General features: G+C 38.1%; 2 protein-coding genes, 1 long non-coding RNA gene and 2 other non-coding genes across 7 annotated transcripts; 3 read left to right on the top strand and 2 right to left on the bottom strand.

Annotated features, from left to right (window-relative positions):
* The first annotated feature begins 5235 nt into the window (after window positions 1-5235).
* LOC110883133 (ethylene-responsive transcription factor ERF008) lies at window positions 5236-6125 on the top strand. The gene has a single exon (XM_022130968.2). The coding sequence runs from the start codon at window positions 5430-5432 to the stop codon at window positions 5895-5897; it is 468 nt and encodes a 155-aa protein (XP_021986660.1). The 5' UTR covers window positions 5236-5429; the 3' UTR covers window positions 5898-6125.
* A 4928-nt stretch (window positions 6126-11053) lies between these two features.
* On the top strand, window positions 11054-13271 carry LOC110886320. 2 transcript variants are annotated; one of them, XR_002562735.2, is made up of 4 exons: window positions 11054-11477; window positions 11659-11728; window positions 11825-12075; window positions 12679-13271. It is a non-coding gene; the product is annotated as an uncharacterized LOC110886320 (long non-coding RNA). The 2 variants fall into 2 exon arrangements; XR_002562737.2 differs by having other exon boundaries at window positions 12674-13271.
* Window positions 13272-33876: 20605 nt separating this feature from the next.
* LOC118489946 lies at window positions 33877-33982 on the bottom strand. The gene has a single exon (XR_004887957.1). It is a non-coding gene; the product is annotated as a small nucleolar RNA R71 (small nucleolar RNA).
* Window positions 33983-43380: 9398 nt separating this feature from the next.
* On the top strand, window positions 43381-43487 carry LOC118489784. Its single transcript, XR_004887798.1, has one exon. It is a non-coding gene; the product is annotated as a small nucleolar RNA R71 (small nucleolar RNA).
* A 13772-nt stretch (window positions 43488-57259) lies between these two features.
* Window positions 57260-61618, bottom strand: LOC110886321 (polyadenylate-binding protein 8). Of its 2 annotated transcripts, none has more exons than XM_022134104.2 (9): window positions 61154-61618; window positions 60532-60650; window positions 59789-60445; window positions 59628-59705; window positions 59132-59221; window positions 58883-59023; window positions 58631-58807; window positions 57796-58014; window positions 57260-57722 (listed from the first exon to the last, which is right to left on the bottom strand). In XM_022134104.2, exons 1-9 carry the CDS (start codon window positions 61434-61436, stop codon window positions 57483-57485), a joined length of 2004 nt encoding a protein of 667 aa, XP_021989796.1. In that variant the 5' UTR covers window positions 61437-61618; the 3' UTR covers window positions 57260-57482. The 2 variants fall into 2 exon arrangements, with proteins under 2 accessions (XP_021989796.1, XP_035842181.1); XM_035986288.1 differs by lacking the exon at window positions 61154-61618 and adding an exon at window positions 61059-61074.
* Window positions 61619-72089: the final 10471 nt, after the last annotated feature.

The raw sequence follows: 72089 nt of genomic DNA, 5'->3' as shown, positions 1-72089 counted from the left end.
AACGGAAAACGACGGACGATACTTTTACGCGATTTAACGCGACCGACGAACGAACGCGTCAAACACTTATTTCCGACATCATTTATTATGTTTGGACCCTGAAATAATGTTATTCGACCTTTTACGACGATCGGGACTCAAAAACGGGTCACGTATGATACGATTGGGCCGCTCGAAACAAAAGATACTTATTAATGGGCTTTTGGGCCCAACCCAATACATAAAACCCTAACTATATAATTGTGGTGATGAACCTTATCCTTTAGTTGAATACCCAGACAAACCACACACGCACACACACCTGCTCATTCTTTCCATCTCATCTCCCTCACTCCTTCACAACCCTAGCTCCCCTCTTCTCTACAACTATCCCACAGACCCACAAAAACAAGATCATCCACTCACTACCTCCACCCTCTTGTTCTGGCTCCCACCTGAAGCAGAAACAGCCGGCCACCACCCTCCGGTGGTGGCACTCGGCGTCGATACACGGAGAGAACGAGAGAGAGAGGGAGTGGAACGAGAGAGAAGAGAGATAGTCGAAGGATGTACGATGAGAGAGAGAAAGAGACGACCAACAGGGTCTCCTACGACGGCAGTGATGGAGGTTTTGACGGTAGATTAGCAGCGGACTTGAACAGCAATAACCCCACCACCACAGACGGCGGAGCTGTGGTGGGTGGTGCTAGTCGACGCGGAGAAAGAGAGAGAGCAAGCGGAGAGGGAGCAGAGACGACGGTGACGACGGCGACTGCCGCTGTTGACGTGATAATGATGATGATGACTACGATGATGATGATATGATGTTAAGAGCAATGATGGTACTGACGAGTTCCGGTAAGCCTTAGTCTCTTTGTTACATTTCTTTCTCAGATCCATTCTAGATCCATCTATTTCGGGTAGCTCGTGATGTTCCAGGTGGTTCGTGAAGATGCCGATGGTGGTCATTAGTGGCTGCTGGTTGTTTTTGGTGTTACGAGTCAGATTATGGGTTTGAGTTTTGTTACGGTTCAGATTCGGGTGGAAGATGGTTCAAGTTGTTTCCAGATCTCGTTCAGACTAGCGTTCGGAATTTTTCGGGTCGAGTCTCGAGTTTCGGGTCAACGAGTCAAAACTGGTCAATTGCGGTCAACAGTTTTGACTCGGTCAAACCGAGTCAAATCGGTCAACCCGAGTCAACTCAGTCAACGACAGTCAATGATGGTCAAACTCAGTCAAACGAAGATCCGGTAAAGTTTAACGACGCGAAATCCCAAATTATATAGTTTTTAGATTTTTAGACTACGCGACCCGAGCTCGAACCGTTTCGTTTATAAATTAGTTTACCTTTATTATACTCGACAAAAATTTTATATAGATCGATCATATTATTGAATTGTCGTTGAAAATTGTTGAGTTTTGATTTAAAATATCGACACTTTGATTGTCGGGATCGTCCAAACACAGAGGAAACTCTGTCCGTTTCTCGTTAAAAACCCGAATTACAAAACGTGTTTAAAGCTTAAAAAAACGACACCAATCGGAATCCTAGTTTTCTTATAAAACTAAATATTAAAGTATATGTATTTTAGTGTCGTTTTATAACTTATAAACTGAAATTATAATATTTCGACAACAAGTGAGTTACAACTTAACGAAACCCGACAATTATTTTGATAAATATAATTATCTATATTTAATCAAACATTGATATTTCCGAAGCTCTTATAAGATGAATATAGAGTTTATATTTATTTCGAACGTCGTTACTACGTGTCATTTTATAAAATAGATATAATCACTTATATTTATTTTATTTTCAAACGATGACATTAAACCCTTTTACACACTAAATGTAGTTTTCATAGTTATTACAAACGTTTAGCATTCGGAAATCTTTTAAAGTGAATATAATTATTTATATTTCTTTCCATTATTTAGAATCCAAATATTCTTTCAACCGTCGCTAATTCGTGCGACCTTACGAAATAAATATAATCGTTTTATTTATTTCAAACGCCATTAGTCCGTATACTTTTATAAAATAAATATAATGTAATGTTTTATATTTATTCCAAACGCCAACGATTCGAACATGAATATATGTATTTATTTAGTTACGTCTTATGAAAGCTACGACGAGACGTACGTTGATCCATCCACGTACTTCTAAATCACGATGACCAACACGACTTCATAAGTATATTTATATATATAAATATACGTATCCTAATCATTCGGAAACTAAGTCATTTCGGGACTTAGTACTTGTCCCGAATATATACGAAACCGAATAACCATAGATTGGTTATTCTAAGTAAAAGTAACAACACCTTCGTAGAGTCGTTTTATTTACGACTCGGTAGAGCTCGGACACGTAGTTTAGCTACGTTTAAATTAGAAACTGATAAGTTATTCCATGTTAGGAATACTATAGATGCACGCTAGCGAGTTCACATTCTTGGAATGACATCACGGAATCACGTTAAGCTAGCTTTGCACAGGAATATCAAGGTGAGTTCATAACCCCCACTTTTTACTGTTTGACATTTTTATCAAATGTTTTCGGGGGTGGAAAGACATGCGAGTTTTGCAAAATCACACAAGGTTTCGATAAATGAATATTGCATATTTATAAACCATTTTGCGACATGATTTTAACAAACTCAAATGGTTTACGAAAAGATTATGCTAAACATACCGGTTTATTAAAAACATTAGTGTTTTTCGAAACATGCATGAGTTTTAATAACACGAATGACGTGGGCAAAGGACCAAGGACATGGGCAGAGGCCCAAGGACATGAATAACTCTCACATTATACGTTAACTAGGGTATGGTTAAGCTAGGGAATGAACTGTTAGATCAGGTGAGCGAATAGTAATCTCTCTTAAGTGCCATTAATCTTGTATAAGACCGAGGGCAAAAGTGGTAGATCTATCGGGTGTAGCGAGCCCCACTCTTGGGTCCTTGTGTGGCCCATGTAGTGCTTTTGTTGTTCTAACCGGGTGGACCGGGGGAAATCCGCTAGGGTTGAGTGCTTCCTATGTCGCCACACATATTAATGTCCTTGCAAAACATTAATGATCTGTTCATAGACGCTTACATACCAGTTTTAATACTCAGATTTTCAAATGTTTTTAAGATTCATTTGAAGTAAACTCACAAATACATGGATTTACAAACTTTGGTAACGTTTTTCAAACTATACCTAAGTAAGAGGACACGCTGATCCTGCTTACAAAGGTTCGTTTGGGTCGGCCCATTCTCTCTCGTGCAATGCACAAAGACTCTCGTGGGCTAGACTCACAGTTTTCATATATCATGCCAAGAAAATGATTTTACTATATTTTCTCAGCAACTTTAAAACCGGTTATCAAAAAGATTTATTTTAAATCTTTTCAAAACAAACTATGAACTCGCTCAACTTTATGTTGACTTTTTCGCATGTTCTTTCTCAGGTTGCATTATCAAAACTATGGAACGGTTGGAATAGGAGAACCCATGGGAATTCGGGTACTTAGCGGCGTTCACTGTTTAGAAGTCTTAGCTTATTTGCTTCCGCTGTGCAATGAAGATACCGGTCCAGTCACGCCAGCTCTGATATTTCGGGGTGTGACAGATTGGTATCAGAGCTATAGGTTTCAGCGAATTAGGTTTCTGTAGAGATACCTAGGCTTTAACCTCACTATCCTCTGGGGACTTAGATTATTAAGACTTGGACACATATAGAACGCCTAGGACTCGAATATGGGTTCCAACCGTTGCCAAGAACAACGAGTCAACCATTTTGATTTTAAACATGCACAAGAGTTGTGTTTGATACACGATACACGAAACGATTACATACGGTAAGCAAAACCTTGTGGGTTTTGATAACATGCATTTAGGACCTTCGGAAAACTTATGTCGAAACTCATTAAAGGTCCTCACTTAGAAACCGTGACTAACAACTCGAGCAAACGCCATTATCTATATTGTCTATGCTATTTTAATTACCAAGCAGGTAATCTAAGTGGAACGAAACGCTAGTGCTCAAATGCACATGAAACTTAAACTATACGTCAGCGGACGTCGGAGTACATCACACACGACTTTCGAGGCAAGACCTTTGCGTAGATTTCCACAAAATTGGGAGCTAATTAGTTGAGGGTTGGTACACCGAGGTCATCCTGAAATGGGTAAACAAAGGTGTGAGTATTCTGATGTAACAAGGACTCAGATCAGACTTTAAAATACGTAAAAAGTATGAAATAAATCAAGTACAGAACCCTTCGTGCGAATGGCCATGTCATTCGTGCGAATGGGTATGTCCTCTGTGCGACTGGTTCTATCGTGTGCGGTTTATGCGAAAAACTTAATTGTAAACTGATAAATCATGGTAATAGTTGTCATCAGAAGGTAAAACAGTTGATAAACCATTCAATCAGTCAAATGAGGTGGTGGAACTAGGTTGGTAAGCCAAAGCCTCCACAGTTCATACTTCGGTCTCGACTCAGATTCATCCATATTGAATTGGGGAATCTGATGTGACTTCAACATTTGAAACACTTGAAACACTGATGAACTTGGTCTGAACAGAAAGAAAACAAAAACGTAAAACATGTAAAAACAGTCCCTTCGTGAGGAGGGTACAAAACTCCGTCAAAACGACTGTTTTTTTCATCTAAATCAGATCATTTCTTGATGAAAATTAACCCTAATGCAAACCCACAACTATGAACTGAGTTGTGAGTCTGGTGAGCACCAGATTCCACCAAGTTTCTCAACAGAATACAAAACGAAAAGTTTTAAAATCAAAGTTTGTGTATCTTAGTTGGAATCTCCTATGTGGTGAGGTCTCATCATCAGTTTGCCAAGGCAAACTCGTGAGAACCATCAAGAAGATGCATTTCAACAAGATGTTTTGAAGAAAAGTTAAGAAATGAGATAATATGCAAAAAAATGTAAAGGAAATGAAAAGAAAAAAGATAGAAACATTACTGAAAGCTTCTGATCGTAAGAGAGAACTTCAGAGCGTTCACAAATTAACACGTTTACCTCCCTTATTTTATTTTATTAACAAAAAAAAAAATATTTGAAGAAATATCTTAAATTAATTGTAGATTAACAAGTAACGACCATCATCTTCTAAATTAAGGCTGTGTCATGTTCACATATTTTATGATCCAAGACAATTAACACCACACACCATTCTCCAAAAGTCCAACCTTGAGCCAATTAAAATATCAACCTCTTTACGCACAAATTCGGTATGTGTCGGCCAGGTTTTAATCTTATCTTAAACCTATAAAATTTAGTCCAACAACGTAGCGGCCGTGCCGACTCGACTCGACAGCATGTCCCATTAACAGCCGCCAACGCACACACCTTCCTCCTTAAATACCCACTCATCATCCTCAATTTCACCACCACCACCCAAAGAAAAAAACAAAAAAAAAACCAACACTATGGGTGCACAACACCACCACACCACCCAAAACTCATCAACCCGAAAACCCCAAAATACGAAACCTTACCGAGGAATTCGCATGCGAAAGTGGGGCAAATGGGTTGCGGAGATTCGTGAGCCGAACAAGCGCTCACGAATCTGGCTGGGTTCATACTCCTCGCCTGTGGCCGCGGCGCGGGCTTACGACACGGCCGTGTTTTATTTACGCGGCCCGTCGGCTCGGCTTAATTTTCCGGATAAGATTGGGGATGATGGGTGCGGGTTGTGTGATTTATCTGCGGCGGATATACGGAAGAAGGCGACCGAGGTTGGAGCGAAGGTGGACGCGCTGCAGAACGAGGGCACGGGCGCGGGCGCGTGTCAAAAGTTATGTGAGACTGAAAGCTATTCGGGTCGGGTTTGTTTGAACACGGATTTGAATGAGTACCCGAGTCCGGAATCTTCGGATGAGAATGATGAGAATTAACGGTGTGATGATGAAGAAGGCTGGTTGTTGTTTATATGTGGGTTGACGGCGTTAGTTTCAGAGGGATGGACAGTCGGACGGGTCCTGTTTTTTTATTATTATTTGGTGGGTCGGGTCGGATCGGGTTAGGGGTTAGTTTATGCAGATGGGTAGATTGGAGAATCCGAAAGGGATTATATGTTAACGTTTTATTTTCCGAAAACTAAAAAGGAAGGGAAAATTCTGGTACTTGTGTTCTTTTGTTGTTTTTTAGATTAAGAAACACAAAATTAATATAAACTAGTGAAATTCTCCCGCGCTACACGGCGGAAATTCGATCGGTATCGGTTCCGTGCATTATAGTGCTCGCACTCGCTATAGCAATCAAAGGAGAAAATATAAAATAAAAAATAACGTCCTGACATTTTCAAAAAGATTTCGACACGCTTTATATCGAAGGAGCAATGAAAACGGATGCCGATATTGATGTTGTTCAGTTGAAATCGGTTCAGTTAGTTACGACATCGGTACGTCACCGGTTAAACAATAAATTACTATTAATCGGTGATTTCAATTCAGTTTGGTATTAGAACTACGCAATATCCATTTTTAATATAATTTATATCACAGTGTTGAAAAAAAATAAACATAATTGTATAGTTAAATTCTTTAAAAAGTTAACGTTCCCAAGTTCAAACAAATACCTAAAAACTTATAATCACTAATCAAATTAGATAATGAATAATATATTATTAAACAATTCAAAAAATATCTAAAAATAATCATTAGTGTTCATCAAAACGTTAAAATCATATGTTATATTATTAAACAATTAAAACAAATACTTAAATAATATGTATCAATGAATAATATATTATTAAACAATTAAAGCAAATACTAATTAATAATCATTACTATTCATCATGACTTTAAAATCATATGTATAAAATCTGAATACATATGTATATGATTTAATGTTTTAGAGTAAACTTCCGTTCTGCTCCCTGTGGTTTGGTCACTTTAACGGTTTTGCCCCAAACCTTTAAAAATAGCCATTTTACTCCTTGATGTTTCGATTTTGTCGCCAGTTTGCTCCCCGGCTCTAACTCAGTTAAAACTTTAAGTTAAAAGTAGGGGTATTTCGGTAATTTTATATATAGGTATTCAATTTTATTAATTCTTTAAATTTGTTTGTATTTTACTGATATTATAAACATGAAATTTTAATTATATAATAATTTTATTAACATATACAATTATACCTATACCAATCTACCATCACCATTCACCAGAACATCTCCTTCTTCTTAGTTCTAACCGTCCACAAGCACCATTCTGCCACCACCATTCTGCCATCACCATCCTCACTGCTTAAACCATTTCCGGTGTAGGTTCTTCGAGTTCTAAACCATTCTCGGTTTTACCCATTTCAGATCTGCTTGCAGATATTGCTAAAAACAAGAAAAAGTAAAAGGAAATGAGGGGCTCATACGTTTTCGGATCTGGAAAAAATAGATCGCGATGTTTAGATCCGGTGAAGATGCAGCATCTGATAACCAGATCTGGAAAAAATAGATCGGGAGAAAAATGTCGGTGATGTGTGGTGGCTGCTGGAGAGGCGGTGACAGATGGAAGGTGTGGTGGCGGTTGATGGTGGTGATGTCGGGTGTTGGTGAGGTGGTGGCTTACGGTGATGATGTTGGGTGGTGGGTGAGGCGGTAACTGATTGTGGAGATGTCAAGTGGTGTTGAGGCGGTGGCTTATGGTGATGATATCGGGTGGTGGGGAAGCAGTAATATTGGGTGGTGGCTGATAGTGGTGAGGTGGTGGGTGGTGGAGGTTGGTGGAGGCAGCCGGTGTTGGTGGTGAGAGAGACAATAACTCAAGCTTGATGAATATCTCTATATACATGTACATATATGACATAATAAATAAATAGTTAAACTTTTATTTTTTTAATGTTAAAATAAATAATTAAATGCTTATGTGTAAAATTACTAAAATACCCTACTGATTGCAAGTAAAATTACTGAAATACCCTTACTTTTAACTGACCGTTTTAACTGAGTTACAGCCGGGGAGCAAACTGGAGACAAAATCAAAACATCAAGGAGTAAAATGGCTATTTTTAAAGGTTTGGGGCAAAACCGTTAAAGTGACCAAACCACAGGGAGCAAAACGGAAGTTTACTCAATGTTTTAATATGTAGTGATGTTCTGACAAGTTGGTCGAATAGTTCACTTGGTATCTTTTTTTGAGCTCCCAAGTCTAACTCTCATTAGCATCGCTTTGAAGTACATTGGTTGGTGGTGACAATAAGTTTAGAACTAGGTCTCTCTGGAGGTAGCCAGTTCGAAACCAAGCCGTACCCGGTTTTACCGCAGTTGGCCTTCGGACGAGCGGGTTTTCCCAGTAACTGGTGGCTTGGTGGCTCGGGTATACATCCAACTCTGACCGTTATGGAGGAGGGGATACATTTCTCGATTGAGGGCATCTCAGGATGCTTATCCGGTGATTTAGTTCGCCGTTCAAATAAATAAATATATGATAAGTGATGACTGAATGTCATGCCATTCATGGGCGAAGGATAAGGTAACTCCGGGGGGGCGCCCGATCCCCGAACTTTCCGATGCGTAGTGTTATGAATAGTACTTTCGTATAGGTATATACGTTGCCGCCCCCCGGTTTCGCGAAAATTCGGGAGGGCGTGGCTTCGCCAATGATGCTTAAATCTATATTACATCCAATTTTCTTAAATCTTATATTACGTCCAATATATTGTGTAAATATCTAGAACTATTAGTTGATTATTGAGATAGATGTAATTTTAGGGAGGAGAGGGTGTGTTCATGTAGGCATGTAGGCTATAGGATTCGGGTAGGGTCTGGTGGGTAGTGTGGTTGAGATATACACTACCCAATGGTTTAAGTGTGATAGATGAGAGAGAGAGTTATCCGTGTGAGGAGTGAAAGTGAGGTAAAATGGTAGAGTCCACGTATTAGGGTCCGTTAAATCGGATAGCTTAGAATAATGGATGAATTAAATGACATGTCGTAAGGAGATTAGAAGAAGTTAGGGTAAAGGGTCTAGAGTCTGAACACCCCTTCCTCCTTAGGCCACCCGTAGTAGGGCTTCATATCACGGCAAAAACACCCATAGCGCCCCATAGCGTCGCCGCATACCGCTATTGCCGGCGCTATGGGCTGGTCAATCTGGTTCCTCGTGAAGAGCATAACGGGGTGATGGGCTGCTGATTTCAAAAATTCGTCTGGTATATGGTTTGAAGGTGAGTGAGAGAGAGAAGCAAGAGGGAGTCGGTCGGAGGTGAAGCCCGGTGAAACTCCGACGCCGCGAAACAAACAACGACGAATCTCCTCTGCAATTGCAGATCGATGAAGGTTGGGTCTCTTTTCGGTGACGGTTTGGTCTCCGGCTGATAACGTGGTGGGGTCGACCGGTGGCTAATTCTTTGGTGGATTATGGAGAGAAAGGCCGGTAGTCATCACCATTGATTTAAAATCAATATTTTTAGTGTGGAAGAGAGATAGAATCCTAATGTGAATAGTTTTATAAATTGGAGTGAAATCCAACACTGACAACAAAAAATACCTCTATAAACATTTATCCTAATTTAATGAAATAAAATGAGGTTTGGTGAGGATATATGGACTTTTTAGGTGACATGAAAAGAACTCAAGAAGGCTACACTAGTGTGGTTATGTTGTGAAATTCCTCAGATGCCCTCAAAACATTATTCCTAACTAGGGGTGCAAACGAGTTGAGCTGAGCCCGAGCTCGACCAGGCTCGAGCTCGTTTAACATATGAAAGCTCGAGCTCAAGCTCGGCTCGATTCGAGCTTTATTTCTAAAGCTCGAGCTCGGCTCGAAGGTAATTTTTTAAGCTCGAACTCGGCTCGGGCTCGACTCGTTTAGTATTTATTAATTAATTTATATTAATTATAATTATTATTATACATATAATTAAGTTATTTTTTATATTTATATAAATGGTAATTATTATTATATAAATATATGTTTAATATATTAATAGAAAAATATATAATCAGAAAGCTCGTCTAGGCTCGCGAGCCGGCTCGAGCTCGATAAGCGAAGCTCGGGCTCGCGCTCGTTTACTAAACGAGCTTGTTATTTAGGCTCGGGCTCGAGCTCGTTTAAGCTCGGCTCATTCGAGTTTTTTTCGAGCCGAGCTCGAGTAGCTCGCGAGTTGCTCGGCTCGTTTGCACCCATATTCCTAACATTGTGTTTTTAATAGTAAGGATAATGGTTTTTTATTTTATAAAGTTAGAAATAAATTATAAAAAAAAAATTGAAAATTAATAATTGACTGAGATGATTAAGAGGCTTTGTAACTACACCCTCTTATAATATAAATCCCCTCTCTTACACAATCCGTCAGTTATCGCATAACGCCTCACATAAAACTTTATAAAATACTACACATGGTTTTATAATCTACTTTTCATAAAACAGAAAATTAGAATTTATAAGAATTTAACTAATTTATTATTGGTTGAAAGTTACGCCGCCATAATTGCTGTTATTTTAAAATATTAAATTTCATTTTCTTGACACGTAGTAGTTGGCATGATTTGGCAAACAATCTCGTTGTGATACACGTGTCAAAATAATAGTCGTGCATTGACTTCAATCATAATAAACGCTTTGTAATGCAACATTCATCTTGAATGGATGGTCAAATACTCAAATGGCCAATTGATTAACTAGATCTTATAATATTGCACGTCTTGAATTTAATCATGTCCACTTGTTTCAAGAGAATTTGGTGTTTATACTTTCTCTTTTCTTCAGAATTGGTGATGGATCAGGTATTCTCAAAGTACTTCGTTAGTACAGTGAATGCCCCGAAAGTACTCAGAATTGATTTTGTTGGCCGTTAAAGAAATTAGTAATATATTCATAATCTAGATAGTTTATAAACCACTAATACATGTGCCTCTCTACATTTAGAATTAAAGAAAGACAACTTAATACCATACCATATCTCTTGAGACATGTTTATCTTATTTTTAAGCACAAAGTTTCTATAAAACTATTGTTAAAGGATATTTCAAACTTGTTAAGTAGTTGTACAGTTTTATTTGTCAGCTGGTAAAGAATAAGGCAATAAAGGGTTTGTAGTCTAGCGAATTCAAGTTATGTTGTAAAGGTGTTTATTCATAATTGGCGAAAAATGATATTATATAATACTCTAATTTTCAACAATTCTGTGCAATAAAGGTTGTACATATGGCATGGATGATGTTCCAGGCTTTAGGCTGTTGTACATATTGCTTTATATGTTCTCAAGAGAGAGAAAGAGAGAGCCATCCGATAGTAAACCCCAGCTCCACCCTTCCACTGCTTCGACGCCGCGCTGGTGACTGTCACCGTCAACATCTCAACCACAACAGTGGCAACGGTAAGAAGGGATTTGAGGGTTCGGCACCGATTTGAGGGATTTGAGGTTCCGCAAAAAAAAACGAAAATAAGAAAGAGAGAGTCGGAATTGGTTTTCCAGTGTATAGGGTTTCGATTATGAGCTACAGGCTGAGCTTCGCCATCTCAATTCTCAAAGACCAGGTACGTCGTTTAGGTTTTCCTGGTGCGTCGAGGGTTTTTGATGATTTGGTTCCCATTTTTCTGAGAAATTGATGTGGGTTTTTAATTTGGTTTGTGGATTGGCTATGATTTGGGAGATGTTAGGTGGTATATATATTTATACTGAATACAAAATCGAACTTCTTATGAAAATTTATTGCAGGTCAAGGATGAAGCAGTAGGTTACAAGTAATATAAGCAAGGGTACAAGTTTGATTTTTGACCACCAAAAGGTAAGCATTGTATCATTCTTGATGATATTTGGATGATAAACTATGCTTTATAAATGAGTAAAAACTAAGGGTATGTTGGGAATTTAATTGCTGTAGTTTTTTGTTGAAAACAAACTCAAGAAAATTTAACCATCATTTTGAAGACCTTGCTGGTCAACCAGAACTTGGAGCTATGTTTTAAGTAATTGGATACTTAATGGGTCAACAAGGAGCTTGGGGGGTGTCTCAAGTACTTTGAAGATCTTGCTGATCAACTGGAACTTGGAGCTATGTTTTAAGTAATTGGATACTTAATGGGTCAACAAGGAGCTTGGGGGGTATCTCAAGTACATCCCTCAATGGCACGGGTAAGTTTGATTTTTGTGAACATTCACTCGGTTAGATTATGTAGTGAAAACAAAACACGGAAATGTGTTTCATCTATAAATTGCTTATTTTTGTATGAATATTCCAGAAGTTAAACTCAAGCGATTGTTGATATAGAATGCATCATGTGCTACCATCTCATTTAGAATCGTTGGGATCTACAATAAGTGTGTAATTGATGAAAGTTTACAAAAAACAGAAATGGTTCACAAAATTTTGAATTATGTCTTTAAGTGTTTACCAATTACCAAAATAAAATCTTTATTTGTCTGTACATGCATACTTGCATGTGTACATACCTACATAGTACTCTTATTTTGGTAAGCAAAAGAAGATGGGGGTCCAAGATTGTTCTGCCAATTGGGAGTAGGTTGCATCAGTTGCATAACCTTTGTAGATTGTAGATCCCAAAGGATTTTGATAGTGTTCATATCAAAAGGATTTTGAAGGTTTTTTTTTGGATTTAAATGTTTGTTAGTATGCTGGTTGGTATTACAATGAAAATTGTAGGATACAAATTACATTATAAGAAAAATTCTTATTTATTTGTTTATTTATTTATTTTTTTTTTGTATTGAGTTAAGTGGAATCCGTCTCTTGATGCGGTAGAATCAGAAGACGACAAGTGCGAGTTTCTCCACTTGCAACTTTTGTTGCAACCATGGCCGTCTAATAGACAGATCTGCGCCAAAAAGGTCGGTCGGCTAATGGACAAAAAATGGTCGTTTCTAATATGGGTTAGACTTTTACTTATGTGTGAATGCTTGAAGTCGATATATCTCCAGGTGTTTAGAGGCTGTGATGAGTTAAGTCCGGATCGTTTCTTGGCGCGACACAAACAAAGGACGACAAGTGTGAGGTTCTCCACTTGCAACTTCTTTGCAGCCATAGCGGTCTAATAGACAGATCTGAGCCAAATAGGTTGGTCGGTTAACGGGGAAAAGGGCTCTTCAAAGGGATAACTGAAGTTGTGTCTTGGAGTAATATGTTCTTGGTCACTTTGCTGTTGGATTAGTCTATTTAGTTAGCATAACTTTTAGATCCTTTATTTTTTCCAAATAAGTTGTATATTTCGATGTATTTTGGATTTTTTTGATGAAGAAGGATGATAAGAAAACGACACATGATGGTGATGTTCTTCACCTATTTATACACACATGGCCTGTATTTTTTCCTATGTTTTCATTTGTTATATATCATATAGGGGTATATTTGAAATGTAATCAATTATGGAGTTTGTTTATGTGTATAAACGTATACTACTGAATAACACTTTGTGAACATTTTGAACTTAGCGTTTATGCTTTATTCATATATATATATTACGTCTTAAATTCTAAGCCCCGGTCCGCATCGCGGCCGGGGCGTCCATCTAGTTTACATAAATCTAGATCAGATTAAGAGGGTATGCTAGGTGACTATTCTACATAAAGGTTTTCCATCAATGGTTTTTCAAAACAAGCTGATTTATAAACGAAGCAATTAATGTCATCAAAGGTTTGCAATCTTTTTTAGTTTATTTTGGTGTAACGTCACTAGATGATTCAACAATAAACAAGTTGTAGTTCAAGTTTCGTTATATACATAAACAGTGAAAGATCTGTGTAGGTAATACATGTGTCGTATAAAAAAGAAAAAGAAAAATCTATAAGTTATATATGTATAAATGTATCTAACACTTGAGTTTTTGATTCATCAAACATTTTCAAAGAGCGATAATATGAAACATAATTTGCGAATTACTACTTACTATATAAACATTATACTTATTGATTTAAATATGATGCATAAACTTTTAATCGAAATATCTTCCTATCTCCTATTAGATTATCTCTCATTCAACATGTAAACTAGCTACATGGTTTTTTTTTTTAATTATTTACTTAAGATCTCTATTGTATCACACTTATCTCATATGTCTTTGTCGTACAATACACTCCTTGTTAGCATTTATAACTATTTTATTAAAACCAACTATCTTATAATATTTAGAATCGGTTTTTAAATGTCAAGTACTCAAGTTGGACCTTACCACCCAAAATGATGCGGACCGTAATTTGTCACGTGGTATAGATTAAATGTATATGATTCAACCGACTCTTAATAAATTATTTTAACAAGTTTGGTGAGAATTCACAATAAAGTCAAAATATCATTTAACACCTCCTTTTAATTTAGATATTTTATCATTAAAATTCCTAACCCTAATCTTCCACAAGCTACGCACGTGCCTACTCACAAGTCAATTTCAATGTCCACTTTCATCACAAGTTATTTAATATATTCCAATTTTTCTAATGACCACTCCATTAGGATAAAGGGTGTGGGATCATGGTTGGGGCATGATTCGTCACCTAGGAACATGAATGGAAGACTACATTAGGGGTGTGCATGATTCGGTTCGGTTCGGTTATTAGCATTATCCGTAACCGAAGTCATCGGTGAATCGGTTCGGTTAATTTGTCGGTTTTTAGTTCGGTTCGGTTAATTTTCGGTTAATAACCAATTCAAACAAGGGCTAATTTTTTTGCTTAGAAATACATGTAATGGGGGTATAAACATATAAAATAGATGTATAAATACATGAAATGGATGTATAAATAAGTGAAATGGAGGTATAAATGCATGAATAGATGTTTAAATACATAAAATGGAGGTATAAATAAATGAAATGAAGGTATAAATAAATGAAACGAACGCATAAATAAATAAAATAGAGGTATTATTACATGAAATGAAAGTATAAAACATGAAATACATGAAATAGATGTATAAAACCTAAAAATATATAAAAAAAATAAATGATTCGGTTCGGTTCGATTAATTTCGGTTAACTGATGGTAAAAAAAATATCCGTTAACCGACTTTCGGTTAATTCGGTTTCGGTTAATTTTGATTCGGTTTTGTCGGTTTTCGGTTTTCGGTTTGGTTTCGGTTAACGGTTCGGTTATTGCACACCCCTTGACTACACAACCCCCTTGCTTGATTCACCATGGTTTACATGGATTAAACCATGGCAACCATGGTCCTCCTTTCCATTTTTCAAGAAATCATTTCTTTTTTCTTTAAACAAAGATAAATTAAAATAAATAAGGGACTAGTGGTTTGGATCATAACTACATCTTTACGGTAGTGATTTTGGATGGTCGATTAGATGTGGGTGACATGATACTGACGTGGATGGGTCATGATACTCATGAGGGTCATAACCACACTCTATAGCCTTATCACACTAAATTGGGGTAGTATGGATGTAAACGAGTTGATGTAAGTTTTGGTTCACCCAAGTTTAAGTTAAATTAAAAGAAGTCAAGTTTGACTTATTTGATCTCTAGGTCTAAAACTCTTTGCTTAAAAAGTTTATAAAACTTTAAATATTTAATTATGTAATTACTTAATTTGTTGACATATATTATATAAACTTACTATATACTACTTTTTTTACAATTTTAATAACATTTATTATGTAAGCATATATACTTACCAGAATAAATTAAAACAACATTCTTTTAAAAAATGAGATACTCCATTATGCCCGTGAGCCTAGTCAAACTCAACATGTAATGTACGGGCTTAATTTTGTTTATCAAATGAATTTCAATTTAGGCTCGAGCTCGTCTAGGCTTGCTCGGTTCAAATTTTTCATGAGTTAATCTCAAGTAGCTTACAAATAATCGGATTTATTTACACGTCTAACAAAAAACCACCCATTCTCATTTCAAAAAAGAAAGAAAAAAGAAGAAGAAATAAGAAAAAAAAGCCACCCAATGTTCATGGGCTATAGCTCAAACTAATATGCGTTGATCTGGTGTCCTTGTAGAGTTTGGGCTTAACAAAGTTGAATAGAAGTTTATAAGGTTAACATTAACATCAAACACAAAGTGTAAAATAAATAAGAAAGAAAGATAGGAAGGATTGTAGTCCATTAATTTTAGATACGAAGGGTTAAGACTAGTTTTGGAGGAAAAGATTAGGGGAAGAGCATAAAGGGAATATCCTATATATGTTGATTTTCTCTCTCAATGTGCAAGACACGTGTCAATTCCCCTATCATTTTAAAATGTCCTTAACGTTTTTCATACTATATTATTTTTTACAAAAAAAAACACCATAATAATGAACGTTTTTTTATCTTTATTTTGACTATAGTATTGCTATATAAAAATAAAATAAAAAATTACATTTTTTACTGGGTTTCCATGCATTGTGTTAAAAGTTCTGGTCATTGTGTTTTTCAATTGTGTTTTGGTCATTACACTTTTTACTCGGGTTTCTATACATTGTGTTATTGTAAGAATCTGTAACAGAATGTTATTTTTGGTTCTTTTCATTTTGTTTTTGTTATCATAACCTATAACACAATATATGACATAATGAAGATGAGTTTTCTTTCATTGTGTTAAAGGTTTTGGTCATTACGTTTTTACTAGGGTTTTCATACATTGTGTTGTTATCGGACCTTATAACACATTGTGTTTTTATTATTAGAATCTATAACATGAAGTATGACACAATGAAGATGGGTATTCTATATATTGTTTTAATTTTCCGGTTAATTGTGTTTTTCAAATTGGTTTTGGTCATTAAGTTTTTCACTAGGGTTTCTACACATTGTGTTATTATCATAATTTATAACATAATGTTATTTTAGGTTCTATTCATTATGTATTTATTATCAAAACCAATAACACAATGAAGATGGTGTTATCTTTGAGTTTTCTATATATTGTGTTATTAGTTTTGATTATTGTATTTTTCAACTGGGTGAGTTTTCTATACATTGTGTTACATTGTGTTTAGTCTATTATCCATTGTGTTTTAGTCTGTTTGTCCATTGTGTTTTTGTTCTACTGTCTGTTGTGTTTAATCTACTTTTATTGTTCATTGTATTTTAGTCTGTTATCGATTGTGTTTTAGTCTGATTTCCATTGTGCCTTTTATCTGATCTCAGTTGTGTTTTTAGTATACTTTCCATTGTGTTTCTAGTTTAATACTCATTGTGTTTACGTTATGTCCATGGTGTTTTACGCAACTGGTTTTCAATTTTCTCCAAAAATACAACAATAAGGTACTTATATTAAAAATAAAAAGACGCTAGATTATATGGTATATTAAAAAAAAAACAAGTGACGTACAAACAAGTCTCAGACGTTTTAAAATTTGAGGGGTGGGGGGATAGCATGTAACTTGCATTTGCATGTTTCTAGGCATGTGCATATTCTTTTTTTCTCTATTGGACAAAATTATCATTCTCACTTGATCCTCGTTGCACACTTGTCACTCTATGGTGGCTACTACTCTTCTTATTTTTTATTCTCATTGTTGCCCGTGTACCTCATATCTCAATGTAATTTCCAATTTTGTTAATCCAGACATACAAAATCATATAATAATAGCATGTGACTTGCATTTGCATGTTTCTAAGCATATGCATATTCTTTTTTTCCCTGTTGGACAAAATTATCATTCTCACTTGATCCTCATTGGACACTAGGGGTGTTCATGAGCCGGACCGAACGGAGGTATGCTCGTGCTCGGTTCGGTTCGGATTTAGGAAATCGAGTGGAAATCTTATGCTCGAACTCGGTGCGGTTTAGAACCGAGCCGCTTGGTTCGGTTCGGTTCGCTTTTGCTCAGTTTTATTTAGCCTTCCTACACATCCATTCATTCACCAAAATTCAGCAACTAATATGTCTCACACACACTTAACAATTTAACAAAATACAAACATAAAAAGTCCCACAAAAATAAAGACAAAATGTGTAACGCCCAGCGTCCCTAAACTTTAGGCTTTTGTCAGATTTAGCCCCTGAACTTTGTCTATTGGCAAGACTAGTCCCTGTACTATATAAGGTGTGATACTTTGATAACTTGGAATGTCTGAATCTATGTCTTGAATGCCTAATTCTATGTGTTGGAATGTCTAAATCTATGTTTAGAATGCCTAAATCTATGATGTCTGGAATGCCCATGTCTACATTTGGAATTTCTAAATCTATATATACTGGGAATGCCTAATTCTAAGGTACTTATTTGGTGCTTGACTCTTGAGACTCGTGAAACTTGATTCTTGGTTGAACGAGAGACTGGAATCTTGTCACTGGTAGAATCTATGAATCTTGGAAAAGCTTTCGATGTTTATGATGTATTCTAGTTATACTGTTACTAAACAATACGCAACGCTTAACCTAATTCGCGAAACGAATCAAAGACGGGAACGCGGAAAGGATGGGACTGACCAAGTGGCAGTCCGATCGGATGACCATCCGATCGGATAACCACCCGATCGGATGACCACCCGATCGGATGGCCACTCGGTCGACCTGTCACGACCCCCGACCCCATCCTAGCCGGAATCGGGTGCCGTGAGCAGTCCAGTGGTACCGGTGATTATTTTGAAAAATATTGCAGCGGAAATTTCATCAGGACCGTGAGTTAGGAAAATATCAGAGTTTAGAAACATCGGTTTTTATTTAAATAGATGGAATAAATTCCATGTTTTACAAAGGTAGCTTTTAATAAAAACAATATTTGATTTAATTAATAAACTAAGCCACTTCTTGAAGTCTTTTAGTGCCGGATCCAATCCTTACTCCAATCTACTGTAATTACCTGAAACGCGTTTTAAAAAGGTTTTGTCAGCGGGGAAATACTGAGTGAATCATTCATTTTACTGAAAATGACACATTTATTTTAATATACAGTGTTAAGATTTTTTACGCATGTTTCTGATATCAACCAACTACCCACAGTATTTGTCACTCGACCGGATCTGTGACAGTGGTCATATCACCATTGGTTGCCCCAAAGAATGACGTATCACTTAATTTTAGGTTCGCCCACCTAAAGTGATAAAACAGTAGTAATGTGCACAATACCCCACATACTGGCTGTAATTTGGTGATTACATCAACTTAATCACTGTAATTATAATTCTGAAAATAATTTGGAGTATTGTAAAACATTTGATAAAAAGAGAATGACTCACAAATCAGCATGCAGGATTGAGTTAACAAACTTCTTGATTCTACTTCTTCCGATAATTAAGCATGCACTTTATTATTTTGGATCTTCTGATGATTTAATAGTTTGTTTGACTGTAAGGGTGTAGTTGGGAGTATTTTTGGTAGTTAAATACATAGTTTAACAGAATGGAATACGTATTGGTGTAAAATCCAAATCAAACCTTAACGGTAGTCATGAGATTCGAACCTTAACGAATTTCACAAAAACCGGGTTAATGATCAATACAGCTTTTACGATAACTCACGGGATCAAATTCTCACAACGAACGACAAAGTGCGATACTTAAACATTCATCGAATTAACGACGAACGACAAAGTATAACCCTAATGTGGGCGGCACTTAAACATCCATTGGATATATTGATCGGTCAGAAAATGAATCGTAATAGCGATTGAGTGATTATTGGTTAGAACACCAACGTATAGAGAAAAGAAGAAAGAAATGAGCAAAGAAAAATGAATCCTAAGCTTCCTATTTATAGGTAGGAAATAGGAAATTTCTAGGAAGTTTCCCTTGTATTTCTAGGAAGTTTCCTATAGCTTTTCTAGGAAGTTACTTATACATCTTCTAGGAAGCTTCCTATCCACAGATATCTATCCTCTTACACCTTCCTAGCACCTTCCTTTGGTATTATCTATTATATTTTTATGTATTTCTATTTAGGTGATTAGTAGATCTTACTTAGCTTAATTAATCTTGCTTAACTCAATTAATCGTACTTAACTTAATTAATCTAGTTTAACTTAATTAATCTGGATTAACTTAATAATTAATCATACTTAATTTAATTAACAGATTAATTAATCTACTCAGCTAACTTAATTGCTAAGTTTATTTAACTATTAAGTATTCTAGCAGTTTCCTGATTACGAGTTCTAATTTCTAGACACAATGGAACTCGTATTAGTGTATTAACTCAATTCAACTTTAACGATAATCACGAGATAAAACCCTCACAACGATTTACAAGTGCAATACTTAATAATTCAGCGGATTCACAACGAATGACAGAGTATAGTCCGAGTTTGGACAGCACTCAAACATTCAAGTTGAAATCACAATGAATAACAAAGTATAACTCAATTTGAGCAACACTTAGACAATCGTTGGATAGTTATAATCGATCGGATAAAGTATCATACCAGTGATTAGAGTTATTACCCTAATAACGGGCAGCGTTTAGGGATTTAGAGGGTAAAATCCCGAGCTATTATTTACAAAAATAAAAGCTTGACGGAAAGAAAAGAATTGAACAGCGATCGAGTTAATACCCTGATTGCGGCAGCGTTTCGAGGTTTGTGTGTTAATTGTGGTAAACAGAGTATAACTCCGTCTAATTTCCGACTTTGTTCGTCATTCAAGTGCCCAGAATCAAGTGCCAATGTTCTGCTATTTATACTCGATTTTGGGCATGCTTACGGACCGTAAGCCTAACCCTTTACGGTCCGTAAAGGGTTGGAACCGACTATAGGGTTGCCACGCATGGGACTAGCTATGCTGAATCAACAGATTCGACCAATCAGATTTAGGCAACGCGTTTTTAGGATAATCGTCCACTAGGTTTATCCCCCCTTGAGTTTTAGGGGCCCTGATCCTGATTCCGATTATTCCGCAAAATTTTAGGGTTTGTGCAGAATCACTTGGGTGTCTTAATTAGGGTTTCCTTATTGGATAATTATCATACTAAATATTAATTTTTAGTGAGAGTTGTTACATCCTCCCCACCTTAATAAAAATCTCGTCCTCGAGATTTGGACTATGATATTTTCTTGGGGTTATGTTTCTTCTTTTAAGAGAAGCAATGTATCAAAAGATATTTTGAGGGGTATGAGTTTTGAAAGTAAAAATGATTTATAGAAACAATTGGATTCAATATCCGAAATGAACTTACTTTGATCAATCGAGGGAGATTCTGAATTGATAAATATCTATTTGTGAATGGAAGTATGGAAAATGATTTGTTAATGATTAAAAATCAATATCGTTTACTTAAATGGTACTGGACAATAGAATTTAGTGTATCGTAATCTGAGTACATAATTGTATCAAGAAAATGACAAATCAAACGAATGGCGTATGAATAGGGTTTAGCACAGGCTACAATCTATTCGGACGCTACAAAGTATTTAAAATGATTGAAAGAATTCAATAATTATGATGACCGAATAAATTTACCGTTTTCGAAATTGAGAGTTTCAAGGAAGCGAATCTAGATATTTCAAAAGATGAGATATTCCGATGAAATGATATAGTTTCCAAGGTGATTATATTCAAGCCAAAAGATATATGATCAATAGATTTTTTTTAAATGAGTGTGAAGAACTTGTTGGAATTAGTAAAATGCTTTGTCAGAAGAAAACTTACTTGATTGGTACCTAAGGAAGACTTAAGATTGACAGGTTCAAAATGAAATGAAAACATGAAAATGTTTTGTCAGATATTGAATTATGATATGAGAAAATCAATGTGCTGAGATGGGTGATTTGTATGAATATATGAAAAGATAATAAAGTTAGTGTATTTTTGTCTCAATACATAATTGTATTAAGATGACTTTAATCAAAAGGTTTGATTAAAGATAGGTGATATTTTGATTTGTTAAATACTTTTCCTTTTATGTTATCATAAAGTAGAATAATGAATAAATATAGATAGGTTTAAAATATCAAAACCCGTGGTAATTTTGACAAAATAATGATATATGTTTTATAAATAGGTTTACCCAATATCCTAGAACTCGCGATGATCATTTTTAAAATCAAGTATGTTTAACTATAAGATTAGGGTATTTTTAAATCATAAAAGTAGAATAATAAATGTTTATTTTAATATCGAGCATACTTAAATATTGGCTTGCGTAAATAACATTTGATGTTTTAATATATATTTTATAAAAGAATATTTCTATAAGTATTAATAGTTGTGAAATTTTAATCAAGATGAACATTTATTTATAATATGTCTTGTTCATGAATACTTAGATAATTATTTAGATAATTTTATTTGTCCCTGTTGTTTTATGAAAATAGGTCTTCTCTTTATAGTACAAAGTATATATATTTCTATATATATAATATAAAAATATTTTTATATATATAATTGAAATTTACTAAATAAGTATGATGACTTAATTTATATATTAAATAGTTATTATCATGGTTGGATATTGGTTAGTGCTGCCTTGTTTAAGCATAGGTGATCAGTCCATGCCTAACTAAGGCTATGCTATCCAATACCTGTCTTGATAATACCCTTAATACCTAAAAATAATATTAATACCTACTATTTAATATTTTATTACAAATATTTACTAAAAATAAATAATTTAAACGAGATTAGCGCAATTTCAAATGTTGTGAAAAATGTCACCACAAGGTGATCGAAATCAAAGAAATGATTTGATGAATTCGAAGACTAAACAAGCATGTTATGATTCAAGAGAATTGAAGTGCTTGTCGGGACTATTTTGAATATGATGGCTTCAATCCATTATATGGGACTTTGAATTGAATACGTAATGCGAGCAAGTTAAAACAATTGAACTTGGTGTAAACAAAACGAGTTCATGTATTAATAAGAAATTTTGGATATGGTTACAACAAAACCATGTATGCTAAAGGAAATTGAGTTTTTTTCAAGAAACTTATTGACTTGATATCAAAGAGTCAACGTTTTGCAATAAACGTGATTTATAAATGCAAAGATCAAGTATAGTGATACGATATTTGAACTTTTGATAACAAATTGGAATAAAGCCCTCCAGTGGTCTTCATAAATCAAACGAACCACATGCGCAACAAACAGTGCATGTGTAAAGTGTGGATTTACCAAGAAATGAAATAGATCAATATTTGCTACTAGGAAAGAAATCCTCATGGTATGATGACTATTAGAGGAAGTACAAACACGAAAGTCAATTCTTTATAGGCAGAAGTCAGAATTGTGACGAAAGAAATATAAGAACTTCTTATCTGGAATTTCGTGTGATAACTATTTGTTAAATGACATTATCAGAGAATGTCGAATGAAGTGAAATGAAATAGGGAATTTGCAAAACTATATGACTTCTTTTGTAGTGCTAATAATTATGACTCAGGTTAGACTATGCACCGATGTTTGTGAAATATTGTTCCAACGTACCTCAGCGAGATTTTGATCGTTTGTAAGATCATGTGGCAAAGTGCCGCTTTTTGATTAGGAGTTCTTTTAGTATTGGTATCATCGTGCTCAAATTTATATTTTTCAAAGGTCTTGCCTTGGAAATTGTATGTGATACACTTTGATGTCTTGTGGACGTGAAATTTTAGGTTTCATGTGTTTTCTGGTGCATTAGCACAACTTTAGATGTTTCTTACTTGTGTTAATAGTTCATAATAACGCATTGGTAATTCTTATATTTTTGGATGGTGTCCCAACTTAATGGGTTTCCAGTATTATTTTGTTGCACGAGTTACGAGGTAGATGATCAAACGAAAGAATGTTTGATATCGAAATTAAAGATATATGCGAGAGATTCCTGATAAAGAAATTTATATACATATGCTTGTGCTTTATTCTTAATTGACTTTTGGAATTCCTTATAGATATACATATCTATATTATATATTTCACATGTTGTAATATACATACCTTTCATAGGGTTAAATGTATATAATAGATTCAAAAAACTAGTCAGATATTTGGTCATGATACTATTTAGGGAAATCTTGTTACTGTTTTGTCATACCATTTATCCCTCTTATCCGGTTCGCGCCGGAGCGGTAATTTCAGTATATCCTGACAAGCTGGAGAGTCTGCAACTCTATACCCAGGTTTGCCAGAGAGAATTTCCTATTTCCCATAAATAGTATCTTTTCAAAAAGTGCATCTTTTTTTTTATTAGGGCTTCTATTCAGAATCAAGGAAATTTGTATTTCCATAATATATCTTTATTCTTGACCAAGTAATACCAATAAACAAGAATAAATAGCAATTAAATGCTATTGCCTGCTAGTCGTTATTTTTATTGAATACCAATTATACTTATTTATACTTATATAAGTAATTTTATCTTGAAGCTTATATTAAGACAAAATTCTTAAGTTCAAGTCTAAATATCATTCAGAGTGCTATCAGATAATATTAAGTTTCTAATTTTCCGTTTAAGCTTAGGTATTATTATTATAACACCTACTTGCTCTAAACAAGTGGCTTAGTTTATACTAAGGCATCTTTTCTTATGTTCAAGTCTAAATGCTATCAGATGTGCTACCAGTTAATAGCAATCTCCTAACTCTTTTATTTAAGCTTAAGTATTGTCATCACAACACTTATAGGCTTAAAGCAGTGGCTTAGCTCTGATACCACCTTCTGTCACGACCCCCGACCCCATCCTAGCCGGAATCGGGTGCCGTGAGCAGTCCAGTGGTACCGGTGATTATTTTGAAAAATATTGCAGCGGAAATTTCATCAGGACCGTGAGTTAGGAAAATATCAGAGTTTAGAAACACCGGTTTTTATTTAAATAGATGGAATAAATTCCATGTTTTACAAAGGTAGCTTTTAATAAAAACAATATTTGATTTAATTAATAAAATAAGCCACTTCTTGAAGTCTTTTAGTGCCGGATCCAATCCTTACTCCAAGCTACTGTAATTACCTGAAACGCGTTTTAAAAAGGTTTTGTCAGCGGGGAAATACTGAGTGAATCATTCATTTTACTGAAAATGACACATTTATTTTAATATACAGTGTTAAGATCTTTTACGCATGTTTCTGATATCAACCAACTACCCAGAGTATTTGTCACTCGACCGGATCTGTGACAGTGGTCATATCACCATTGGCTGCCCAAATGAATGACGTATCACTTAATTTTAGGTTCACCCACCTAAAGTGATAAAACAGTAGTAATGTGCACAATACCCCACATACTGGCTGTAATTTGGTGATTACATCAACTTAATCACTGTAATTATAATTCTGAAAATAATTTGGAGTATTGTAAAACATTTGATAAAAAGAGAATGACTCACAAATCAGCATGCAGGATTGAGTTAACAAACTTCTTGATTCTACTTCTTCCGATAATTAAGCATGCACTTTATTATTTTGGATCTTCTGATGATTTAATAGTTTGTTTGACTGTAAGGGTGTAGTTGGGAGTATTTTTGGTAGTTAAATACATAGTTTAACAGAATGGAATACGTATTGGTGTAAAATCCAAATCAAACCTTAACGGTAGTCATGAGATTCGAACCTTAACGAATTTCACAAAAACCGGGTTAATGATCAATACAGCTTTTACGATAACTCACGGGATCAAATTCTCACAACGAACGACAAAGTGCGATACTTAAACATTCATCGAATTAACGACGAACGACAAAGTATAACCCTAATGTGGGCGGCACTTAAACATCCATTGGATATATTGATCGGTCGGAAAATGAATCGTAATAGCGATTGAGTGATTATTGGTTAGAACACCAACGTATAGAGAAAAGAAGAAAGAAATGAGCAAAGAAAAATGAATCCTAAGCTTCCTATTTATAGGTAGGAAATAGGAAATTTCTAGGAAGTTTCCCTTGTATTTCTAGGAAGTTTCCTATAGCTTTTCTAGGAAGTTACTTATACATCTTCTAGGAAGCTTCCTATCCACAGATATCTATCCTCTTACACCTTCCTAGCACCTTCCTTTGGTATTATCTATTATATTTTTATATATTTCTATTTAGGTGATTAGTAGATCTTACTTAGCTTAATTAATCTTGCTTAACTCAATTAATCGTACTTAACTTAATTAATCTAGTTTAACTTAATTAATCTGGATTAACTTAATTAATTACTCATACTTAATTTAATTAACAGATTAATTAATCTACTCAGCTAACTTAATTGCTAAGTTTATTTAACTATTAAGTATTCTAGCAGTTTCCTGATTACGAGTTCTAATTTCTAGACACAATGGAACTCGTATTAGTGTATTAACTCAATTCAACTTTAACGATAATCACGAGATAAAACCCTCACAACGATTTACAAGTGCAATACTTAATAATTCAGCGGATTCACAACGAATGACAGAGTATAGTCCGAGTTTGGACAGCACTCAAACATTCAAGTTGAAATCACAATGAATAACAAAGTATAACTCAATTTGAGCAACACTTAGACAATCGTTGGATAGTTATAATCGATCGGATAAAGTATCGTACCAGTGATTAGAGTTATTACCCTAATAACGGGCAGAGTTTAGGGATTTAGAGGGTAAAATCCCGAGCTATTATTTACAAAAATAAAAGCTTGACGGAAAGAAAAGAATTGAACAGCGATCGAGTTAATACCCTGATTGCGGCAGCGTTTCGAGGTTTGTGTGTTAATTGTGGTAAACAGAGTATAACTTCGTCTAATTTCTGACTTTGTTCGTCATTCAAGTGCCCAGAATCAAGTGCCAATGTTCTGCTATTTATACTCGATTTTGGGCATGCTTACGGACCGTAAGCCTAACCCTTTACGGTCCGTAAAGGGTTGGAACCGACTATAGGGTTGCCACGCATGGGACTAGCTATGCTGAATCAACAGATTCGGCCAATCAGATTTAGGCAACGCGTTTTTAGGATAATCGTCCACTAGGTTTATCCCCCCTTGAGTTTTAGGGGCCCTGATCCTGATTCCGATTATTCCGCAAAATTTTAGGGTTTGTGCAGAATCACTTGGGTGTCTTAATTATGGTTTCCTTATTGGATAATTATCATACTAAATATTAATTTTTAGTGAGAGTTGTTACACGACCTGCCATCCGATCCAAGTGCACCGCCTTAACCCTTCCTCTCTCACAATAAAAGGCCTGTCACATCACCGTCATCAGTGATGTGACAGCCCTGCTCGAACCAAACGCACGCACACTACATTTCTTCATTTTCTCGATGATTCCGGTACGTTTTAGGCTAGATTCTTGTACTTTCTCGATCTACACTTCATTCTCCACATGATTCACCTTTGAAATCACACTTTTCACCATGAAATCTCTCGGATCTGAGTTCTTGAGGATGATGTCATCATGGTGGTCGTACAAACTGGCCTTATGATGTCAATCCTGGCAAGATCTAGCTCGGATCTAAGGAATTTCATGTATTTTGCATCAAAACTAAACTAGATCTAAGAGTTTTCATAATAAAACTTAGGTATTCTACATCTTTTCTTCAATCTTCCATTTTAAACGGTGAAATCCGGGTTTAAACAGACTGTAGACCTGATGGGTAGTCTAGAGTAGGTTTGAAAATGGATTGTTGCCGGAGGAGATAACCATGGAACGGATTCCGACATGAACTATCGTAAACAGACAACTGTCCAAGCAGGGGTGATTCCCATCCGATCAGAACGGCTGTGAAACGATGAGTTTACCATTGTCTCAATACGTCCCGTGCCGTCATTGTTAGTCTAGAAACTTAGAAATTTTACCAAAAGTTACCACCAGGACAAGGATCAATCGATCGAGTGATAATCCGATCAGATGACCATCCGATCGGACAGCCACCCGATCGGGTAGCATTGTCTAGCAAACTTAAATACTTTGAACCTTGGAACCTTTCAACACTTAGAACTTTTTCAGAAACTTAGAACTTGGGAGTCTCGATCGAGTGGCAACCCCATCGGACAGCCATCCGATTGGACAGCCATCCGATCAAGGTAACCAAAGCACTTAATCAATTTGAAACTTGAACACTTGGATAGATTGGCCACCCAATTGGACAGCCATCTGATCGGACAGCCACCCATTCCACTGGCACTAAGTCACCCGATCGAGTGGCAATTCGATCGGATAGCCATCCGATCGGACAACCATCCGATCCAGTGACTGTTCCAACACTTTTCGCAATCTCGATTATTCTGCCCGACTCTTATCTGTTGCAATCTAATCAGGCTAATTCTAAAAGAGCTCCATTTGATCCAATAACAATCTATACTGTTAAGCAATCACTGTGAGTATACTCGATCCCTTTTTGTTTTAAACTTTGAGATGTAACATGTATTCTATAAACTATGATACTTGAAACTTTTGAATCTAAACTCTATCCTACGTGTATGTGAAACTTGTGATTCTTGATTCTTTGTGCTATATGACGTTTAATCCAGAGTGTGTAGTTCCGCCTTAACAATAGTAGCGCTATAAGAGGTGCACCTCTCCCATTATTCTCGGGGGGGGGGGGGGTATTGTTAGGAGGATTCTAGTTTACCTTGAGTCTTGGGTAATACTAAAGCATCGGGATACTTGGGCTATCACTATGTGGACTGCGACACTAGCACAGCTGAAAATATTCTTATTACTTACATTGTGGATATGAGTTGTTTTAATCTATTATGCTATTATTCAAACTTGTATACTCGCCGGTACATTTTTGTACTGACTCTATTTTAATACATGTTGCAGGCTGATAGGATGCTGATGACATGGAATCAAGCTAGGATGAAGCTTAGAAACTCACCTAGTTAATTTTAGTTATGAACAATGTTTAATATTCGATGTTCTGTTTGGTACTTGTGATACTGTTTGGTGTTGATGTTTCGTTGGACAAATTTTGCATGAAATCTATTAATCTATATTGAACAATAGTGTTATGGAATCTCATGAGCAATCTGAATGCTTAGTGCTCACACCCCGATGTTTCCACCATCAGTTGGGGTATGACAGATTGGTATCAGATCCATAACTATAGGGAATTAGGATAAGTAGAAATACTTGCCCTAGTCTATAGTTCTAGGAATCTTAACTCTTATTTGTTGCTTAAGACTTATGCATTCTACCGTATCTTCTTCCCAGCAGCACATGTTCCTGTTAAACTTACAAGCCTTTCCTAAGGCTAACATAATATACACTTGATACATTAAAAACACTGCTCACCAGTATTTGTATTTTGCCCGAGAGTTGCCCTCAAGACAGGAGTGACATCCGAACCTTGATGGAAATTCTCCATAATTATTCTAGTAGGTCTTGTCTACGGATAAGTACCAACGCTATTAGGGTACGATGTTGTCAAGATAGAGGTGAAACTCAGACCTTGATAACTAGTCCCACTCCGTGACGGTTTTATGTCTCGCCAAAGTCTCGCAACTTCCAATCAATTAGGAACGTGGAATGACTAAAAGGACGAATATCGTAGGCCTAACATCGATGACGTATTTGTCTAAGTAAGTCAAGACTCGTTACCTCAATTCGAAAAGGGTTCGAATCACTTTGGTTAGTCAGCGTTCTTCTACCCGGAACAATCCTATGTTTTATAAGCCTATCTTTGGTGTTACCTCGATTTTATGTAAGTGGTTTAAACTCGATTCTTCGTTCATTTTGGAATGATTTTGCACAACTCACACGAGTGTCCGCAATCTAAAACACTAAGTCTGATATCATGATCGAACTAAATTTATGAAGCTTTACTCAATCTGTATGGGAATCATGATGCCATGCGAATCTATCTGATGAATCTATGTGTTGTTGTGATTGTGAGACGCTAAATGAAACATGGCATGGAGTACAAGACAGAAGTGACGTGTCTGAAACATGGTGGATACGCCGCTGGTACTTCCATGCAAAATTTAGTGTCTGAAGACCAGTGATGGGGATGTTGAAATCTAAGCTATGGAAACTACTCGTGTAAACTATGTGAAATCTATGTGTAAACTATGCATCCGTTGTTTTGAGTAACAAAATATGAAACGTAGCCTAGTGCCGAAGACGAGGCGGAAGTGGCATGTCCGAAGCGTGGTGGATACGTGATGTGCGTGTGGTGGTATAGGTTTTTATGTATATTTTAGCCCTTTTTACACGTTAGTCAAGTTTTAAATTTATAAAACACGATATTTTACTAACACCAAACACACATATGGGCAAGTGCACCCATCGTGAGCGCAGTATAGTGTTGGCAAGATATCGAGGTCGTCCAAGGACACAAGAGCTTTTAATACCGGTTTATCCTCAATGTCTAATCAAATCAAAAGTTTAGAAAAAGGTTTTAAACTAGAAAATAAAAACTAAAAATGCCAAAAATAAAAAATAAAAATAAAACAGATAGACAAGATGAATCACTTAGATCCGACTCACATTTAGTGTAACCTTTGATTATTTTCGCACTTCTGCACTTTTTAAGAGATTATCTTAGTTATAGTAGTAGGCCCCTCTTTTGAAGGTGACGTTACCCTCAACCCAGTAGTTTGAGTCAGGAAGGATACAATCCTAAAGGGTTGGATTATTGAAAGATAATTAATTAAGTTATTAATGCGTAATGTGGTAGGCCCCTCTTTTGAAGGTGACGTTACCCTCGGCTAAGTAGTTTGAGTCAGCAGGGATACAATCCTAAGTAGCCGGGTTAAAGTTTTAATAGTAGCTTACATATGAGGGGATCAATGAGTTCGGACCCCCGCCATCCAATACCAGTGGGTATTGAAGGAGGTCCTACTAAGTTGAGCCTTAAACCATTCGGTTGTGACCCAAACCTACTTCTTACAAAACTTTACCTATTGAGACGACCCGGTTTAGGAATTTAGTTTGTGATTGTTGATATTCTTGTATATATTGTTGAGTTCTATATTAAAAAAAAGAAAAAAAAAGAAAAAAAAGAAAAAAAAGAAAGAAAAAAAAAGAAAAGAAAAAATATGAGAAAAGTGCAAAAAGAAAGAGTTAGTTGCGATAGTAGTTGAAAATGTTGATGAAGTTGTGTATATAGTTGATGTTTGCTTTGTTTAGTAGTAGAAATAAAAACCGGGTCAAATCAATTAGCTCATTCATGTGTATTCCACCATTCCCTACCTTTGCATTTAGCCCCGTTAGAATCCGTAAGTCCCTTTGATTCATAAGCATGCTAGATATTTGTTAGGAGGAAACTTGATTCTTATACAAGCTTATTGTCGCACACACACACACACACGTATTGAGTGATTTAGCATAACATGCTAATTTATCTTGTCACCGAGAGTTCTTGTGAGGGGTGTGCCTTGTGGAATGATTGAAAGTTAGTAAAAGGACGGCACTTTAGCTTGGTTTACATGATTGATTGCTTGAGGGTTGAAAATAGTTTGTGAATGAGTTGCTTGGGACAAGCAACGGGTAAGTGTGGGGATGTGACGGGTGGTCCGTAGGACAACCCTTAAAAGGTCTAAATGTACGCACATTCCATGCTTTATTCAGTTAATTGCTTGAACTTGGTAACCACTCTATGTTTGATTTTGCAGGTGTTAAAGTGCTTAAAAGATGGATATTATGGAGCTTGGATGGATGCTAGATGATAGTGGAAACAAGAATTATTGATTCCACTTGTAATGAAAGAAACAAGAAAAAACATAACATACAGCACCGTAACCTACGGCTCTGGCCGTAGGTTACGGCTCCAACATGTCCAAATTTCATCGCCGTAAGACAGGAGCTCCTTGCCGTAAAGAACCACCCAGAGCCGTAACCTACGGCTGAGGGCCGTAGGTTACGGCACCCTATGTTGACCTTGGAGCTGCTGACAGCCGTAACCTACGGCTGGGAGCCGTAGGTTACGCCTCCGACTGATCTCAAAATGTAACTTACACATTTATTGGCCATTTCATGAGGATTTATCGGATCGTATCATGGGTATTCGGTTACGGAAGATGGGGGACGAGTTGGGGGAGTATATTTGAGGCACTTGGAAGTGAAAAACATATCTTATCATCTATCTTTCATCTAGTTTTGTTGGTGAACAATATTTTCTTCTATTTTTACATGATGTTGTCACTTCAAGCCATGTGTGGCTAAACATTCTATGATTATCTTGGGTTGAAGTTGTGTAAGACTTGTGCTTTTATTTTATATTTCTAGAATAACAACTCTTTTCTCTTTGAATTGTTTGTTATGGTGCATGATTGATTGTTAGTAAAGTATTGATTTTTATGCTAAACTAATTAGAAACCATACGTTCTTAGTGCCGTTGGCAATCGAGATATCATGGATATAGTTAGGCTTGGGTAAGGGTTAATTGATCATCGGGTAACAACCTCACGTTCTAGGAATCTGAGTACTTAGTTCCCTTTCATCATTGCAATTGATCATTCACGAACTATGTCTATGTAATTCTTTCTAGTTGAATGTTAGCACAAAAGTCGAAGCAAACCGGAAACTCAAGATAGTCATTTGTTTCTAAATTGTTTACAAACTCAATTTTTCATTTTGCAAATTAATTAGTAATCGTAGTTTTAAAAGAAACCAATCCAACCAACGCTTACATTTTACTTTTCTTGCAATTAGTCTAATTTAGTTAATCTAGATAAATTCTCAAATAACACATATTCCACAAACTCCCTGTGTTCGATACCCACTTACCGCTAGCTACTTAGTTGTAATTGGATTAAATTTGATTGTGACCACGACATCACGTCAAATTTTGGCGCCGTTGCCGGGGAGTAGTGCGCAACGTGTGTTATTTTCGTTCTTTTTAAGTTTGTTATTTTTCTGGTTTACGCTGAGTGTGTTAGTGTGCAGGTATTTACAGGTGCATGCGTACTAGAAGCTCTCACAAGCTTTCACCATTGGCATTTGATCCGGAGATTGAGCGGACATTAAGAGGAAAAAGAATTTTTCTAAGAGAAAACAAGTTAAGCGGTTCACCAACAACACCAACAACACCTATTACAGCACTTCGATATATGGATCCTCCACCACCACCACCTACTACGGGTGAACCTGTTCAACCATTCATACCAACTTCCACTCAACCTTCACCAAATACCACCATTCCACCAAATACTACGGAACCCACTATAATCCAAAATGTTACACCAACCAACACCACACAACCCATTACTACCCAAGAAGAACCAACCATTACCTTTAATCCTTCCACTACTATATCACCATTATCCCATTTCTTCCCGGGTGCGGGTCCGTCATATTCAAGCCATACCATAGCACCAATTTCGACCATTGTCCATTCTACACCGTTTCGACCGTCAAACCAGTCGGGTTTCCAATACTCGACTCTTCCATTCGGGCAATCTTCGGGAATTCAAGGAGATGGGTATGATGAAGGATTTGAGGATTTTGAGGGTTTTGATGAAGACGGGTATGCTTACGAGGGTGATGGAGATCAAGGGGAATTCGGTTATATGCAAAGCCAAATGCAAGTGATGCCAAATGTAGGTGGAGTGTAACAACAACAACTCATACCTCAACATGTGAGGCTGAGGCCACAAGGGCCACAAATGCAATGTCCCATACCATTGCAACAAGTTCGTCCACCAAATGTTCAACAACAATTCCAAAGGCCAATTCAAAACCCACCCATGCCACAACAACAATTTCAACAACCAAATGTATCACAAGGGCATATACCAAGACCAATGGGAGTTCGTCCAAGGGGTAGGTTTGGTGTACCAAGGAGGCATCTTAGAGAAAATGCGAGGGGTATTGAAGCGCATTTTAGGCCGGTGATTACTTACAATCCTTCACCGGTGGTTATTCCTGATAACAACCAAGGGAGAACTTTTGAAGTAAAAACAAATTCTTTACAAAGTTTGCCGAAATACAAGGGGCTAGCAACGGAGGAGCCTTATTTCCATTTGGAAGCCTATGACTCAATTTGCAATACTCTTGGGAGTCCAGGTTTTTCGGCCGATGATATCAGGTTGGTATTATTTCAATTTTCTTTGGAGGACAAGGCAAAGAAGTGGTTCTACACTTTGCCTTCGGCATCTATTTATACTTGGGCGGAAATGCAACAAATTTTCCTAGACGAGTTTTATACCGCCCAAAAGACCAACGATGCTAGGAAGGGGTTGAGGAGTTTCCAACAACAACAAGGCGAAATGTTCCATGAAGCCTTCGAGCGCTTTAATATGATGATCAAAAATTGTCCTCATCATGGGATTGAACTTTGGGAGTTGATGAATGCCTTCCACGAGGGGTTAAGTGCCGAAGATGCTCGTGATTTGATGTCCATTACAAATGGGTCATTTGGCACGAATTACGAGAATGACGATTGGGAGTTCTTGGAACAAATGGCCATTACTTCAAAGAGGAAAGCTCAAGCATCGAGGAGAGCACGACCGGCCGTTACCCAAACACAAGTGCATGCGGTCGATGATGGTAATGTTCAAACCTCTAACCAAACTTATGATGTTTGTGCTATTTGCAATGAAATAGGTCATGCGACTGAAAATTGCCAAGGAATGGTCGAAGGGCAATATGAAGAAGTTCATGCGGTACAAGGTCAAGGAGGGGGTGGTAGGAACTACAACATGAATTCCAACACTTACCACCCCGGGTTGAGGAACCACCCAAATTTCCGATATGGGAACCCTTCAAATCAAGCTAACCCGAATTTCCAAGGAAACCAAGGATTTCAAAGGCAATATCAAACGGGTCAAAGCTCTTCGGGTGGAAACGAAGTAATGGAGATGTTGAAGGCGATGCAAGTTGAAATGCAACGAATGAATCAACGTGATGAGGTTCGGATGCAAAAGGACGAGGCCCGTGATAAAGCGATTCAAACTTTGACCACCCAAATGGGTCAACTTGCAAGTGAAGTGGCGATATTGAAGAAAGCAAAAGGCCAGTTACCAAGTGACACGGTGATAAATCCCAAAAACATTAAAAGTGTTAATATCAATGTGGTAAGCACCGTTCCTAGTACTAAATTTAATGAAACATTGCTAACTTCTTCATATCAAGTGAATGCAGGTTTGTAAAAAGATGCCGAAATCGAGAATGATAAAGAGTATGGAGCGCCAATCGTGCCTATCCGAGTGGGGAAACTAAAAATTCCTCATGCGTTGTTGGATTATGGGGCGAGCATGAGTGTGTTATCGGGTGAGCTATATGACATGTACGATTTCGGTCCGCTTGAAGATGTAGACACCATTGTGAGCTTGGCGGATGAGAGTTGGAGGTGTCCACGGGGAATAGTTAAGAGTGTTATGATTCGTTTGGGAGAATTCGAATACCCGGTGGATTTTCTAGTTCTAGACTATGCTTCTACCAAAATGGCAGCACAACAAAGGGTAATCTTAGGTAGACCGTTTCTATACATAGCAAATGCTCAAATTAATTGTAGAGATGGGATTATTATCATGATCGAAAAGAAGCGTAAGTTGTCCTTTGATGTTCAAGCTAAAGTGATTACTTATGAATCCATTGAGGGGAAGGGTGGTGAGTCTAGTGATTGTATAAAAAAGGTGTTCCAAAGAATGAGAAGAAATCACCCACCGGATCGTGAAGAAAAGCATATGGGTTCAAGCAAGAGCGTATTTGATTACCCACCGAGTCAAAACAAGATGGATGCATTTTGCTCAATGGCACAAGGAAGTGATAGAGATGGCAGGAACCGATTCTTTGAGCCACCATAAATAGGGGTGGCACGGTCTGGCTGAAGACTCGAAACTTAGCGCTGCTCGGGAGGCAACCCGGGGTTTTATATTGATCTTGTTGTTTTTATCTTTCTATGTTTTAGGGCCATGGCGACATTCAAGTGTGGGGAAGATGTACGGATATTTGTGTGAAGGTGGTGATAGGAAGTCGGATTGTCTACAACATCGGTTGTGTCAAACTTCACCAGGTCAATGTACTCTTTCCTTAGTCTTGTTATGTTCTTTAGCTTTGAAATTTTGGTAGTTAGTTGTTTGCTTTTGTTTATGGTTGGGAGGTTTGGGGGTGTATTAGTTTGATGTTATGTTTTGGGGTTGGGCTAGTTGGTGGTGTGTTTAAAAAAAATAATAATAATAAAAAAAATAAATAAATAAAATAATACAAAAAGAAATTTGGGGTTTGAGAGTATAAGCAATTGTTGATGTTCTTGGTTAAAGCGATCTTTTCCTCAAAACCGTACATTGGGACATTGTATCCCAAGTGTGGGGATGGGGGAAATTTTTGAGAAATTTAAAATTTTTTTGTAAACCCAAGCGAAAAGTGTAAAAATTTGAAAACTTGATATTGTGCCATTTGACACACCGACACCTGTTCTTAGTCTTTTCTTGGTGATAATTGAGCCACATATGAGAGTTATTTCTTTGTTTGAGTGGCGGTGTGTGTAGTGTGTTAATAGAACTTGTGTGTGAATACTTGTTAAATCCTAGAGTTAGCATGCTTTTGGAAATGATAGGGGACTTTTAGGAAGCCTCGTCTAGATGTGTGAGAGTGCGGGATTGGTGGGTTGGACCTCATACTTTACATATATGAGCTTGGTATTGTGAGGGGTGGGAGTTTGGTCCTTAGAAAGCCACGTTGAGCCTTAAACCATTCGGTTGTGACCCAAACCTACTTCTTACAAAACTTTACCTATTGAGACGACCCGGTTTAGGAATTTAGTTTGTGATTGTTGATATTCTTATATATATTGTTGAGTTCTATATTAAAAAAAAGAAAAAAAAAGAAAAAAAAGAAAGAAAAAAAAAAGAAAAGAAAAAATATGAGAAAAGTGCAAAAAGAAAGAGTGAGTTGCGATAGTAGTTGAAAATGTTGATGAAGTTGTGTATATAGTTGATGTTTGCTTTGTTTAGTAGTAGAAATAAAAACCGGGTCAAATCAATTAGCTCCTTCATGTGTATTTCACCATTCCCTACCTTTGCATTTAGCCCCGTTACAATCCGTAAGTCCCTTTGATTCATAAGCATGCTAGATATTTGTTAGGAGGAAACTTGATTCTTATACAAGCTTATTGTCGCACACACACACACACACGTATTAAGTGATTTAGCATAACATGCTAATTTATCTTGTCACCGAGAGTTCTTGTGAGGGGTGTGCCTTGTGGAATGATTGAAAGTTAGTAAAAGGACGGCACTTTAGCTTGGTTTACATGATTGATTGCTTGAGGGTTGAAAATAGTTTGTGAATGAGTTGCTTGGGACAAGCAACGGGTAAGTGTGGGGATGTGACGGGTGGTCCGTAGGACAACCCTTAAAAGGTCTAAATGTACGCACATTCCATGCTTTATTCAGTTAATTGGTTGAACTTGGTAACCACTCTATGTTTGTTTTTGTAGGTGTTAAAGTGCTTAAAAGATGGATATTATGGAGCTTGGATGGATGCTAGATGATGGTGGAAACAAGAATTATTGATTCCACTTGTAATGAAAGAAACAAGAAAAAACATAACATACAGCACCGTAACCTACGGCTCTGGCCGTAGGTTACGGCTCCAACATGTCCAAATTTCATCGCCGTAAGACAGGAGCTCCTTGCCGTAAAGAACCACTCAGAGCCGTAACCTACGGCTGAGGGCCGTAGGTTACGGCACCCTATGTTGACCTTGGAGCTGCTGACAGCCGTAACCTACGGCTGGGAGCCGTAGGTTACGCCTCCGACTGATCTCAAAATGTAACTTACACATTTATTGGCCATTTCATGAGGATTTATCGGATCTTATCATGGGTATTCGGTTACGGAAGATGGGGGACGAGTTGGGGGAGTATATTTGAGGCACTTGGAAGTGAAAAACATATCTTATCATCTATCTTTCATCTAGTTTTGTTGGTGAACAATATTTTCTTCTATTTTTACATGATGTTGTCACTTCAAGCCATGTGTGGCTAAACATTCTATGATTATCTTGGGTTGAAGGTTGTGTAAGACTTGTGCTTTTATTTTATATTTCTAGAATAACAACTCTTTTCTCTTTGAATTGTTTGTTATGGTGCATGATTGATTGTTAGTAAAGTATTGATTTTTATGCTAAACTAATTAGAAACCATACGTTCTTGGTGCCGTTGGCAATCGAGATATCATGGATGTAGTTAGGCTTGGGTAAGGGTTAATTGATCATCGGGTAACAACCTCACGTTCTAGGAATCTGAGTACTTAGTTCCCTTTCATCACTGCAATTGGTCATTCACGAACTATGTCTATGTAGTTCTTTCTAGTTGAATGTTAGCACAAAAGTCGAAGCAAACCGGAAACTCAAGATAGTCATTTGTTTCTAAATTGTATACAAACTCAATTTTTCATTTGCAAATTAATTAGTAATCGTAGTTTTAAAAGAAACCAATCCAACCAACGCTTACATTTTACTTTTCTTGCAGTTAGTCTAATTTAGTTAATCTAGATAAATTCTCAAATAACACATATTCCACAAACTCCCTGTGTTCGATACCCACTTACCGCTAGCTACTTAGTTGTAATTGGATTAAATTTGATTGTGACCACGACATCACGTCACTTTTCACTCCCAAATGGAATGGGTAGAAGAGAAGGTTTTTTGGCTAGTAATAGAGTGTCGGGATTTCCAAGATTCTTTATTAGGTTTTATTTTTATTTTATTTACAATCTTATTCGTCATGATTTATATAGAACATTACATAAAATAAATTACTTATTAGGGCATAACATGCCTCTTTAAAATTCCATTTATATACAAGTTCACATACCTCACGGGGGATCACTCAACACTCGGTCGAAGATGTATTTTTGTGAAACACTCGAGAGCGGCATGTAACTTACTTCTACCATAAGCTCGCCAAGCAATCAATCCTCCTCCTTTTTAACTATACACCTTTGTAAATATCAAGAGGACTTTTGGGGGTAGGGTTAGGTTTGGGTTAAAGGTAGGTGGTTGGGTTAGGGGTTAGTAGAAAAGGGCGAAAAGCGTAAAAAGCGTCGGTTTTCATAAGACTTTTTTATTTTTATGACTTTTCATTCCAATGAAGCAATTTTTCAAACAAGGTTCTTTTTGATAAACTTGTTTGTTTATTTCTTTTGGCTTCATCATCATCATTATTTTTTTTATAAGGAAGTCATAAAAAAACCGAGCTTTATTACTAAAATAAAGGGTTTAAAATGAAAAAGGGTTTTGGTGGGTAAAAAGGGTGTTTGTTTTGGGTTAAGAAATGAAAAGCTTTAGGTTCAAAGGGGTTAACTAGGGGGATTTTGGGTAGGTGGTAAAAAAAAGAAAAATAATGGTGTTGAAATAAAAAGGGGTAGTCCTAATGCCTCCATCATTTACTTACTTGGGTTTAAGTTGGTAAGGACCGGGAATGTATCGTCATGGCAAGTTCTAGAGTCGTAAGAACCAAGCGGCTATTCACACAAGAAACGAAAAATGAGCATTTAGTTTAAAGATGTTTATTTATATGCTCAATAAAGGCTCAAAACTCACTTTTTGTGGGAATGGGTTTTTATGTGATCAAGTATATATAATCAAATTTTAACTAGATTTTTCATGCCTTTTCATAATTTTCTTATGTTGGTTCTTTTTATCAGGACGTTATCGGTTGTAAATTTGTAAAAGTATAACCTTTTTAGAACTTGAAATTCCCGAATTAAAACAAGACAAGTAAAAAATGAAAAAAAAATTGAAAAAAAATTCGGGGTTTTTAGCGGTTCCAATAGAGTTTTGTGTAAGGCTTGTAATTAGGACTTGCAAGATTCAAGGTTTTAGCATCCCCCCACACTTAAATTACACATTGTCTTCAATGTGTCCCAAAAATAAGATTTTAGGTTGATTGAATGTGTAAAAGTGTGTTTAAAAACAAATTTTTATGTTACTGGGTATCTGGACACGGGCCCGTGGTGTCCGGGCACGGCCCCATGTTCAGGTTGCCAGTAACAGAAATAAGTAAAAAGAAACAGAATCCTGGGCACGGGGGCGTGTTCAGTGAACACGCCCCGTGTCCAGTTACCTGAACTGGGCGATCTTCTGCAGATGGTTCAGCACGGGGCTGTGTTTGCTGGACACGGCCCGTGCTGAACTTGCTGTAGTGAAGAAAATTTTTCGGGAGGCCCTGTTTTTTGATGTGTGTAAAATGCAACATATAAATTACATCAAATAAGGCATAAAACTAACCCTTTTTAAGTACTAATGTTGGAAAAAGAGTGTTTTTGTCTTCCTTTTGTATTTTCACGATTAAATGAGCTCAAATTCACAAAAGAAGCAAAAAGACAGCTAAATCTAACATAAATACAAGAAAAGGAACATAAGTGGACTGCCCGACCTCTCAACGGCATCCTCCCAAGCAAAATAGAGAAGGCAGAAGACTAAACACGCCCCGTGCTCAGCCAGCACGGGGCCGTGCCCAAGAAGCAGCAGAAAAGACAAACCTATAGAAGCTTCTATTGCCCACCACGGGGCCGTGTCCAGTGAACACGGGGGCGTGGCGAAGTACAGCAGACGCATTAATTGTAATTGCGAATTACAATTAATGAAGAGAGAGAGTGTCAGACAGGCACGGGGGCGTGTCCAGCGGACACGGGGCCGTGCCCAGCCTTCTGTTCAGCCTATAAATAGGAGTGCTTGGTTTCATTTCAACTCATCCCTTGGCACACCACCTCTCTCACACTTCATCCACCACCCACCACCATCACAACACCATCATCCAGCACCATCATCCATTGTCCATCATAGAGTGTGTGAGTCGTCTCGGGATCCAAGATTGATCGTAAGAGTTCTTGACAATCAAGGCCATGTTTGCCTAAGTCTCTTACATCACTTGGTGAAGACAAGTGTTTAGTATAATACTTTTTATTTTTAATCTTCTGCACTTTTTATTTGGTTTTGTATTAATGACTTTAATAACTAGTTACTTATGTTGAAGGTGATCTTTCCTTATCGTTTGTCCGTGGTGTCTTGGCATTATTTTACTGTCTATATAAAATAAAAGATTTTCACCATTCATATCTCCACGGTCTATATGGAGCTATGTTGGCTACCTGGTCAGGGGTTAAGGGAACGGTTTGGTAAGGGTCTTGCCCTTGTTCAGCGTTTAGAGGTCCTGCAAGGGACCTGGGTCAAATTTAGTAGGATCTCCTTCAATGCCCATAGGTATTGGATGGCGGGGATCCAAACTCTTTGACCCCCTCATAAGTTAACTACTATTAATACTATAACCCGGCTATTTAGGACTGTATCCTTGCTGACTCATACTACTTAGCCGAGGGTAACGTCACCGCCAAAAGCGGGGCCTACCATAATTTGCATTAATAACTTAATTCATTATCTTCCAATAATCCAACCCTTTAGGATTGTATCCTTGCTGACTCAAACTACTGGGTTGAGGGTAACGTCGCCTTCAAAAGAGGGGCCTACTACAATAACTAAGATAATCTCTTAAACAAGTGCAAAAGTGCGAAAATAATCAAAGGTTATACTAATACACGAGTCGGATCCAAGTGATTCATCTTGTCTATCTGTTTTTATTTTTATTTTATTTTCAGCATTTAGTTAGTTTTTATTTTCTTAGTTTAAAAACCTTTTCTAACATTTTGATTTGATTAGACGTTGAGGATAAACCGGTACTAAAAGCTCTTGTGTCCTTGGACGACCTCGGTATCTTACCAACACTATACTACGTCCACGATGGGTGCACTTGCCCATATGTGTGTTTAGTGTTAGTAAATATCGTGTTTTATAAATTTAAAACTTGGCTAAAAGTGTAAAAAGGGCTTAAAATATACATCAAAAATATATTACACTACACGCACATCATTTTTGTGCATGGGGTGCTGGTTCAAGTATCCCTTGGTATCCTTCACCATTCTGAGTGTGTTTTATTTCTGAAAATTAAAACTAAACTAGAAAACATAAAAATTAATCTAAACTAAACTAAGGATAGTTCCGCGGAATACCTCCGCGGTGCGCCACGTTTATAAGGGTCCTTGGCTAGACCCAAAGCCTGGTCATATGTTACCCAAGTGGGATGTTTTGCATCCCATGCTGCACCGTCAGAGAGCATCATCCAAACTTGAGTCTATGACCTTCATGTAAGTGACCGGGTCATCGTCCTCTACTCTCTTTCCAACTCCAAACTTCATTTCCTTATCCCCAATCCTCAATGTTAGTGTTCCACCATTCATGTCTACCACTGCGTGGGCCGTAGCTAGGAGTGGCCTTCCCAAGATGAGTGGTACTTCGGTATCTTCCTCCATATCTAGTATGACAAAATCGGCCGGGAAGACAAATTCGCCGACTTTGACCAATAGATTTTCAGCGACACCTTGTGGATATTTGACGGACCTATCGGCGAGTTGTATGCTCATTTTTGTAGGGCTTGTTTTCCCTAGGCCGAGTCGGTTGAACATTGATGCGGGCATGAGGTTGATGCTAGCCTTGAGGTCGGCTAGTGCATTGCGAATGGGAGATTCCCCAATCGAACAATGAATTGTGAAGCTTCCAGGGTCAATCTTCTTTTGCGGGAGTTTGCTGAGTAGCAAGGCGGAGCATTCTTCGCTTAAATTAACTAACTGCAATGATTCAATTTTCCTTTTGTGAGTGAGGAAGTCCCTCATAAATTTTGAATATTTAGGCATTTGGGTTAGGACTTCGATAAATGGAACATTAACATGCAATTGTTTTAGCAAATTTTCGAACTTTGCGAATTGCTCATTGGTCTTTTGGCGAATTAACTGACCGGGGTACAGAACCGAAGGATTCTTGGTGGGCTCTTGATTTGGTGGAGGAGCCGTCTCTTGTTGAGGCGTTGGTGGGGTTGTGGTTTGGCCAGATCGGCTCTTTTCAGTTGGAGGTAATGGAGCCTCCTCGGGACCCACGGTACGGTTTCTCAATGTGATGAGATGTACTTGCGCCTTTGGGTTGGTTTCGGTATTACTTGGTAACACGCCTTGTGGTCTCTCGGAGAAATTTTGAGCTAGTTGATTTAATTGTTTTTCAATGTTTTGAATACTAGCTTGTTGATTTCTAAAATTTGATTCCAATTGTTGAAATCGATCCGAGTTTTTCTTTTCGGTGTCGGAGATGAGGCGAGATACGGTATCTTCAAGCCTTTCTCGTCCCCCTTGTTGTTGAGAGAAATTTTGTGACTCGTTTCTTGGTTTTTGAAAGTTTGTTCGTTGGTTTAGATTTTATTGGTTACTACTATTGCCAGGTTCTCTCCAACCAAGGTTTGGGTGGTTACGCCATCCTTGGTTGTAGGTACCCGTTGGAGGACCCGACGGCCTAGGTTTATTATCAATGTAGTTTACTGATTCTGTTTGATTATCTATTTCTTTCATACAACTCCAATTTTCATGTGGCCCACCACACCCCTCACAAGCCATAACCGGGGTCGTTTTTGCCATCTTTAGCTTTTTGATTTTTGAAGAAAGGGCCTCGATTTGAGCTTGTAGAGAAGTGCTTTCATCAACCTTATGGGCGCCCGGGGCAATAGATTTATTGCCTCGGGGAGTGTGCCACTGAAAATTGGTTTGAGCAAATTCCTCAATTTAATTATATATTTCATTTGGGCGACGATTACCTAAAAGTCCCCCAGAGCTAGAGTCAAGTGTTTGTCTTGTGTGTGGCAACAACCCGTTATAGAAAGTGGATACTTGTTGCCATACCGCAAGACCATGATGAGGGCACTTTCTTAGTAGCTCCTTGAACCTTTCCCAAGTTTCATATAAGGATTCCCCATCCTCTTGTGAATATGTATTAATTTCAGTCATTAATTTAGCCGTTTTAGCAGGAGGGAAATACTTATATAGAAACTTTTGGGCTAGTTCATCCCAGGTGTTAACCGAGCTAACTGGGAGGGTATTAAGCCAAGCCTTAGCTCGGTCTTTTAGTGAAAATGGAAACATTCGAAGGCGGATGGCGTCGTTTGATGCTCCATTGATGTGAAAGGTATCACATAATTCTAAGAAGTTAGTAATATGTAGATGGGGATCCTACTCCGCAAGCCCATGGAAGGTTGCGGAGTTTTGAAGCATTTGTATCAAATGCGGCCGAAGTTCGAAGTTGTTGGATTCGACATTCGGTGCATTGATAGCGGCGCCGAGATTACCTACGGTGGGCCGTAGGTAATCCATGAGGGTACGTTGGTCCGCCATTGGAAATGGGTCCCCTGAAACTTTCTCTTGGTTTTTAGCTTTAAGTGTTTTTCTTAGAAAGCGTTCGGGTTCGTCTAGAGGCTCTTTTATGTCTCTACTAGAACTGGAGCTCATACACTGCGTGGAAGGTTCACATATGCCACCTGATTCCAAGTCTTGCAATAAAAACAAAAAAAAAAAACGCTGGTCAGAAGTTTCACCACGGCCCCGTGCTTAGATGAACACGGCCCGTGGTCGGAGATACAGTGATTGTTTTTTGGATCCCTGTTACTGGGGAGCTCGACACGGCCCCGTGCTCAACTCTCTGTAACTCGGAAAATAAAAACTGCCAGTAACAACGCTGGGCACGGCCCGTGTCCGACCAGGCACGGCCCGTGCTGAGCTCTGCAGAAACTGAAAAATTTATAAAAATCCTAAAAAAACAGAAAAATAAGAAAAAAGATTAGGCCGTTGATTCCGAACTTTCTTAAAATCCTTGTTTCCCTGGCAACGGCGCCAAAAACTTGATGTGCGTGTGGTGGTATAGGTTTTTATGTATATTTTTAGCCCTTTTTACACGTTAGTCAAGTTTTAAATTTATAAAACACGATATTTTACTAACACCAAACACACATATGGGCAAGTGCACCCATCGTGAGCGTAGTATAGTGTTGGCAAGATACCGAGGTCGTCCAAGGACACAAGAGCTTTTAATACCTGTTTATCCTCAACGTCTAATCAAATCAAAAGTTTAGAAAAAGGTTTTAAACTAGAAAATTGCTAAAAATAAAAAATAAAAATAAAACAGATAGACAAGACGAATCACTTGGATCCGACTCGCATTTAGTGTAACCTTTGATTATTTTCGCACTTCTGCACTTTTTAAGAGATTATCTTAGTTATAGTAGTAGGCCCCTCTTTTGAAGGTGACGTTACCCTCAACCCAGTAGTTTGAGTCAGCAAGGATACAATCCTAAAGGGTTGGATTATTGAAAGATAATTAATTAAGTTATTATTGCGTAATGTGGTAGGCCCCTATTTTGAAGGTGACGTTACCCTCGGCTAAGTAGTTTGAGTCAGCAGGGATACAATCCTAAGTAGCCGGGTTAAAGTTTTAATAGTAGCTTACATATGAGGGGATCAAGGAGTTCGGACCCCCGCCATCCAATACCAGTGGGTATTGAAGGAGGTCCTACTAAAGTTGACCCAGGTCCTTACAGGATCTATACACTGAACAAGGCAAGACTCTTACCAAACCATTCCCTTAACCCCCGACCAAGTAGCCACCATATCTCCATATAGACCGTGGAGATATCAATGGTGAAAATCTTTTATTTTATATAGACAGTAAAATAATACCGAGACACCATGGACAAATGATAAGGAAGATTCACCTTCAACATAAGAAACTAGTTATTAAAGTCATTAATACATAACCAAATAAAAAGTGCGAAAAGATTAAAAATAAAAAGTTTTACACTAAACACTTGTCTTCACCAAGTGATGTAAGAGACTTAGGCAAACATGGCCTTTGATAGTCAAGAACTCTTACGATCAATCTTGGATCTCGTGACTACTCACACACTCTATGATGGATGATGGTGGTGGATGTGGGTTGTGATGGTGGTGGTGGGTGGGTGAAGTGTAAGGGAGGTGGTTTGCCAAGGGATGGTTTGCAAATAAGCCAAGCACCCCTATTTATAGCCTGCACAGAAGCCCGGACACGGCCCCGTGTCCACCCATCTTCTATTTCTTCATTAATTGCAGTTTGTCTGCATTAGTTGACCACGCCCCCGTGTCCGCTGGGCACGACCCCGTGTGCAGAAGCGTATCTGTACTATCAAGATTTGCCTAGATTCTGCGAATCTTAGAGTTGACCACGGCCCTGTGTCCGCTGGACACGCCCCCGTGGTGGGTGATAGAAGCTTCTACAACTTTGTCTTTTCTGCAGACACTTGGGCACGCCCCCGTGCTCATTGAGCACGGGGCGTGTTCAGCCTTCTGTTCTCTTGTTTTTGCTTGGGAGGATGCTGTCGGGGGGTCGGGCATGCCACGTTTATTCCTTTTCTTATATTTATGTTAGATTTAGCTGCATTTTTGCTTCTTTTGTTCATTTGAGCTTATTTAATCCTGAAAATACAAAAGGAAGACAAAAACACACTTTTTCCAACATTAGTACTAAAAAAAGGGTTAGTTTTATGCCACATTTGATGTAATTTATATGTTGCATTTTGCACATATCAATACGCCGCTGTTACTTCCTATATATATGCGTTTGTGGCATGCTACCAAACCTTCGTACCACGCGCTAAGTGAAGTTCGTAGTTTTGGAGGCTTGGGTTTGAGTGATTGAATCTATCTGGTTAATCTATGTGGTTGAATCTATCTGGTTAATCTATGTGGTTGAATCTATCTGGTTAATCTATGTTGTGAGAAGTGGTGAAATCTAATGCGGTGGTTAACGAGGCATGAAACCGATGACGAGACGGACGTGACATGATTGAAGCATGGTGGATACGCCGCTGGTACTTCCTATATATAAGTGCTTCCGTCATGTTGCCAAACTTTTGTAGCACGTTCCATGTGGGATTGAGATGACGTTAGCATCTAAGTGAAACTATTGAGTCTATTGAATCTATGTGAATCTATTAAATTTATTGAGCCTATGTGGGTCTATTTAATCTATTGAATCTATTGAGTCTATTGAATCTACTGAATCTAATGAATCTATTGGAATCTATGTGAATCTATGATGATGAGTGTGTTTTGTGACACGTAACATGACACCGAGTACGAGGCAGAAACGATGTGTCCGAAGCGTGGTGGACACGCCGCCGGTACTTCCTATATATAAGCGCTTCTGACACATTGCAAAACCTCGTACAACATGCCATGCGAAGGTCATGGGTTGCGGTATCTATGTGAATCTTGTGAATCTTGTTGAGTTTTAGTCTTTGGTGTGTGAATCTATGTTGTGAGGCTTCGTGAATCTAGACTTATACGATCCTTATGTTGGATCTTTTAGATGTCTTCTCGAAAGCTATCCGACACTCTCAAGAGATCCAGGGAAAAGTCTCAGAAAAAGATGATGTCATTCATGGCCGACCAGATCGCTCGAGTTGTGCCAAAGATCGTCTCTGAGATCCAGGGATCAAACACTCCTCCATCCTCTGTGGACTCAAAGGCCGAGAAGCAAAAGCCTACTAAGTTCAACTATAAGCATTTCATCTCTTGCAACCCTAAGTCTTTCACGGACAGTGATGGGGTGACTGCTATGCTCGAGTGGTTCGACAGTATTGAAGTTACCTTCATTAACAGTGAGTGCCCAGATCATCTAAAGACTAGGAGTGCAACCGGGATGTTTCAAGGCAGAGCGTTGGAGTGGTGGTCAAATGAGAGAAACATTCGATCAAATGAATAAGCCTATGCTCTTCCATGGGCCGAGGTGCGTGAACTAATGATGCTTGAGTTCTGCCCTCCTCATGAACAATTGAAGCTTGAAGAGGAGTTCTGGCACTTGAAGCAGATTGGTGATGATAATTTGGCTTATACTACCCATTTTAAGCAGCTCAGTTTGATCGTTCCTCACTTGGTTTCTACTCCTAAGCGAATGATAACCAAGTACATCAATGGTCTACCTCTATGCGTGATTCTATTGAAGCAGCTTAACTGGAAACTATTGAGGAAGTCTACCGTCTTGCAGCTAGTCTCAACAACAACCGTGTGCGTGATAAGCAGTTTGCTACTCCTGCTCATTCCAAGTCTGCAAATCAAGTCACCCAGCAACCAAGTGGCAGCAAGAACGAAAAAAGGAAATCTCAGGGTTCAGGATGCAATGCCATTGTTCCTACTGCAAACCCTGCGGCTAAACCTGCTCCTGCTGCTGCTAACACTGCTGTTCCAGAAGCTAAGAAACAGTACACTGGGTCTTACCCCAAGTGTGCAACTTGTAGTTTCCATCATCCAGCTACTTCTGCATGTCGCCTATGTACCAACTGTAACCGCTATGGTCACATGACTCCCTACTGTCGTCAAGCTAACCCTGCACAAACAGCTCAACAAGCCCCAGCTCAGGCAGCTCAAGCAGCTCTTCCAGGTCCCTTGCAGAACCCAAATCCAGTCAATGATGTTCGTGCATGCTACAAGTGTGGAGATACTACTCACCTTCGTAACCAGTGCCCTCAGCTGAACCAGGACCAGCAGCCAGCCACTCGTGGACGAGCATTCAACCTTAATGCTAATCAGGCTCGTAATGACAATGACGTTGTCAATGGTACGTTTCTTGTGAATAACCATTATGCTTCGATTCTATTTGATACTGGTGCCGATAGAAGCTTTGTGTCTGTGGAATTTGAGTCTTTGATAAACTGTACGCGCTCTAAGTTACCTGAGTCGTTCTCTGTAGAAGTCGCCAATGGTAAGTCGATCCTTGTTAATTCTATTATGCGTGATTGTTCCCTGATTCTTAACGATCACGCATTCTCTATTGATCTCATACCCATGCGTTTGGGTAGTTTTGCTGTTATTATCGGTATGGACTGGTTACGTAAGAATCATGCCGAGATTGTTTGTCACGAGAAGCTTGTTCGTCTACCACTTCCGTCTGGTGATACTTTGAACGTCTATGGAGACCGACCTTCAAAAGGACTACGATTGATGTCATGTACACAGGCGAGCAGATGCTTACGTAAACAGAACTTTGCCTTCTTGGCCCACGTGGTGGAACAAAAGGGCAAGGGGAAGAACATAAGCGACGTTCCAGTAGTGTGTGATTTCACTGATGTCTTTCCTGAAGATCTTCATGGTCTTCCTCCTCCTAGATCCGTCGATTTTCGTATTGACTTAGTACCTGGTGCGACTCCTGTCGCCAAGGCTCCCTATCATCTTGCACCTTCCGAGATGCAAGAGTTATCCAGCCAACTACAAGAATTGCTAGACAAAGGATTCATTCGTCCAAGTACCTCTCCGTGGGGTGCTCCCGTGCTTTTCGTCAAGAAGAAAGATGGTTCATTTCGCATGTGTATCGACTATTGCGAACTTAATAAGCTTACCGTGAAGAACCATTATTTGCTCCCTCGTATCGATGACCTATTTGACCAACTACAAGGCGCGTCCTACTTCTCCAAGATCGATCTTCGATCTGGATATCATTAGTTGCGCGTCCTCGAAGATGATATTCCTAAAACTGTGTTTCGTACTCGATATGGGCACTATGAGTTCGTGATCATGCCTTTTGGTCTGACCAACGCACCCGCCGTGTTCATGTACCTTATGAATCGTGTGTGTAAGCCCTATTTGGATCATTTTGTTATAGTCTTTATTGATGATATTCTTATTTATTCTAAGTCTAAAACTGATCATGCTCGTCATTTACGTCTTATGCTTGAACTCTTACGTGGTGAACGTTTGTATGCTAAATTCTCTAAGTGTGAGTTCTGGATTGATGAAGTGCAATTTCTTGGTCATGTCGTTAGTAAGCAAGGTATTCATGTTGACCCGTCTAAAATTGAAGCTATGAAGAATTGGAGTACACCTAAATCCGCATCTGATATTCGTTCTTTTCTAGGATTGGCTGGTTATTACCGCCGATTCATCTTGGATTTTTCTAAAATCATTGTACCCCTCACTATGTTAACATAAAAAGAGAAACCTTTTGCTTGGGGTCCCGAGCAAGAGGAATCTTTTCAGACTCTTAAGACCCTGTTGTGCAACGCTCCTGTACTTGCTCTACCCGATGGAAATGATGATTTCGTGGTATATTGTGATGCCTCGAACTGTGGATTGGGCTGTGTGCTCATGCAGCGGGACAAGGTTATCGCTTATGCCTCTCGTCAACTCAAGGTACATGAGAAAAACCATACTACTCACGATCTGGAGCTTGGCGCAGTTGTATTTGCGTTAAAGATTTGGCGACACTACCTGTATGGTACGAAATGTGTGGTCTTTACCGACCATAAGAGCCTCCAACATATCTTTAACCAAAAGGAACTGAACATGCGATAGAGGCGTTGGGTGGAACTACTTAACGACTACGACTGTGAAATTCGCTATCATCCTAGCAAGGCGAATGTAGTGGCCGATGCTCTTAGTCATAAAACTCATTTTAAGGCTATTCGTATCTCTAGTGATCTGCATGCTTGTATTCGTGAAGCTCAGTATTCATCAGCAAATAAGGAAGCCTAATTGTTGAAGTTCATGGCGCTAACATGAACCACCACGAAACTAAATCTGATGGTCTTCAGTACTATCTAAATCGCATATGGGTGCCAGATCGCGATAACCTCCGTGAGCTCATTATGAATGAGACTCACAAATCTCGTTATTCTATCCACCCAGGTGCCGATAAGATGTACCAGGATCTGCGTACGACTTATTGGTGGCCTGGAATGAAGAAGGACATTGTCGTGTATGTTTCTAGGTGCCTCACTTGCTCGAAAGTGAAGGCTGAACATCAACGTCCTTCTGGACTCCTGGAGCAACCTAAGATCCCAGTTTGGAAATGAGATAGCATCACTATGGACTTTATTACTAAACTACCCCGTACGCCTTTTTGGTCACGATAGTAATTGGGTGATTATTGATCCTTTGACCAAATCGGCCCACTTTCTTCCTATTCGTGAAGATTATAAGGTGGAGAAACTTGCTCGAATCTATACCAATGAGATTATATGCCGTCATGGCATCCCTCTCGACATAATCTCTGACCGTGATGGTCGTTTTACTTCGCGTCTTTGGCAAACGTTTCAGTCCGCTATGGGTTCGCACTTGAATCTTAGCACGGCCTTTCATCCTCAGACGGATGGACAGACCGAGCACACTATTCAAACCCTAGAGGATATGCTCTGCTCTTATGTCATCGACTTTGGTGGTAACTGGGATGTACATTTACCGTTGATTGAGTTCTCGCACAACAACAACAACTATCATTCCAGTATTCAGATCGCTCCCTTCGAAGCTTTGTATGGCCGCAAGTGCCGATCTCCTCTCAGCTGGCATGAGATCGGTGACAAGCAATTTACTGGCCCTGAAATCATTCAAGAGACAACGGACAAAAGAGCTATGCTGATGTTAGGCGTAAGCCTCTGGAATTTGATGTTGGTGACCGAGTTCTTCTCAAGGTATCTCCCTGGAAGGGAGTAGTTTGCTTTGGTAAGAAGGGAAAGCTTGCTCCTCGCTATGTGGGTCCTTTCACGATACTCGAAAGGATTGGCAAGGTAGCATACCGACTCGACCTGCCACAGGAGCTAAACAACGTACATCCAGTGTTCCACGTATCTAACCTACGTAAATGCCTAGCCGACGAGGGACTACCTCGAGGACTTGCAAATAAATGAAGCTGTGCAATTTGTGGAGTAACCGGTCGAAATCATGGATCAAACTATCAAGCGTCTGAGGCGCAGCAAAATTCCCATTGTTAAGGTTCGATGGGAAGGAAAGTGTGGCGCTGAATTCACTTGGGAATTGAAAAGTGATATGAAGGCCAAGTATCCGCAGCTCTTCGAGCAGTCTTCTTCTAAGATTTCGGGGACGAAATCTCCTAAAGGAGGGGAGACTGTAACGCCCAGCGTCCCTAAACTTTAGGCTTTTGTTAGATTTAGCCCCTGAACTTTGTCTATTGGCAAGACTAGTCCCTGTACTATGTAAGGTGTGATACTTTGATAACTTGAAATGTCTGAATCTATGTCTTGAATGCCTAATTCTATGTGCTGGAATGTCTAAATCTATGTTTGGAATGCCTAAATCTATGATGTCTGGAATGCCTGTGTCTACATTTGGAATGTCTAAATCTATATATACTGGGAATGCCTAATTCTAAGGTACTTATTTGGTGCTTGACTCTTGAGACTCGTGAAACTTGATTCTTGGTTGAACGAGAGACTGGAGTCTTGTCACTGGCGGAATCTATGAATCTTGGAAAAACTTTCGGTGTTTATGATGTATTCTAGTTATACTATTACCAAACAATACGCAACGCTTAACCTAATTCGTGAAATGAATCAAAGACAGGAACGCGGAAAGGATGGGACTGACCAAGTGGCAGTCCGATCGGATGACCATCCGATCGGATAACCACTCGATCGGATGACCACCCGATCGGATGGCCACTCGGTCGACCCGCCATCCGATCCAAGTGCACCGCCTTAACCCTTCCTCTCTCACTATAAAAGGCCTATTACATCACCATTATCAGTAATGTGACAGCCCTGCTCGAACCAGACACACGCAAACTACATTTCTTCACTTTCTCGACGATTCCGGTATGTTTTAGGCTAGATTCTTGTACTTTCTCGATCTACACTTCATTCTCCACGTGATTCACCTTTGAAATCACACTTTTCACCATGAAATCTCTCGGATCTGAGTTCTTGAGGATGATATCATCGTGGTGGTTGTACAAACTGACCTTATGATGTCAATCCTGGCAAGATCTCGCTCGAATCTAAGGAATTTCATGTATTTTGCATCAAATCTAAACTAGATCTAAAAGTTTTCATAATAAAACTTAGGTATTCTACATCTTTTCTTCAATCTTCCATTTTAAACGGTGAAATCCGGGTTTAAACAGACTGTAGACTTGATGGGTAGTCTAGAGTAGGTTTGAAAACGGATTGTTGCCGGAGGAGATAACCATGGAACGGATTCCGACATGAACTGTCGTAAACAGACAACTGTCCGGGCAGGGGTGATTCCCATCCGATCAGAACGGCTATGAAACGATGAGTTTACCATTGTCTCAATACGTCCCGCGCCGTCATCGTTAGTCTAGAAACTTAGAAATTTTACCAAAAGTTACCACCAGGACAAGGATCACTCAATCGAGTGACAATCCGATCGGATGACCATCCAATCGGACAGCCACCCGATCGGGTAGCATTGTCTAGCAAACTTAAATACTTTGAACCTTGGAACCTTTCAACACTTGGAACTTTTTCAGAAACTTAGAACTTGGGAGTCTCGATCGAGTGGCAACCCGATCGGATAGCCATCCGATCAAGGTAACCAAAGCACTTAATCAATTTGAAACTTGAACACTTGGATAGTGTGGCCACCCGATCGGACAGCCATCCGATCCAGTGACTGTTCCAACACTTTGCGCAATCTCGATTATTCTACCCGAATCTTATCTGTTGCAATCTAATCAGGCTAATTCTAAAAGAGCTCCCTTTGATCCAATAACAGTCTATACTGTTAAGCAATCACTGTGAGTATACTCGATCTCTTTTTGTTTTAAACTTTGGGATGTAACATGTATTCTATAAACTATGATACTTGAAACTTTTGAATGTAAACTCTATCCTACGTGTATGTGAAACTTGTGATTCTTGATTCTTGATTCTTTGTGCTATGTGACGTTTAATCCAGAGTCTGTAGTTCCGCCTTAACAATAGTAGTGCTATAGGAGGTGCACCTCTCCCATTATTCTCGGGGGTATTATTAGGAGGATTCTAGTTTACCTTGAATCTTGGGTAAACACTAAAGCATCGGGATACTTGGGCTATCACTGCGTGGACTGCGACACTAGCACGGCTGAAACTAGTCTTATTACTTACATTGTGGATATGAGTTGTTTTAATCTATTATGCTATTATTCAAACTTGTATACTCGCCGGTACATTTTTGTACTTACTCTATTTTAATACATGTTTCAGGCTGATAGGATGCTGATGACATGGAATCAAGCTAGGATGAAGCTTAGAAACTCACTTAGTTAATTTAAGTTATCAACAATGTTTAATATTCGATGTTCTGTTTGGTACTTGTGATACTGTTTGGTGTTGATGTTTCGTTGGAAAAATTTTGCATGAAATCTATTAGTCTATATTGAAACAATGGTGTTATGGAATCTCATGAGCAATCTGAACGCTTAGTGCTCGCACCCCGATATTTCCGCCATCGGTTGGGGTGTGACAAAATGTCATCCAAATGTTTAATGTTTAAAAACATCTAAAATGCAAAATAACTTCAAAGACCTCTAATTTTGAACCCGCAACACCTGCAAAACCAATCATAAAGAGAGCACACGAATTAATGATTAGAAAAATAAGTATATTCTTTTTTTACCCGTAAGAGCAATGTTCTAACGGGTCAAAGAGCGCACACAAATTAATTTGTTGGATGTATTATGAGAAGACATTTTAAAAATTGATAAATTAAGAACAAATTAGATGGTTCATGGTTATACATAACCTGTCACAAAACCTGTTCTTTCATAAACAAACAGAAGGATGGTTCATGGTTATACATAAACACTTAAATCTGATAATTAAATCTCTTACAAAAACAAACAAACAAACACTTAAATTTGTTCTTACATAGAAATACATATAACCTGTCACAAAAACAAACAAACAAACACTTAAAAGTTAAATCTGTACACTAAAATTGTTCTTAAAAGTTAAATCTGTTCTTACATAGAAACACTTAAATATGTTCTTATAACCATCCATGAAACACTTAAATCTGTTCTTAAAAGTTAAATCTGTTCTTACATAAAAACACTTAAATCTGTTCTTATAACCATGAAATGATGAACAGTAGAAACACAAAACACTTACATTGAGATAAACAACAGAATCGGGACAGATGGAGACGCTGACTGCCGGTCAAACTTTGGGATACGCCGGAGATGAACGAGAGAAGGTCAGAAGGATTATACGCCAGAGATGAACGAGATAAGGTCAGAAGGATGATACGAGAGAAGGCCGTGAGAGATTCAGTCTGAGAGCGAGAGAGAGACTAGGGCTAGTTTTGGTGAAATACTGAAATGGTGAACTTGAGTCTTGAGAAGTATGAGAGAAATAGGGAATTAGGGATTTAAGGAAATTAGGGTTACTTTACTAAAGTCTAAAACAATAGCGGGAATATCAGATTTCAACTTTTTTAATACTTTTTAATATATTTAATAATAATAATAATAATAATAATAATAATAATAATAATAATATGTGTGTATACATAATAATAATAATAATAATAATAATAATAATAATAATAAATCCGATCGAAACTGAACGAGCGACGAGCAAGCGTACCTATGCTCATGCTCGGTTCGTTTTTAAACCGAACCGAGCTGCTCAGCTCGGTTTTAACCGAGCAAGGAATCGAATGAGCAAATTTCTGAGTTTTTCTAAACGATAACGATCTTCGAGCGTCGAGCTGTTTGGACAGCCCTATTGAACACTTGTTACTCTGTGGTGGCTACGTACTCTTTTTATTTTTTAATCTCATTGTTCCCGTTTACCTTATTATCAATGTAATTTCCAATTTTGTTAATCCAGACATACAAAATAATATAATAATAATAACAAAAGAAACTTCATTGTAGTCTAACTCAACCCAATACTTTATTTGTGAATAACTAGTATTTAACCCCCCCCCCTCGTTGCGGGGCGGGGTTGTAAAATCATATTATATAGTAAGCAAATGACAACCAAAGCCGAAAAAAAGCATAAAATAAAATTCCTAATTTATATCGTCACTTGACATAAAACATGGATAAAGACAAACACAAACGTATAACGCAAGCTAATATAAAGTGTATACAAACTCAAATTAATAGAGAAAGCTTAACTTTAAAACTAAAAGCCCAAAAGAAAAAGAAAAATGAATAATGGATTTTAATAATTCAAACTATTAGCCATTGGCTTGCAATGGTCGCAACTTCAAAAATAACCAGTGGTGGTCCCACCTTTTTTCATATATTGTAAACTAATGGACCTTTACTAACAAAACTTCAATTTTTATTTGTCCCCTTGTCATTTTCGGTTTAGTAAAGGTCCATTAGTTACAATATATGAAAAGGTGGGACCACTACTAGTTATTTTTGAAGTTGAGACCATTGTTAACCAACGGCTAATAGCTAGAATTATTAAAATCCATTATTCCAAATAAAAAATAAAAAAAATCAAAACAAAACTTGTAAGTTTAAGAATAAAGAATACAAAACGTGAGGAACTAGAAATGTAAATCACACTCAAAAGACAAAAAGGGAAAAATGTGATTGAAATTGAAGAATGGCATTTATGTAGTATTATTGAAAATGGTGGCCTATTCGGGTATTGCAGCTAAGCAGCTACCCTAAATGTTATTATATAAACTAGTAGTGATATCCGTGTGCAAACACGGATGATTTTAAGGATAAATTTTACATACCACATTTTATTAAACAACGAATCACTATACAACTTTAGAAGTAGTTAATTCATCATTGGTTTTACTCATTGATTTCAGAAAAATCGGTGATTACAAAAGTTTTGGTTACACCGTCTTTTCCGCTAGTCACTTGATCATCGTAATACATATTTATTTATTTGTTTTAATAAACCTATTCAAATGTTCTTAATTTACAAAAGCAATCATGATATATAATAGCTTCTTTTGGTATTATATTACAATGTAATGGGACAAGTAACGTAAGTTAATTTTAAAGAATAATCCATATAAATATTTTGATATTATTTCCCATTTAAATAATTTATTTTAAAGAAAAGATCATAACATATTCTGAAGTTATTTTTTATAAAAATAATCCATATTAATATTTTGATTTTCATCCAAATTTAAATAATTTATTTTTGAAAGAAAAGATTCATAATATATTCTGAATATTCAGCAAAGTTTCAAGTAGGAATAAGCATTTGGTACCGGGTACTGGTTCCCATTTTCCCTGTTTTTCAGCACCAGTACTGGTACGGTACCGGTATTTATGGGTAAAACACCGGGGTATTTGAGTAACCGAGCTAAGGGATATTTATGTTCGGTTTAGAATTCAATTTATTTCAGGCCGTGGTGTTTTTCATTGAGGCCCCTTTGTTACTAGGGTGAGAACTCACGCTTCGCAAGCCCGGGCCAGCATGGTTTAGCAAACTTATGCACACAGAAGATATCTAATACATATATTAGACGCAGTACGATTAGTAGTTAATAGAATTGGCAAAAAATGATGGCTGATATTTGAGTAAATGAACACCCATTTATGCATAGCAGCACTGAAGCAACGACAGGGTATATTGGTATTCAGGGCGAAGCTAATGTGTTAGTAGGGATAGCACGGGCTACAGCTCAACCCCGTATTCGTAGTGTAAAAATACCCTTAAACTCAAATATCTTTAGTGTAAAAATACCCATGAACTCCGTCTTTGTTATACAAACTTTGCAATACCCCTAATCTCAAAATACCCCTGAACTCGGTCTCTGTATTACAAAGGATACCCTAATCTCAAAAAAAAATTGCAATACCCCTAAATTTTAGGCGAGTTCCGCCACTGTTTGTATTACCCTGATTAAAGCCACTTAAGTAGTTATATCTACGTAGCCAACATTTTGCAGAGGAATACCACCTGTATTCGACAAAACGAAGACGTCGGCCTTTGTCATCAATCTTGTTCTGTAACCATTCCGTCAATAGAGCGAAGTGAAGCAAGCACACAAAGTCCAGCACTTGAATTAAAACAAAACAAAACCACACATCAAAAGCAATACCACAATCCACAAGAATCAAGGTACCCTAATAATGTTTTCAGTCATCAAAAAACAAATCTAACAAAAACTCAGTACCCTAAACATCTACTGCCTTCAATTCAATTCATTCTAGCAAACCAAACACCCATCCCTCTTCGACCAAAAACAGAACACTCTTTAAGAAACAAGGTTTTCATTAAGAGAAAGTGCACCCATCTGAGCCGACGGACTGTTCGCCTGCTGCTGCACGTTTCTCAAAACCTCCATCGCCTCCGCAACTTTCGCCTTCAACGCATCCGGCGATTCCAGCAAATGCAACACCTCCGTTTGGTCCATCTCCAAAAGCATCCCTGTCACCTTAGCCGCATGCTCGTGCTCAAGCTGGTCCACCAACGGGTACAGATTCTCACCCAGCATCTAAAACATTTAAAAATTTTAATTAAAACAAACGTCAAAATAGTAAAGTCAAACTTGTAGTGAAGATATATACCGTCCTCTGTTGATCTGGTGATGCGTTAGCGAGAGCGGAAGCCAACGCTGTAATAGGCATTGGTTGTGGGATGGGAGCAGCGGCATCGCGTGGAAGAACGCCACCAACGCCCGCCATGTCGTAAGGTACGGGAAGCATTCCGCTGCCGACACCCGCCGCCATATTTGCATCTGCCATGTTCCTAGCTGGTCCACGGTACATACGTCCTCTTGGAACCATCTGAGAAACGTCAATCAATCACCAAATTGTTATCAAAACAGTTAATGTTCACTCAACAGTAAAACTTAAAGTTTGTAGTTCTACAAGGCTGCAAACGAACCGAAGCAAACAGCGAACAAACAGCTCGTGAACCATTTGGCGGTGTGTTCGTTGGTTTAATAAAGGAACGAAAATTAACAGGCGGATTCGTTCATTTAGTTAAATAAACTGTACATGAACAGAGTCCGCGTTCGTTCCTTTAAGTCCGTGAACGTTCGGTAACATGTTCGTTTATGTTAGATGTTCATTAGTGTTTTTAGTTTTTATGTTATATTTAAATACTTCCGACAAATAAAATATATAACAAGTATTAGTGTATTATATATTCTGTTCATGAACGCTTATTTGTGTTTGTTTGTTTCCATTTGCGTCCATGAACATTCGTTCACATCCGTTGCCGAAATTAACAAACGAACACGAACACGTTCATTTCCTTAGCGAACATAAAATCTCCTTCGGTAAGTGTTCATGAACAGTTCGTGAACACATATATTTCCTTTAACAAACGAACACGAACAAGGTCTTGTTCGTATTTGTTCGATTTGTTTGCAGCCCTAATTCAGGTCAAAGCATGTACCTGCGGCTGCATCATTGGAACCGACTGCTGATTTTGTTGGACAGGACCCGTTCCACGCCTTCCACCTAAGCGCTGCCCTTGCTGTCCTTGTTGGACAACCGGTACGAAAAAGTTCGGCATAGGACCGCCACCTGGCCTCATTCCGGGTACCAGCTGTTGCTGGTAACCAAATCCAGCCTAAACCAAAAAAAAAAAAATTAATAAACAAATAGTTAAATACTTAAATGCAAAAATGAAATTAGATAAAAGTACCTGTGGAGGAATTATAGCAGGTGGAGGTTGGCCATAGAATAGCTGCTGGCCCATTCCGGGAGCGCCAGGCGGATACATAGGCATACGAGGAGCCATCATCGATGGTGCCATTGCAACTGGCCTCATTTGTGAAAATTGTGCCTATAATTAGAAAAGTTAAGATATAAATAATTATAAAAACCATCAAATTTATATCATTTATTCATGATGAGTGATTTGTAAAACTGAGAAGAGTAGAAGTATCTTTACCTGCAGCATTGCCCTTCGTTCTTCCTTGCGCTGTGCAAGTGCAACATACAACGGTTTGCTCACAATCATCTTCCCGTTCATCTCAGAAAGCTATAAATGTTACAAATTGAAGAAACTCCCGTTTAGTTCACTATTAAAATAACATAAATAAAGTTAAGAGTAAAGTACACAAATAGTCCCTGTGGTTTTTCAAAATTTTCCCTAACTTCTCAAAAGTACACAAATAGTCATTGTGGTTTGTACTTTGTAACACATTTAGTCCCAAACCAACAAATCTAAATGTTTCAGTCCAAGTTAGAGACTAAATGCGTTACAAGTGCAAATCACAAGGACCATCAATGTACTTTTGGCAAAAGTTGGGGACTAAATGTGTTACAAAGTGCAAAGCACCGAGACCATCCGTGTACTTTTAAAAAGCTAGGGACCAAATCCAACATTTTATAAAACCACGACGACTATTCGTGTACTTTACTCTGAAATTAAACATGTTTCTTACAGCTCGAGAAGCTTCTTCAGAAGACGAAAACGCAACGAATCCAGAACCTCTACTAATTCCACTAGGATCACGCATAACCTATCAACACAAAACAAAATTGATTAAATCCTAACATATAAACAAAAAAAGGTAAATAGAAATCAACTAAAAAGAGTCAAAACCTTGCATGAAGTGATCGTTCCATACTCAGAGAAAAGCTCCTTAAGTTTATCGTCGTCAACAGAATCGTCCAAATTCTTGACGTACAAATTAACACCTTGAAACTTATCAACAGCTTCCTTAGCAGTCTGTTCAAACCGACTTTTCAACTCAAGCTCTCTTTCGGATTTCTTCTTCGCCTTCCCAACGTACCATTCCTTTTCATCAATCTTCTTTCCATTCAACGCTTCAACAGCATTAGCAGCATCATCGGGATTCTCAAAGTTAACAAATCCAAAACACTTCGATTTCCCATCTGCATCCCTCATAACAACCGCACTTGTAATGGTTCCATATTCGCCGAAAATCTTTTTTAAATCTTCGTCGGCGGTTGATTCAGAAATATTTTTCACGTACACGTTGTTGAACTTTGCGTTGCTTAATGACGAGTCGCGTTCTTGCTTACGGAGAAAATGTCCAACGTAAACTTGCTTGTCGTTGATCAGCATACCATTCAGCTTATCGATTGCGGTTTGTGCAGCTTCTTCGGTTTCAAACTGCACGAACCCGTAACCCTTTGACTGGCCTGTACCGTCTGTAGCTATCTTGCAAGAGAGTATGTTACCGAAGCTAGAAAATGTATCGTGCAATGCCTTGTTGTCAATTGACTTATCCAAATTCTGCACACAAAAAGAAACGTAATTAAAAACAGAAAGAACATACTGAACGAAAGTGAGCCTTAGAGACATATTGACGATGGTTATACCTTGATGAATATATTTGCAGTTCCACTTTTACGAACGCTTGGGTCTCTATGAGAGTACATGATACGAATAGCTTTTCCATTTACCGCAGTGAAATTGAGTACGTCAATAGCCCTTGCAGCTGTAAAACACATATAAGTATAAGGCACAAACAACTTGCAACCCAATTATGTGCTACAAAAATATAGTAGAGACATAACAAATGCACCAGTTTAAATACCATCCACCGGTCACAGGGTTCTACGTATAACACAAGAATACGTCAGTTTACACTGGTAAATACAATTAACAAATGTTGCAGTAATAAGTTGATTAACAAAGATTGCGGTTAAATGAACAAATTTTTCAATGCATATAAACACAAAAACTAACAATAAATTACAATAAAAAAACTAATTTAATAGCAAAACAACCAAAAAATATCACAAATTCACAAGAGCAAATATAAATGGGTTGCAAAACTCCATTAAACTACACTTTAACAATGAACAATGCATCAATAAATGCACAAGCAAATCAACAAACTAACCATCATTAGGGTTACTGTAATATTCATTTCCAAACACACAAACACTAATATTCAACAAATTGCAGTTATAAAAAGATACTAAATCAACAACTAACCATCATTAGGGTTACTGTAATTAACATAACCATAACCAAGCGACCTCCGAGTACTCAAATCCCTACAAACCCTAACCGACACCACCTGCCCAACCTGATTAAACAGATCATACAACTGTGAATCCGTTACATTCGCCTCTAAGTCCCCAACATAAATCGACGTCGTTCCAAACGACTGATTCCCACCACCCGCCGCCGCCGCCACCGTCGCTGCAGCATTCGCTGTCGCCGCCGCACCGTTGGGTCCAGAAACCGCCGGAGATTGCACCTGAATCTGCGCCATTTTTGTTTGTTTTTTTTTCTGTCGTAAAGATATGAATATGTAGAGATAATAATATGAATAAATGTGAAGATCAAACACAGAGAGAGAGAGGTTGATTTCTTTTTTGTTTTTTGGAGGGCAGATGAAACTGCACTGCACCGGACGGTGAACGGTGAGGGGGTTATATATACGTTAGAGGAAACCCTAGGTTTGGATGATCTTCACCGTTGATTTTTGGCGTATGATGTGATCGTGAGAGTGTGTGAAGATGGATTAATGTGGACGGTGAGGATGATGTCATGGGATGAGGAGTTTGATTTGGATAATGGGCCTGGTCGTAAAGTTGTAATTCAGAAAAATTACCTTTTTAGTCGTTTTAGTTTAAAGGTGTTAAGTACACAAATTTGGATAATTTTAAAAACCGGATTGGATTTTATCCAATCTAGATAAGTCAACTCTCAGACAAAACCGGTTTCAACAAAATCCGGATCGGATTTTATCCGAATCCAAGGTGTCAGAAGGTCGATCCTATAGCATCCGGATCGGATTGGAGAATTCGGATTTTTTAAAAATCCAATAAAAATCCGGATTTCGGATATTTTAAAACTCAAAAAACACAGATTCATATAAAGAACATCAATGTATTTTTTATTTGATACAAAATTCATAAAAACAAAGATTCGTCAAAAAACATCAATTCATTAAAAAACAGAAAAAAGATAATAAAACCAGAAATGTATTTTTTATTTGATACATAATTTATAAATGTCTTCATTCTTTGTCTTTCATAGTAGTAGTCTTCATACTTGGTTCATTCTTCATAAGCTTCATCGTAAGCTTCTTCTTCGCCGGATAGTGGAGTCGTCGCTTCTTGATCTACTCTATACTCATGGATTTCTTGTTCAATGCCGAGTTCACCTTCGACATCTTGTACATGTCCCGCTGCATCCAAATGATCCTTCAAGCAAATGCACATTTCTATAGATTCAGGTGTGAGCCTCGTTCTTCGAATAGATAAAACCCTGCCACTAAGAGAAAAAGCAGATTCCGAAGCTACTGTGGAAGCTTGGACGGTTAGTAGGTCACAGGTCATGGCTGCTAGAACAGGATATTGGGATTCCCTCCCTTGCTACCAAGCCAAGATGTGAAAGTTTTCAAATTATTCTTGTTTTAAAGTGGAAATAAAGTTGGTTTCAATATACCTCCCGAGCTAGCTACTTGGTGTGTTTCCCCGAGCCCGTTTACTATTTTCGTTTCTTAAAGTATTATATAAATTTAGCATCGGGTTCCTACTTGTACTACCACCGCTTGAACCCGAAGTCATTGATTCGTGTATGTTTGATTTAGAACCATATTTACCTAAATAATGATCAAACATATTTTGAAAAGCCATGTTAAAATCTTTTTTTGCATTTCGAGAAAAGAAAGGGTCCTTCGCGTGCAAATTTAAATCATCAACTATCGCTTCAATTAAAGTTTCAACGCCGGCAACATTAATGGTTGGGTTTATGGCGGAGGCACAAGTAACAACGGGAGGTATTTCTTTAAAATATTTTTCAAATTTTTCTCTCGTTAGTAAAATCATTTGTTCAAAAAGGGGGCCGGAATATTCAAATTATTTTAACTTGTTACACATTAGATATATTTGTTGAAGTATCAAAGAAGAAGTGGGATAATAAACTCCCGATAAACACGTAGTTGCTGTTTTAAAAACTTCAAGCATTTTGGTTAATTTTTCAACCCTTTTGGACAAGGTCATTGTGGAAAAGTTGTAAAGCATCTCTTTGTCTTATGGTGGATTTAACATTTTCTACGTCGAGTTCCACCTAGTAGGTTCATCCCAATTTGGACCGAAAAAGGTGGAATTCGTTTGTTTACATAATTTTCTATATTTGTGCTGAAACACCCTTATCATGTTTTAATCATAAATGCACAGCAGAAAAACATACCTTTAAATTTTTCTTTTTAAATGTTCTAATATACTTGAATATTGTTTAAGTCGACTCTTTTTAACATAAATACATCATTCAACACTTATGAAATGTAACTATGTTAACAAGTAATTACAAACAATGTGACCGCTTTCCCGTACAATCCATGATATTCAACTCGACCCTCGTTCACTTGTCCATCATGAATATTTGACTAACCTGTGGTCACCACATATATAATCAACCCGTTAATATTTGGTGACATCATATGCATTAGAATAAGGGCATAAAAATATAACCACATAGTGATCTATTATTTTATACAACTCCATCATGACATTCCTTTGAGTTCATTCTTTACACCGAGCATCCAAACTTTGAAAGCCCAATACTTTCATACCTGCATTCCTGTTTCATTATGAATACACTCTCTTAGTAACGTGAATATTCAAACATACTAAAGCCCTATATGCATATATACAAGCTCCTTTCTTTCATGTACATAAATCCTACTTCTTGTATACGTAGCTACATACGTATTTCATACACATATCATACCTACATACATACATACTTAGATACACACATACATACATACTTACACACATACATACTTACATACATACATACATACTAACACACATACATACTTACATACATACTTACACACATACATTACGTACATACATATCCAAGCTCTTATGTGCCTATTTCATTCCCATATAGTACATACATATCCAAGCTCTTATGTGCCTATTTCATTCCCATATAATATACTACAAATCCTAACCGCAAACATCCATAAATAAATATATATTGTTAGCATACATACAAACCTACGATCATACTTATAACGTTCATGCTTACCTACGGATCCCATATACCTTCTTAGTCCGAAAATCATTAACTGTATTTGAACAACATAATTAAAGTTTTTATGATCTTCTTGTAGGTTTTACCAATTCCCGTAAGTTTATCGGGGCCTCAACAATAATCTTAGGAAGATATGGAAATTTGAAACGTAATAAAATACCAAAAGCATGCACATGTATCTGACCCCTCACCGTAAGCTACGGTGGCCTTTAAAGTGGCTATGGTGAGAAGGGTCTGCCTTACGGTGGAAGAATAATTCATCAACACCTACTATAGCTTACAATGGCTACCGTAAGCTACGGTAGAGCCCAGTTTAGCAAACCTTTATTCTCATTATATGTTCATATCCGACCGTTAGACACCCGAACCTCTTTCTTCTCCGTTTTTTTTTCGGGTTTCCAATATGTAAAATAATCATATACAAACTCCTGAATCCTTATAACGCTTAACCCCATGATCAAACTAACTATCACATCACATCACGCCATGTTACTTACTTTTCTCTTGACCCGTTCACTCATTTATGTAATTTCAAACATATATAACTTCCTACGACTTACCTCATCAATACTCATTTTAGTTCTTACCCTTTCTCATAATTTCACACATGATTTCCTATGTCCAACACATCAAACTTTATTTATAAGATAAGAAGCGATTCCGGAAATTACTTACCTTAGCGTCTGTATTTGTATTTGTTACCTTGCCTCCTATAGACCCGTTAGCCTTCCATGCTTCCATCCACCTTGACATGATCCCTATACTTTCATGTCATCGCAATCTCACTAATGTTAGCATACATGATTGTACATATTAACGATCATATTAAACGCATATCTCACATTTGACTTTCTATAACATTACAATTGTGACAAAATCCTAACCTTGCTACTTATGCATAGTTGACTCTCAGGAAGTCAATGGTTTATCATATGAGCTTTCAACTTAATCTCATACATCCGTATCATCATAATAGACCATATAATTATCACTATATGCATTTCATGCTCATGGTACAATATGTATTCAACCACAATATCACCTAGTTATATGCATACACCAAACATATTCAATTTCCTCCATACTAGTGATTCTTATAATTCTACAACTAGCACCTTCTCATGAAATTCTTCTACATTGCATTTTTTCAAGTTTACTTATCATCAATCATATCGTAACCACATTCTACTAATATTCATTCATTGTTTAGCATATAATTTCACATTCTAACTTCTACTAGGCATTTCATCAAACACTTGGTGTGCGTACACCATTTAACGCACAATGTACAACTAATTTATGCATAATCTTCCAAATTTTTACTTTCAATCATCAACTTACAATTTTTTTTAAATTGGGCGTTTATGTGATGTTATCTACCCTCTAACACCTTAGTTAAGTTAGAAAATCAACAAATTTCAATTCTTAACTAGCAATTATCCTTCGAATTGGTTTCTATCAAAAACCCATCAAAAGTTCATCAAAGATGAACATGCAAAGGCAAAACAAAGGAGATGGTCATTCCTGAAATTATGAAGATGATGTGCAAATCAGTACTTACTTAATCAAACATACACAAGCTAAATTTTGTGATCAAGACCAAATCCTTCTTCTTTCTTCTCTTTCTTGGTTGAATCTTGACACAAATACGAGTAGCTCTAATCCACATCTAACGAGCCCCGATTGAGGTGATTCAAGTAGCCACCGAACTAACTCAACCTCTCCATCTCTTTCCGCCACCGTTCACCGAAGTCTCCGCTGCCGGAGAATCGAAACTGTCGCCAGATAAGTCCCAGCGACCTGTTCTGTTCAGCCACATAAAAATCTGCCTTCCCGTCATTTAAATCGAGAACCCACCGTTGGATCTGATCTAAGATGTGTCGTAAAGCTTCAATCAAAATTTGAGGACGATCCAACGGTTAAATCTTCGGGAAATCATACTTGTTTGCAGCTGGTTTAGACAAAAACGGGATTTCTACTCCCAACACTCTTTCTCAACAACTTGCATCTGCTACTTCAGCTCATTTTTTAAAGTCTCATGTTATAACCAAGCCCCTATAGTCTTTAGTTGAACATAATCAGCCCCAAAACATAAGTTTTGGTTATAAACCAAACTAACCGTCAACTCTAATAAACAATATTTCAGCATATTATTTATTTCATACTATAAAATATGGACACATACTAGCGAATTTAACGATTCGAGTTTTGGGGCGTTACAAGTCTACCCCCTTAAGGGAGGTTTCGTCCCCGAAACCTTTCTCTTTCCTACTTTTGCCTTTTCATTGTGCTCATTCATAGTGCATACCGCAACATGTATACATTCAGGACTTTGGCAAAAGGTTTTATTCATGACTAAACATAGTCATATGTAATGTCCCTACTTTCTTGAATCAAGCGAAATACTTTCATGCATTTATTTAATAATAGGAACTCGATTACTTCTACTTTTACCCCAATTAATCAGGCTTGATATTTCGCTTTTACGTTAGTATACAATTATTCCTCATGAACTCACCACAATATTCCATTATTATCACTCTTTATAATTACTTCCATAATCACATAAAGGTCATAATCTGATCACACGTATATTATAAACATTCAGCTATGGTATCATTACCGTAACATAACCACAACTTCATACTCACTTATGCGTACTCAACTCGAGATTCAAACATCATACTACGTTTGCTGCCGACATGTACTAGGCACATTCTTAAGTCTAATTACAAAATCGGTTCACTCATGTCACTTGATGACTAGCTCCATTCTTAAACTAAGCAAATTACTTTCATAGTCATGTAAAAGTCAGAATCTGATCCAGAGCTCTTATTAGTGTCTTTTTTTATTGTATAATATTAGTTCATAGCAAACATCATCACTAACGATTCATTTATTGTATTCATTCAAAATGCACACTAATGCAAGGACGTACTCGAGGTCATATCAGGATTTTTGCTCGCACAAACCTAAACTTACGGTTTGTTTCTACCTTTCTAATTAAGCACGATACATTCATACATTTACTAATCACTAGTGGGAAACCCGCGCGTTGCGGCGGGGTCATAAATCTTTGTTAGTTTATTAGTTATATCGTTTTATGTTAGGTTAGCTTATGAATCGCTTAAATAAATAAATTAGCAATACCATAGGTAATAATCCTATAGAAATAAAAAAGGTAAAAAACCAACTTGAAATGAAAAGGATCCGTCTTGAGTTAACATGTTTCAATAGGTGAATAGTATGGAACTCATAGATATATGTTTTGGACTTTTTAAACGGAAACATCACAACGATTATGAAGCATGAGATAGTAAAATAAAATTCATCAAATGAGTCAAATAATATGATGTCACACCCCCAAAATCCACATGCGGAGTATCACCGCTTGGAGGCGTGACTGACCAGGATCAAGCCACCAATCATATTGAACAATGTAAGTAGTAAACGTAATTTAACCAAACAATATGAAAGGCGTTCAAAACCAAAACATAGTTAAGTGTTTAGCGGAAGCATAATTGTAAAACCCAATGTAAGTATTAAGTACGAAATAAAGTAATGTATTTAGCATGGCACACACTGCCATGTCCCACAACATCTGCGCCTCCCTGTGCAAGCTCCATGAGTACCTAACGACCTGCAAGGCATGTAGCAACTAATCAACAACAAAGTTGAGCGAGTTCACAGTGGGTTGTTTAGTTATAGCATTCGTTTCGTAATTCGTATGTTCGTTTGTAACCCATGTATCGTGTTAATTAGTATCGCGGTCTCCCTGACATGTTGCGAAGATTAGTGGGGGCTTCCCATGTATTACTAGACCACGCGTATCGACTGCTACGAAAATGTAAGAGGTGCCCTAAGTCAATGTCTATCAGCATTGACCCTTTGCCCATAGTCCATTAGTACACGCCCGTTCGGACGACACGGTGTGAGGTTTGTTAAACCTAATAGCGCTATCTACTAATGACCCGCTCGCCATAGGCCTCGGCGATTAAGTCGATAATTGAGGGACTTCAATTGATAGAGTTGATGGTCTTATGGTCGTGTACGTAGGTTTTACGTACGTGCCCTTCAATCCGAGGACAGTAGTAAGTAGTTTAATAGTAATGATAGTTCGAGTAGTTATTCAATCCCATTCCCAACCCCTGGGAATCCCATGCCTTGGAAAGAGTGTGAACTCACCTTGGTTTGCTCGGCAGATAAACAAAAAGGTCACTTGAGCCACTTGTGGTCAACCACGTCCTAACATGGTTACCATACAAGTCAGTTCTAGGTTCAAGTATTGCACATAAGCTAACAGGTTACGAACACGAATTGATCATGGCAAACACGTAGAGCACGTTAACAGTCAAAATCACACATGATACCCACATTATGCGACTCGGATGATTGGGCTGTTGAACTTATACGAGCCCAATCATCTTGTGCGATCCAATAATAGAGCCCAAAGTCATCTGGCCCAACCTATTGTGCGATCAGCATAGCTTATGCGATCCACAATGGGTTGTGCGATTCTGATCCAAACCCGGTTCAAAATAATAATACAATCCAAAGACTTGTGCGGCCCAAACATTTAGCAGTTAACAAATCTTGTGCGGTCCGGATGGACTTGTGCGACCGGGTTGGGCCATTCAGCCCAATAACATAAACCAAGTCCAAGCACTGTGTAAGGCCCAAGACTTGTGCGATCGACACTGTCTTGTGCGATCCACAAGGTCTTGTGCGATCCTGCATATCCTGATGGTACAATGTGCCTAATGTGATTATACGCAGCTTGTGCGATTCCCTTGTGCGACCAGTCTTGTGCGATCAGGTCAGATTCTATATGATCTGATCTTGTGCGACCGGAGGGAAACTTGTGAGATTTGTTTTAATATCCGAAAGTTATGCTAATCAGTTACATGGTTTCCATATTTGCACATAATCAATCAACAACTAACAGTTTTTGATTATGCAAATTATCGATCAAACAAGGGTTTCATCACCGAATTCATATAAACCCTAATAACTTATCAAATCATATAATTTGGTTCGATTACATAAACATACAACCGATTACATACATTCGATCCTAAATCGTCATGCAAACAATCCGAAAACAGGACATGATAGCTGATTAACATCTATTTGGTTTATGATCAACACCATACAAATCCGATTCATATGAATATTATCAAATACACATGTGAGCCGATTTCATGAACACTAAACATTAATAGTTTACATCACCATCAATCATATATCATCCCTAACTCATCATGTAAAGCATATATATTACAGCATCATGCATCATACAATCAATACTTAAAACACTAACCGGTTAGAGAAGAGGACAAGGATTGATCCGAACACAAAAGCTTCGGTGGAGAGGGGATGTGCTGCCGTCGGCTTTGAGAGGAGAGAAGGAGAGAATAGGGTTTGTGTGTGTTGTGTTTTGTAACAAACTGAGAAACAAAACTCCCTAAGGATATGTGTATGTGTATGAAGGAGTGGGCCGAATCCATTATGGGACGTCCTTGTGGTTCGAGTGCAAAAAGTATGGCCCGAATGGGCTTGTGCGATCGAGTTAGAGTTGTGCAATTTGGGTTACATACATTCACATAATACAATGACAAACATAACATTCAATTATACAACTATGTTCACATATCACATAATGTTCACATACGTTACATTAAACACAAAGATGGGTTCTGAAATACGAGTTGTCACATTATCCCCAAGTTGAAAGAAATTTCGTCCCGAAATTTGGTACGTACTCACTGAGGAAGCTAGTTGAGTTGCATGGTTTCCTGGTTTTCCTGGGCTGTCACATCCTTCCCCCATTGGTTTGGAATTTCGTCCCGATATTCCGCAGTAGCTTCAGCCTCAGTAGTGGTTGTACTGTTTGTGAACAATTGGGGATACTTTAGTTTCATCTGGTCTTCGCGTTCCCAGATGAACTCTGGGCCACGACGGGAGTTCCACCGAACTCGAACGAGAGGTATTTTGGTGTGCTTGAGGACCTTAACATCCCGGTCCGTGATTTCAACAGGTTCCTCGACGAATCGCAACTGATCATTGATAGTGAGCTCCTTCAAAGGAACTATGAGGGTCTCATCTGACAGACACTTCTTCAGATTCGACACGTGGAAAACGTTGTGAACTCCATGGAGTTCTGCTGGTAGGTTCAGTTTGTAGGCCACTTTGCCTATTCTTTCTATGATTTCGAATGGTCCGACATACCACAGATTGAGCTTGCCTCGTTTGCCAAAACGAACTACACCTTTCCAAGGTGAGACTTTGAGTAGCACTCGATCCCCAACCTGGAACTCGAGTGGTTTCCTGCGCTTATCAGCGTAGCTTTTCTGACGGTCACGAGCTGCCGCCATGCGTTGTCGTATCTGAGCAATTCTTTCGGTTGCGTCTACTACAAGTTCTAGACCCGTGATCTGACCTTTCACCCACCTCTGCCCAACAAAGAGGTGATCGGCATTTACGCCTGTACAATGCCTCAAATGGAGCGGCTTGAATGCTGGTGTGATAACTGTTGTTGTACGAAAACTCCACTAGCGGGAGATGTTTTTCCCAGCTGTTGCCGAAATCGATTACACATGCACGCAGCATGTCTTCCAGAGTTTGAATAGTGCGCTCAGACTACCCATCCGTCTGAGGGTGATAAGTTGTGCTCATGTCCAATCGTGAGCCAAAATATTTGTGCATCGCTTGCCACAGTTCTGAAGTAAATCGTGCATCACGATCGGAAATAATGGAGGTTGGCACCCCGTGCCTCGAAACCACTTCCTTTAAGTAAATGTCTGCTAAGGTAGAGAACTTGTTTGTTTCCTTAATGGCCAAGAAGTGTGCAGACTTTGTGAGTCGATCCACGATCACCCAAATAGTATCATTACCTCGTTGAGATCTAGGCAGGCCAGTAACAAAATCCATGGAAATTTCCTCCCATTTCCATTGTGGTATCTTTGGTGGCTGAAGTAGGCCTAATGGTTTCTGATACTCCGTCTTGACTTTCGCACAAGTCAAGCATTTGCTAACGTAAGTTGCTATGTGGGATTTCATGCTAGGCCACCAATACGTAGTTCTGAGATCGTGGTACATCTTATCCGAACCAGGATGTATCGAGTAGTGAGACTTATGGGTTTCATCCACTACAAGCTCGTGTAAGTTGCCATAAAGTGGGACCCAGATGCGTCCTGTTACGTAATAAGCGCCGTCTTCCTTTTGTTCTAATCGTTGCCTTGAGCCGCGTAAGGCTTCAGCCCTAACGTTTTCTGGTTTCAATGCTTCCACCTGAGCATCTCGTATCTGTGCAGGAAGACTAGACTGGATGGCAAGTTGTAATGCTCGCACGCGTCTAGGTGCAGTATCTTTTCGACTGAGGGCGTCAGCCACAACATTGGTTTTGCCTGGATGGTACTTGATGCCACATTCGTAATCATTAAATAACTCGACCCATCGACGTTGTCGCATGTTCAATTCCTTCTGCTTGAAGATTTGCTCGAGACTCCTGTGATCGGTGTAGATAGTGCACTTGGTACCGTACAGGTAATGTCTCCATATCTTAAGTGCGAAAATAACAGCTCCCAGCTCTAAATCGTGTGTGGTGTAATTCCGTTCATGAACCTTAAGTTGACGTGACGCGTAAGCAATGACCTTGTCACGTTGCATCAACACACATCCAAGACCCTGAATGGATGCGTCACAATAGACCACAAAATCGTCTGTGCCTTCTGGCAATGAGAGAATAGGTGCGCTGCAGAGCCTATCCTTTAAGTGCTGAAAAGCTGTTTCCTGTGCATTACCCCATCGATAAGTAACGCCCTTCTGCGTTAGTGAGGTGAGAGGTTGCTCAATCTTCAAGAAGTCTTTG

Source organism: Helianthus annuus, chromosome 2 (genome assembly GCF_002127325.2).
Source record: "Helianthus annuus cultivar XRQ/B chromosome 2, HanXRQr2.0-SUNRISE, whole genome shotgun sequence".
In the NCBI taxonomy this organism is placed as follows: Eukaryota; Viridiplantae; Streptophyta; class Magnoliopsida; order Asterales; family Asteraceae; genus Helianthus; species Helianthus annuus.
Note: the sequence above shows the minus strand (reverse complement) of the source record. Positions and strands in the feature narration are given on the sequence as shown.

Excerpts from the sequence above, each read along its gene's own strand:
- LOC110886321 (XM_022134104.2), bottom strand. The coding sequence starts at position 61,436 with ATGGCGCAGATTCAGGTGCAATCTCCGGCGGTTTCTGGACCCAACGGT. Across the intron at positions 59,706-59,788 it reads GAACGATCACTTCATGCAAG|GTTATGCGTGATCCTAGTGG; the intron begins GTTTTGACTCTT and ends TTGTGTTGATAG. Across the intron at positions 58,015-58,630 it reads TTCCAATGATGCAGCCGCAG|ATGGTTCCAAGAGGACGTAT; the intron begins GTACATGCTTTG and ends GACGTTTCTCAG.
- LOC110883133 (XM_022130968.2), top strand. The coding sequence starts at position 5,430 with ATGGGTGCACAACACCACCACACCACCCAAAACTCATCAACCCGAAAA.